General features: G+C 46.6%; 4 protein-coding genes across 4 annotated transcripts; all 4 read left to right on the forward strand.

The window, feature by feature from the left end:
* Positions 1 to 39,822: 39,822 nt before the first annotated feature.
* Positions 39,823 to 41,192, forward strand: LOC137817885 (uncharacterized). Its single transcript, XM_068621111.1, has 2 exons — positions 39,823 to 40,355; positions 40,400 to 41,192. Exons 1-2 carry the CDS (start codon positions 39,823 to 39,825, stop codon positions 41,190 to 41,192), a joined length of 1,326 nt encoding a protein of 441 aa, XP_068477212.1.
* Positions 41,193 to 41,929: 737 nt separating this feature from the next.
* On the forward strand, positions 41,930 to 42,465 carry LOC137817886 (uncharacterized). Its single transcript, XM_068621112.1, has 2 exons — positions 41,930 to 42,084; positions 42,180 to 42,465. The coding sequence occupies exons 1-2, from the start codon at positions 41,930 to 41,932 to the stop codon at positions 42,463 to 42,465; spliced, it is 441 nt and encodes a 146-aa protein (XP_068477213.1).
* A 4,214-nt stretch (positions 42,466 to 46,679) lies between these two features.
* LOC137817888 (uncharacterized) lies at positions 46,680 to 47,513 on the forward strand. Its single transcript, XM_068621113.1, has one exon. The coding sequence runs from the start codon at positions 46,680 to 46,682 to the stop codon at positions 47,511 to 47,513; it is 834 nt and encodes a 277-aa protein (XP_068477214.1).
* Positions 47,514 to 47,531: 18 nt separating this feature from the next.
* LOC137817889 (uncharacterized) lies at positions 47,532 to 48,654 on the forward strand. The gene is made up of 2 exons (XM_068621114.1): positions 47,532 to 47,853; positions 48,236 to 48,654. The coding sequence occupies exons 1-2, from the start codon at positions 47,532 to 47,534 to the stop codon at positions 48,652 to 48,654; spliced, it is 741 nt and encodes a 246-aa protein (XP_068477215.1).
* The last annotated feature ends 22,014 nt before the right edge of the window (positions 48,655 to 70,668 follow it).

Consider the following 70,668-nt stretch of genomic DNA (forward strand, 5'->3'; position numbering starts at 1 on the left):
CCCACGAGCGTGGTTCCGGTTAAAGCTGTTTTTACCGGCGTGGAGGATCCAGAGGCTCATCTGACCACGTTCCACACGCAGATGATGCTGTCGGGAGGGTCAGACGCCGTCTACTGCAAGATGTTCGTGAGTACGCTCCAGGGAACGACGATGGAGTGGTTTGTGAGCCTGCCTAACGGCCACTTAACCAATTTTCAACAGTTCTCGAAAATCTTTGTCGAGCAGTACATTGTGAATAAGGCACCGCCCAGGGTGTCCTATGATCTGTTTGATATAAGGCAGTACCATGGGGAGTCCCTCAGAGACTACCTCAATCGCTTCGGAGCGCAGATGGTCAGATCGCCGGCCAAGGATGAAGAAATGCTGGTCTATGCCTTCAAGAAGGGCGTGCAGCCAGGGCCATTCTGCGAGGCCTTGATCAGGGCTCATCCAGCGACGTTTGCTGAAGTCAGGCGACTTGCGGTGGCCCACATCGCCGACGAGAGTGAAGTCGCCGAGAAGAGAGGCAGCGTGGCTCCCGCCAGGCCACGCGCCCAGACCAGGATCCAGCCGCAGAGGGTGCTGGAAACGGCGGCGGCGGCCAAAAAAGACCAGAGGACTCGCCACCCCTACGACAGGAGAAACAAGGGAAGAAGCCAAGCGCGCCAACAACCAGCACGCCAGCAACCAGCACGCCGGGAGTACAATCGCCCGCCTAAGCACAAATTCGTCATGGGACTAGCGGACCTGATCGCTATCCCTAACATATCTGCTAGGTTGAAGGCGCCCGAGAAGGTGGGCTACAAGGTGTTGGGGTCAAAGCCGGACGCCTGGTGCGAGTTCCACCAATGTTTTGGCCACTCCTTGGACTCGTGTTTGTCTTTGGGGTATCAGCTCGACGATCTAGTTAAGAGCGGGTTCCTAAATGACTATCTGCTGGATAGAAGGACGGGGGGAGCGTCGAGTTCCCAGCCAGCAGGTGGAGAAGCCCAGCAACACGAGATGCCTATCCATGGGGAGATCCACACCATTGCAGGGGGTTTCTCAGGTGGTGGATGCACCACATCGCAGAGGAAAAAGTATGCGCGATCGGTGATGGCAGTGGACATGTTTGAAGATCACTCGCCGGAAGTGGACATCACGTTCACAAAGCAGGATCTTCAGGACGTTGTGCCTCATGACAACGATCCCATAGTTATTTCGTTGGTTACGGCGGGAAGGAAGGTCCACAGAGTTCTGGTGGACCAAGGAAGCTCGGCAGACGTGATGTTCTGGCCGACATTCACGCAGCTGGAATTGCCCCTTGACCAGCTAAGGCCCTATGGAGGGTGCTTATATGGGTTCGCTGGCGACCAGGTGGAGGTCAGGGGGTACATTGAGCTGAGAACCACGTTTACAGATGAGGCTGGGTCGAGGACGGAGAAAATCAAGTACCTCATCGTAAACGCCCCTTCAGCATATAACATCCTGTTGGGAAGGCCCACTCTTAACAGGATAGGCGCCATTCCGTCGACTCGGCACATGAAGGTGAAGTTGCCGTCCATGGAAGGGGTGGTGATCACGATCAAGTCTGATCAGAAAGAAGCGAAAAGGTGCTATGAGAATAGCCTGAAAAACAAAAGATCAGTGAGTTACGTAACAACCACCCCACCTCCCGGTGTGAAGCCCAGACCGCCGGTAACAGAGGAGGCCGCCGGAAGAGACGTGGAAATGGTGGATGCTGAGCTGGGGGAGAGGAATGCTGGCCTGGAGGAGGAAGAGGCGCGGAATCGCCCCGAGGAAGCAAGGGAACAGGGAATCGCCAGGGCGGTGATCGCCAGAGAGTCCAGGCCTAAACTTGTTGAGCAGTGGCTCGAAAAGGAGATCGGAGGAAAAATCTTCAAGCTGGGAAGATCTCTGGAGGTCGATCTCCAAGACCAGATCGCAAAGGTGATTGAGCGGCATCTGGACGCGTTTGCTTGGTCTGCTTCGGACATGCCCGAGATCGATCCCGACTTCTTGTGCCATCATCTGGCGATGGACAACATGGTGAGACCGGTGCGACAAAGGAGAAGAAAATTCAATGAGGAGAGGAGGCAGGCGATCAGGGACGAAACACAGAAACTCCTCGCTGCAGGCCACATCAGGGAAGTCCAGTACCCTGAATGGTTGGCAAATGTCGTACTGGTGAAGAAGAGTAACGGGAAATGGCGCATGTGCGTCGATTTCACCGATCTGAACAAAGCTTGCCCAAAGGATTCGTATCCTTTACCAAGCATTGATGCCCTGGTCGATAGTGCTGCAGGGTGCAAGCTGCTGAGTTTCTTGGATGCCTTCTCGGGCTATAATCAGATCAAGATGCATCCCATGGATGAAGAAAAAACAGCCTTCATGACGGAGAGGTCGTGCTACTGCTATAAGGTGATGCCGTTTGGGCTGAAGAACGCGGGGGCCACGTACCAGAGGTTGATGGATCGAGTACTTGCACCAATGCTAGGAAGGAACGTGCAAGCCTACGTCGATGACATGGTCGTGACCTCGCAGGAAAAGAGCAAGCACGTTGCAGACTTGGAAGAATTATTCACGACGATCGCCAAGTTCAAGTTAAAGCTCAACCCGGAGAAATGCATTTTCGGCGTGGAGGCTGGAAAGTTTTTGGGTTTTCTCTTGACTGAAAGGGGGATAGAAGCTAACCCAGACAAGTGTGCCGCCATCTTGGCGATGAGAAGCCCGGCTACGGTGAAAGAAGTCCAGCAGCTAACAGGTCGGATGGCAGCCCTATCTCGCTTCGTGTCAGCTAGCGGAGAAAAGGGGCATCCCTATTTTCAGTGTCTGCGGCGCAATAATAAGTTCGTTTGGACGAAAGAGTGCGAAGAAGCTTTCGTTAAACTGAAGGAGTATCTGGCGAGCCCGCCGGTTCTGTGCAAACCGCTGGCGGGAATCCCTCTCAGGTTGTATTTTGCTGTAACTGAGAGGGCGGTGAGTGCGGTGCTCGCCCAGGATCAAGATCAGGCTCAGAAGCCTATTTATTTTGTGAGCAAGGTGTTGCAGGGCCCAGAAACGAGATATCAGGCCCTGGAAAAGGCTGCGCTAGCTGTGGTGTTTTCGGCGAGGAGGTTGCGCCACTACTTCCACAGCTTCACAATATTGGTGATGACTGACCTGCCCATCCAGAAGGTCTTGAAGAAACCTGACGTTGCGGGAAGAATGGTGAAGTGGGCAGTGGAGTTGTCAGAGTTTGACATTAAATATGAGCCTCGAGGCCCGATCAAGGGGCAAATCTTTGCAGATTTTGTGGTTGAACTCTCATCAGAGGCGACGCGGGTTGAAGGAGACGATTTCCGTTGGGTACTTTCGGTGGACGGATCGTCGAACCAGCAGGGCAGCGGTGCTGGAGTCATATTGGAAGGACCCAACGGCGTGCTGATTGAACAATCTTTGAGGTTTGCCTTCAAAGCCAGCAACAATCAAGCAGAGTATGAGGCGCTAATCGCCGGGATTCTGCTGGCCAAGGAGATGGGAGCTAGGGTGCTGATGGCTAAGAGTGACTCGCTGCTAGTCACAGGGCAAGTAACAGGCGAGTTCCAGGCTAAAGATCCACAAATGGCGGCTTACTTGGCGTATGTGCAGGAATTGAAGAGTTCCTTTGCCTCTTTTGAAGTAGTACATGTGCCCCGAGAGCAGAATGCCCGAGCTGACTTGCTTGCTAAGCTCACCAGCTCAGGCAAGGGGGGTAGGCAGAGGACGGTGATTCAAGAAACTCTGAAGACGCCGAGGGCATTTGTAGCAGATCACCTGGTCCTTCAGATAAGCAAGTCGACGGAGAGAGCAGCGAGAAGCCATAAGTCCTTGACGCAAGAAACTCTGAGATCGCCGAGAGTTAGAGCATGTCAAGGAGAGAAGGTGGACGTGATGCAGGTCTGCGCCGCCCATGAGCCAGACACTTGGATAACACAGTACAAGCGGTGCTTGGCAGATGGCCTCCTCCCGTTGGATCCGACGGAAGCTAGGAAGGTAAAGAAAAATTCCAGCAAGTATACGTTGATTGATGGCGATCTGTACAGGTTTGGGTTCACTCACCCGCTCCTAGAATGTATACACGGCGAGAAGTGCACGAGAATTATGGCAGAGCTCCACGAAGGTATATGCGGAAGCCACGTCGGGGGTCGAGCTCTGGCCGCGAGGACTCTCCGTGCAGGCTACTATTGGCCATCTATGAGAGAAGATTGCAAGAAGTATGCCCAGTGCTGCAAACAATGCCAGCAGCACGCCGATTGGCACAAGGCACCTCCCGAGGAGTTGAAGTCGATCTATAGCCCTTGGCCGTTTCATACTTGGGGAATCGACATCCTGGGACCTTTCCCGTTGGCGATCAGGCAAATGAAGTACTTGGTGGTGGCGATTGAGTATTTCACCAAGTGGATTGAAGCAGAACCAGTGGCCCAGATCACCGCACACAAGATCGAAGGTTTTGTATGGAAGAACATCGTGTGCCGGTTTGGAGTGCCTAAGCGCCTGGTGTCAGATAATGGGACGCAGTTTGCAAGCCACCTGTTGAAGAAGCTTTGCGAAGGGGTGGGAATTCAACAAGTGTTTGCATCCGTCGAGCACCCTCAAACGAATGGCCAGGTGGAGTCAGCTAATCGGGTGTTGTTGAGAGGTTTGAAGAGAAGGCTTGAGAAAGCCAAGGGAGGTTGGGCTGAGGAGGTGCCCCGTATAGTCTGGGCGTACCACACCACCGAGCAGTCAGGAACCCATGAGACCCCGTTTAGCTTGGTCTATGGGTGTGACGCCATGATTCCGGTGGAGATCCAGGAGAGCTCGTCGAAATTCCAGAACTTTGTAGAGGAAGACTCGAATGAAGAGAGAAGGCTGAACCTGGATCTGCTGGATGAAGTCAGGGAAGAGGCGAGGCTGAAGGCTGAGGCGGTGAAGAGGAGGATCGAGCGAAGATACAACTCGAAGGTGATGCCAAGGCAGTTTAGAGAGGGTGACTTGGTGATGAGGAAGGCCCACCAGTACGAGATGGAGAATAAATTGTCACCCAAGTGGACTGGACCGTTCAGAATAACCGAGGCGCTCGGGAACGGGGCCTACCGCTTAGAGACGCTGGAAGGAGGGGCGATCCCTCGCACCTGGAACGCCACACACCTGAAGTTGTACTATAGTTAAGAGCTTTGCAAGTGAAGACAAACACAATGTTATATTACAATGTCTCTGTTAAAACAGTTTGAAGGGGGCACTCTTTTTTCCCTAAGGAGGGTTTTTAATGAGGCTACCCAATAAAAGAAGAGTTTTCGAAGTATAAGGTGTTTTCAGATTACATGTGTGCTATTTTCAAAAGTTTTGAAGAAAGACCTTGTCATTTGTACATGATTTAAGGCAAGAAAAGATATATCGCGTGCTTTCTAAAAGGTTTTAAGTCCTCATCGTTTTTCGGCGATTGGAGGCACCAGTTAAGTTTTAAGTCCTCATCGTTTTTCGGCGATTAGAGGCACCAGTTAAGTTTTAAGTCCTCATCGTTTTTCGGCGATTAGAGGCACCAGTTAAGTTTTAAGTCCTCATCGTTTTTCGGCGATTGGAGGCACCAGTTGAGTTTTCAAAGTCCTCATCGTCTTTCGACGATCGGAGGCACCAGATGAAAGACCTCAACACTCTCGCGCGTCCTGAGGCAAGTAAAAGACCTCCTCGCTGTCGAGCGAGTGCAGGCGAGAAAGAGTAAAAAGTCCTCCATGTTTCTGGGGGCGAGAAGATGGAACCCCTGGGGCAATGTAGAGGCAAGTTAAAGACCTCCTCGCCGTCGAGCGAGTGCAGGCGAGAGAAAGAAAAGGTCCTCAGTGCATCCAGGGGGGAGGAGATGTACACCCTGGGCAAGTTGAGGCACCAGATAAAGTCCTTATCGCCGTTGTGCGAGCTAAGGCCAGTTAAAGACCTCCTCGCCGTCGAGCGAGCGCAGGCGAGAGAAAGAAAAGGTCCTCAGTGCATCCAGGGGGGAGGAGATGTACACCCTGGGCAAGTGGAGGCACCAGATAAAGTCTTTCTCGCCGTTGAGCGAGTTCAGGCGAGTTAAAAGACCTTCTCGCTTACATGCGAGCTTAGGCAAGATAAAATCCTTCTCGTCTCGAACGAGTTCAGGTATGGCGCAGAGGGTGGAAGAAGTTTGGAAGGTGGCTAAGGTAGGTTCGAAGAGAACGCCTAGTCAGCCGGTCTTTGTTCTGAAGTCCAGGAGGGTAAAAAGAGATCCCTAAAGGCGTCTCTGCTCCCAGATAAAGAAACAACTGCCAAAGCATGAAGCTAGGAAAAGCTGATATTACCAAGAGTTCTTGGCGATCGGGGAAAGTTCAAACACGGCGAGAAGGTTGAAAGACTTGTTTGATAAAGCAGGTCGAGTGGGACGCTGTTTGAGCCAATAATTGAGTTACAGTTCATTGCTTGAAGGGAATTCTTGCAATAAGGTTAGTTGCCTTAAGAGTACAAGTTGTTTAAAGTGATTATTTCTTAAGTTTGAATTGGCTCGAGGCAGTTACGTCAAAAGTCGCGTTTGCAAAATCACTAAGTTAAATCCGACAAAGTTAAACATGCAAAGAAGGCTAAAGCGCTTAAAAGGAGTCAGGGGAGAGAATATCCAAGCTTCGTGATTGAAATAAGTATCTGTTCAAAACACATATGCACGAGTTTTTATTACAAGGTATACAAGGGAAATTATAAAGTAGCAGATGAGGTGGAGTTGATTAGTCTTCAGCAGGAACGACCTTTCCATCTACTACTTCGTTGTTCAACGACACCATGCTGAGGTCGAGATCGGGGAATAGGCATGCGAATTGTTCCCAACGGCTTCGAATCCAGCAGCCAGAATCTGAGCAGAATTTAGCTTAAGTTCTTCAATTTGCCCTTGAAGTTCTTCAACCTGTTTCTTGAGCTCTTTGTTCAGCTGCTCCAGCTCTTCAACCTGTTTTCGGAGTTGTTCGTTGGTCTCTTGAGCATGGAGAAGGTCGTCAGTAACCTTCTTGGATTCCGTTTGAGCTTGGGCCAAATCAGCAGCCATCTTTCCTTTCTCCTTGTTTGCCTCGGCGAGATCAGCCATGGCGTCGTCCCTCGCTTTTTCTACTTGCCCAAGTAGCTTCTCGCGGTCGATCGACCTCTGCTCCAGTTTTTGCACCTTGGCGGCGTCAGCTTGAATGTGAGCCTCCAGGTCGATCGCCTTGGCGCGAAGAGGCACGATTTTGCTTTCCAACTCGACCTTCTCTTGGGCAAGATCGTGAACTTTGCGGCGAAGGTCAGCAGCTTCCTTGCGCGCCAGCCTGAGCTCGGTATTCAGGGCATCCTCCACTCGGGAGTGTTCGATTTCTGCGAGCGTCAGGCTGAATGACATTTTCTCCACCTCGACCTTCATAGTGCTATTTTCAGTCTTGAGGTTGAAGAGATCGTCTTGAAGCCTCCTGGTGGAGCTCTCCACAGCCCTCGTTATGATCGCTGGGATATCCTCTGCTATGGTCTTCAGTTTGGCAGTCAGAGGTTCCCACATCCTTGTGACTTCAAGGGAAAGGTTTGCTGGTTGGAGAGGCGCCAGGGGGGCTTGTTGGGGGTTCTCGCCGCCACCTTCCTTAGCAGGATCTTCAGTGTTTGCTTCTTGGCGTGGCGACGGGATCGGGGATTCGGTGATTAGAATCGGAGAGGTATGAGCAACCTCATCCCCGATTGGAACATCTCCTGCAGCTGAAGTGTTTGAAGGGGGGCCCCCTCCTGCTGACACATATGGAGTAGAGGCGCTTGGGGGGTCCTCCAAGAAATTTGGCTCTTGGGCCTCAGCTGCAGGTGGCGCAGTGGCCAGCGGAACCGCTTGGACTGGTGATGAAGGAGCTTGTGGTGTTGGCGATGAGGGAGGAGGAGCAGGCGTTGATGGTGGTGTTGAGGTTGGAAGAGGGGGTGGAGCAGGTGGAGAAGATGGTGCCACCCTCTTCCTTTTTGTAACGAGGCCATCCTCTGTGACCTCGTCATCCTCTTCTTCCTCCTCATGGACGACTTGAGGGGCTTTTCGCTTAGGTCTCTTAAGGACCAGTTTCTTGCGCTGGGTGGGTTCCTTGGGCGGTGATCGCCCATGAACGATGGCCTTCTCAACCGCCGAGTTTGGCACCGTTTGGGAACCGGTTGCCAACCCGTGGTTTCGGGCGAGCGATTTGAGTTCAGCGAGCATGTTCTTGGGCAACATGTTGTCTGCAGGGGACAGAGATGCGTGGGTTAACTCAAGGAAAACAGATAAGTGCATAGCGTAATAAATAGCAAAGCAGATAATATGTGCAGGAAAAGTAAAGCCAAAGTCTTGCGCATAACGCACAAGACGCCCAGAGACAGCTAAACAGAAGCAGTATTAAAGCAATGGTTCAAATGACCTAACCTATTTGAAATTCTAGCTGATCTTCGAAGAATTCAAAGCTGATCAGGGAAGTGGTGAGGAAAGTTATGTTGGCGTCCGCCACCTTCTTCCAGAAGAGACAAAGGTCTCTGTCCAATGCTCCCATGCTATCAGGACTTCTGGGCCTCCTGAAGCAGCTCTTGGACTCTTTTTCCCCTTGTCCACCCAGTACAAGGGGAAGCCATCAAGAAGGGAGGTGTCCTTGTCGTTTGCACGTACTTGGATGAATTTTCCCTTCCAGTCTTTGTACGATTGCTGGAAGATGGTAAAAATGGATCTCCCAGCAATTGCATTCAAGCTGACCCACAGGCGGTCTCCTGGGTGCTTGGCCTAAAAAAGGAACAAAAACACGTCCACCGACGCGGGCAACCCCAGGTGGTCGCACGTTATTTGAAAGGCTCGAACAAACGCCCAGCTGTTGGGGTGAAGCTGGGCGGTAGCAATGTTGAGCTCGGTCAAAAGTTCCCTCTCGAATCGGGTAAGAGGGAACCTAAGCTTGACCTTCTTGAAGAAAGTTGTATAGACAAAGCAGAAGGGCCCGTCGGCGCTTACTTTGTCATCAGCACACACGGGCAGGTCGGCGGGGCAAGGCAGCACCATCATCCTTTCGTCGTGCTCCTTGTGAAACGACTGGTAGATTTCGTCCCCCTTAGTCAACCGCAAAACTGCTCCCGCAGTGTTCACCGACGAGGTCTCCTTCAGAAGGGTTGAGTTAGCCCAGGGGTATAGAGTTTTGAAGTCTGGCAGAGGGACGGGGGCTCCTCCAGCGTTAGATGGAGTCGCCTGAGCCAGGGCAGATTGGGAAGATGCAGGCCTCTCAGCCTGCGAGGAGGAAGCACCACGAACTTGTGTTGAGTCGTGTGCTTGTGAAGGAAGGTTTCGCGCTGATGGAGGGGGGTTCGGGGTAATCTTGGTGCGAGTCATGATGGCAGCTGCAAAGGAAGAAGAAAGGAAAATGATCAGGGGGGTTACAAAGGCTGACTCAATCATAGAAGGAAGGTGAAAGACGAACGAATATGGGTTCGTTGCGACGATCGACAAAGCCCTAAGTTACGCAGAAGGAGAAATGGAAAAACAACCCACAGCGTATGCACCAAGCAGTTACAGGATGATGCGAATCGGTGAAAATGCAAGGTAAACCAGCAGATGAAGGAAAGTAATTACCTTTCGATGATCAGGAAGACGATGGAGAAAAATGGTGATCTCGAGCGTTGGAGAGCGTTGAGAGTTTTCGCAGAAGTAAGTTGGAGCGTTTGCAAGCACGAAGAAAGTGATGGAACAGTGGAGCGTAATGGGTTTAAGGGTTTTCGAAATGATTTTAGGAAGCGCTAACGGCATATGAAGAGAGCCGTTGATGAAGCCACGTGTTGAGCGATGAGTGAAGGGTTTGGTGGGGCGTCAGAGCAGCAGAAGGTACAATCGCTTGGAATTCTGCGTCAGTGCCACGTGGATCGGTGTTAACGAAGGCTCTTTCAGTCTTTTCGCTAGACAAGTCTTCGCTTAAGACTGGGGGGCTTGTGTACCGCCCTGGTGGTCGGGTGTGATGACGTGGCATCCTGCTACAGTGTAGGTGTGTTGACAAGGCGCCAGGTTGGCAGAAGGAAGGAAGTCGGGGAACACGTGTAGTCGCCAGTTGTTAAGTTGGCGTGTTCCGACTTCCAGCTTACCAGAATAGGCGATCGCCAGGTTGAAGATGAAGTCGCCAGATGTAGACCCAGACGACCAAGCAGTCGGAGATCGCCAGAACAAGCACATCGCCGAAGATGAAGGAGAAGCAGATTATGAAGGCGGCCGGCGAGACCACAGGGAAGGTGTATGAAGGCCCCTAACTCGCCAGTTCCAGTATAGATCGCATTCCTAAGTTAGCTATGCACTGGGCAGTACCATGCATAAGTAACTTAGCCAAAATGAGAGTAGAAGCAGCGCCAAGTCAGGGAGCCCCCAGATGATGGCAGGTGTACAGTAGGATGCGAGCCACGTGTCCAAGTCTGTAACTGCCAGGGGAGAGAAAGCCACCAGGTATATAAGAGCTCTTAACAAACTTTCTGAGGTACGCACGTTCAGTTCATACACTTTACGCTTGCGAGTGATAGAGCTGATTGTGAGAGAGGATTTGCACGGTTCTTGTTCTTAGTATTTGGTGATACCGTCACTGACTTGAGCGTCGGAGTGCGATCGGCCGCAGCGGTGCCGTATCGTTTCTTTGCAGGTTCTTGAAGTAGATCCCGAAGAGGAACGAAGGTGAGAAGCGGTGCGCACGTCGATCCTTTGACGAGGCATTCTCTAGCGTTCCGGTCAACAGGCAGGATCAGAAGCTACACATGTTCTTTTGGGAAGGCCTTGGCAATTTGATAGAAAAGTTTTTCATGATGGCTTTACCAACAAACTTTCTTTTGATTTCCATGGTCACAAGGTTACTTTAAAATCTCTCTCTCCTAGAGAAATCCATGAGGACCAAATCATCATGAAAAAAAAGAGGGAGAGTGAAAAAGATAAAAAAGATAAGAGTTCTAAGCCTACACTTCTTGTGTCTAGGCATGAACTTCAAAGGGAAATAGTGGCTCACCATCCTCTTTTCTTAGCCATCCCTAGAACTCTTAAGTTAGAACCACTTGTTGATAGTCCTCATTGTTTGGAAAATTTGGTAGAAGAGTTTCAAGATGTGTTTCAAGATCCTCCAAAAGGACTTCCACCTTTGAGAGGGATTGAGCACCAAATTGATTTGATACTGGGCTCTTCCTTACCAAATAGTCCAGCCTATAGGACCAATCCAAGTGAAACTAAGGAAATTCGCCAACAAGTTGAGGCTTTGATTGAAAAAGGGTGGGTTCAAGATAGCATGAGTCCTTGTGCTATGCCTATCATCTTAGTGCCTAAAAAAGATGGCACATGGCGAATGTGTTCGGATTGTAGGGCCATCAATAACATTACAATTAAGTATAGGCATCCCATCTTGATGATTTGTTGGATGAATTGCATGGTTCAAAAATCTTTACAAAGATTGATCTTAAAAACGGCTACAATCAAATCCGTATCAAACCGGGTGATGAATGGAAGACGGCTTTTAAGACCAACTTTGGTTTGTATGAGTGGTTAGTTATGCCCTTTGGTTTAACTAATGCACCAAGTACCTTCATGCGCCTCATGCATCATGTTCTAAGACCTTTCATTGGTAAGTTTGTTGTTGTTTACTTTGATGATATTCTCATTTATAGCTTATCTTTGAATGACCATAGGATGCATGTTAGGCAAGTCTTAGAAACCCTTAGGAAGGAACATTTGTATGCTAACCTTGCTAAATGTTTGTTTGCTCTTGATCATATAGAATTCCTAGGGTTTGTTGTGAGTAGCAAAGGGGTCCATGTGGACAAAACAAAGGTGATGGCCATTCAAAATTGGCCTACACCGAAAACTTTGAATGAAGTCCGAGGTTTCCATGGACTTGCTTCTTTCTATAGAAGATTTGTACCAAACTTTGGTACCATTGCTGCACCTCTCAATGATATAGTGAAAAAGGATGTGGTTTTTCAATGGGGAGAAGCACAACAAAAAGCTTTTGAGACTTTAAAAGAAAAATTGACTAATGCTCCCATCTTACCCCTTCCTAATTTCACTAAAACATTTGAGATTGAGTGTGATGCTTCAAGTATAGGCATTGGGGTTGTCCTCCTTCAAGAGGGCCACCCCATAGCTTATTTTAGTGAGAAATTGAAGGGAAGTCATCTCAATTATTCCACTTATGATAAAGAATTATATGCACTTGTTAGGGCTTTGTTTACTTGGCAACACTATCTTTTTCCTAAAGAGTTTGTGATACATAGTGATCATGAATCTCTTAAGTATTTGAAAAGCCAAAACAAGCTTAACAAGAGGCATGCTAAGTGGGTGGAATTCATTGAGCAATTTCCTTATGTGATCAAACATAAGCAAGGCAAAGTAAACATTGTGGCGGATGCACTTTCTAGAAGATATACTTTGCTAAATCTTTTAAGTTCTCAATATCTTGGCTTTGATCACATTAAGGAACTTTATCATGATGACCTTGATTTTTCTCTCATCTATCAAGAGTGTCTTAAGGGAGGACACAAAGATTTTTTTATACAAGATGGCTTTCTTTTTAAAGGAAAACGTCTTTGTGTGCGTCAAAGCTCTATTAGATTATCTCTTGTTAGAGAAGCTCATGAGGGGGGTTTAATGGGTCACTTTGGGGTTGCTAAAACTTTGGATGTGTTGCATGAACATTTCTTTTGGCCTCATATGCATAAACATGTTCATAGTTTGTGTGATAAATGCATAGCTTGTCACAAAGCTAAATCTAAGATGCATCCCCATGGTTTATATACTCCTCTTCCTATCCCTTCAATTCCTTGGGTTGACATATCTATGGATTTCATCTTAGGATTACCCAAGACATCAAAGGGAAAGGACTCCATTTTTGTGGTAGTGGATCGTTTTTTAAAGATGGCTCACTTTATTCCTTGCCCCAAAGTGGATGATGCATGTCATATTGCAAACCTCTTCTTTCAAGAAGTGGTTCGCTTGCATGGGATCCCTAGATCTATAGTGTTCGATAGAGATCCCAAGTTCTTAAGTCACTTTTGGAAGACCTTGTGGGGCAAGCTTGGAACTAAACTTTTATTTTCTACCACTTGCCACCCACAAACTGATGGTCAAACCGAGGTGGTGAATAGAACTTTGGGACAACTATTGAGATGTTTCATTTCGGGGAATCCTAGAGTGTGGCAGAATTTACTACCCCATGTTGAGTTTGCATATAACCGTGTAGTAAATTCTACCACCTCACATTCTCCTTTTGAGGTTGTCTATGGGTTTAACCCCTTAACACCTCTTGATCTTCTTCCTATTCCCATTCTTGGAGATGTCTTGTGCAAAGATGGGGATGAAAAGGCTTCTTTTGTGAAAACTTTGCATAAAGACATCAAGAAGAGAATTTAGAAGAAGGTTGGCAAGTATGCTGAACTTGCCAATAAAAGGAGAAAAGCATTGTTGTTTGAGGAAGGTGATTGGGTTTGGCTTCATTTGAGGAAGGATCATTTTCCTACTCAAAGGAAGTCCAAACTAATGCCTCGTGGGGATGGACCTTTCCATGTCCTAAAGAGGATTAATGACAATGCTTATGAGTTAGATATGCCTGATACATTCTTAGGTAGTCATACTTTTAATATCAGTGATCTAACTACTTTTTCTGTAGGTCTCCAGAATTCGTGGTCGAATTCTCTCCAACTCGGGGAGTATGATGGAGATCAAGCTCAAGTGGACATGGAGGCCAATCATCAAGAGCAAGAAGAGGTTGAGGCTCAAATGGAGGACGCTCATGGAGTTCAAAGCCCACCTCAAAGGCTTACAAGGAGCATGTTCAAGGCTTTAGGAGCATGTTCAAGGCTTTAGGAGCTAATGGACGTTTGTTTTCTCTTTTTGTAATTTCTTTGTTTGAAGGTGCTTAGAGGGAAACATTAGAAACCTCTTTTGTTAAAGCATCTTTTAGTCTTTAGTTAGGACTCTTAGGGGGGTGTGCGTTTAGTAGAGAGGTTTAGGAGTAATAGGGAGGTGCCAAAGTGAGAGAGGAAGTCACACCTTCCTCATGCTTGGTGACACTTTCATGTATTTGGGGGGAATTTTGAATTTAATTAGCTTTGCATTTCAGCACCTCTAGGCTATAAATTAAGGTGCTGCCTTTGTATTTTTGGAGATTGGAAATTTGTATTAGTGAAACTCTACTCAATTTGAGAGAGAATTGGAGAGCTTTGTGCCTTCCTCACTTAGTCTTATCTTGAGAGTTCTTTGGTTACCTCAAGTTGCGGCTTTGCACACTCATCTTGGAGTCTCCATCCTCTAAGTGGCGTGATCATTCAACCATTCCTCCATCTTCATGAGCTTTCTCTTCTCCTTCCTTCCTTCTCTTTTTATGTTCATGTCTTAGTTTGAGTTCTTGCATTTTTCAGTTCGGCATTTTGTTGTTTCTTTTGGTTTTGCTTCGGTTCCTTTCATTTCTACCGTTCATCTTTGCTTCTTCTTCATTTTCTAGCTTAATTGTTCGGTGCAATTCTGTTCTTATGCATTTGTTCGGTGCCTTTGCCTTTTCACTCAATTTGTTCGGTTCAATTTGACAATACATGGAACTTCCATATGAGTTTGGGTTTTGGTACTAGTCTTGGTGAGTTCTTGAACATAGAACCTTGATCCAATTCTATTTTAAAGTTCCTATCTCATATCCAACTCAAGATGATTCCTAAGAATGTCAAGAATCATTCATATTGTGCTATTGGAATCATATCAGTGAGAGGTGAGGCAAACTCACTAGGAAAGAGTCTAGGCTAAGTCTTGAAGGAGACTAACCTAGGGAGAACTTAAGAACAAGTAGAATGGCCAAAATTAGGCAGCATTTCATTACTAATTCCAAGTTAAAGAAATACATGTATAAGAGACTCCTATTTATAGGAGAAAGTCTCTCAAAAACTCTCAAATGAGAGTGTGACAAGTGTCACCACCTTATCGGTGCAAATCCTCTCCATTAAGGAGAAGACATGTGGAGACTCATGCCTTCCTTGCCTACATTTCAATTTGCACCCCTCTTTTACTATTTTACACATTACTTTGTTTTCTATTTACATCTTTCTCTACTTTGGCCCAAAATACAAGGCCCAAAACTTCCTAACTACTCTATACAATTTTTACAAGGCTAAGAAGAAGAAAAATACTTTACAAACTCTTCATTAAAGCTCCATCTTCGTCTATCTTCTTGGCCGAAAGTTTTGAGGTTGGATGGTTTCCATCAGGTTTCTTCCAAAGAATTTCATTCTAGATTTAAAAGTTTGCGAAAACCTTCTTTAAACAATTCACCCCCCCTCTAGTTTAAAACCATACATTCTAACAATTGGCATCAAGAGCTTGGTACTTGAAAAATACTCAAGTTTGATCCTAAAATCCTTTTTCAATGGCTGAAAAACTACCTTTTGGAGAGGGTGCTTCAATCAACAGACCACCTCTTTTTTGTGGTTTGAATCATCAATTTTGGAAAGTTAGAATGAAAATCTTTGTTGAATCTTTTGACAAGGGAATTTGGGATGCAATTGAAAATGACCCTTTTATTCCAAAATTTGAAAATGATGGATCTTCCATTGAAAAACTTTGGTCTCAATGGACTGATTCTGAAAAGAAGAAGGCCAAATTTGATTGTATTGCTAATAACATCATAACATTTACCTTGAATTCGGATGAATTTTTCAGGATTTCTCAATGCTCAACGGCCAAGGAGACGTGGGACACTTTGGAGGTGACTCATGAAGGTACCAATGATGTGAAGAGAGCTAGAAAGCATACTCTAATTCAGGAATATGAAATGTTTAGAATGCTTAAGGGTGAGTCAATCGCTGAAGTACAAAAGAGGTTCACCCACATCATCAATCACCTTATGAGCCTTGGGAAAACCTTTGATAAAGAAGAACTAAACATCAATATCCTCAAGTGTCTTGATAGATCATGGAAACCTAAGGTGACAGTAATTTCTGAGTCAAAAGATTTGACATCCTTGACAACGACTTCATTGTTTGGTAAGCTAAGAGAATATGAGTTAGAAATGAATAGACTGAATGTTCAAGAGAGTGAAGACAAGCATGTGAGAAGCATTGCCTTGAAAGCTGCTAAGCACAAAAGCAAGCAAGAATCAAGTGATGAAAGTGAAGAAGGAAACATTTTGCTGTCCAAGAAGTTTAGTAGATTCTTGAAGAGAAATCGCAACAAAGAAAGGTATGGCAATAAGAAAACTAGTGATTTCAATTCTAACAATTATACTTGCTTTGGTTGTGGTGAACAAGGGCACATAAAAGCTGATTGCCCAAACAAAGAAAGCAATGAAAAGAAATCAAGCCACAAGGAGAAAACGGGAAAATCAAGAAGAGCATATATTGCTTGGGATGAGAATGAAGTCTCCTCATCAAGCTCCTTATCAAGTGAAGATGAAAAAGCAAACATATGCTTGATAGCAAAAGGAGATGAAGAGTCATGTAGCTCAAGCAATGTAAGTTCATGTGCTTCCCTAAGTGCTGAAAATTATAGTAAATTGCTTCAAGCCTTGCAAGAAACTCATGAAGAAGCTAACTGATTGGTTCTCTCAAACAACCGTTTGAAAGGGCTTAACAACTGGCTTGAAGAAGAGCTGGAAAAATAAAAAATTGAGTTTGAAAAACTTCAAAAACATTGCAAAAACTCTTCTCATATGTGTTACTCTCTTGCTTGTGAAAATTGTGAAAATCTTGAAAAGAAAGTACATTATCTTGTTAGAATTGTGGATAAGGTTTCAAAGGGAAAATCCAACTTTAAGAATGTCTTGCCATCTCAAAATTGTGTTTTTGGAAGAGCTGGATTAAGTTTTAATCCACAGAATAAGCAAGATAATTTTTCAAAGAATTTTTCAAAACAGCTAGTAAAACAACCGATTGTTAAGTCGAAACAATCGGTTGTTACATGCTTTTATTGCATGAAAAGAGGCCATTCTGTCATATTCTGCAAAATAAGGAAATATTATGTTCCCAAAGGCTTTATGAAATGGATTCCCAAAGGTTGTGAGGTTTCAAATGATAAAAATAAATCAAATGGACCTACATTTGTAAGGGGACCAAACCTTGTTGCTTGAATTCATTTTTATGCAGGGAAACTAAAAGAACATGAGGTTCTAAGTCATCTGATCAGGTTCTTGGAAGGAAAGGATTAATACTGGAACTAAATTAGAACTTTATACCAGTCTAAGTCTTTTCAAAAGACAAAAGAAGCTCCTCGATAACAAGCAAATGACTCATTGAAGGAACTTCATAAAAGAATAAGACCTTCCTTAACTCTGCCTTTGTTTTTAATTACTATTTCATGTTTAATTCTCTTTTTGAAATAAGCATTTACATCTGATTTGAACCTTTCTCAGTCTATGGTTGAAAATCTCAATCTGTCAACATGTTGCAGAAAAACAACTGATTGTTTCCTCTCTGACAGCACTGTGAAAGAATTGAATTAATTCCTCTATTCTTTCTGTTTATTACAGATCTCAATTATGAAAGGATTATGAGTCAATAAAGCTGTCTTGAAAGCTTGATTGTGTTCTGGAGGAAGTTACATCATGCCATAAAGGAATATATTCCATATCTTAAAAATTCAAGAGCCTTTATGACTAGTCAAAGATCACATGTGATGACCATGTGGTTTTCTGCTCTTTTCTGACGTTTTCTGTGCAAGTCTTGGTCCAGTCTTTTCCTCTTGAAGACTGAAACCCAGTTATACCAATTGATTACAGTAGGGTTCAGTTATTCTATAAAATCTGGTGCAGTTGTTTTCTCTCACAAAAACAATCAATTGAGCCATCTCTTGCAACATCTCTTGCTCTCTTTTGTGTGTGAACCTTTGTCTCTTTTTTCTGCTATCATGGAGTCCACTCCACCTACATCAAAGAGGATCAAAACAAGGGTTGTAAGGTCTGAAGGGAGACTTGAGGGCTGATTTTCAGGGAATAATGAGCTCATTGCGAGATATCGTTTTGAGACAAGCACAAAGGTGATCAACAACCCAAAAGTTGTCTCCTTTGATTGGCTAAAAAGCCAAAATCTGGAGAATGTGAGAAAGCTTCTCAAGGATCAGTTGCTGAGAAGATTCCTGGAGATGAAGGGAAACATATACCGTGATTTGATTCGGGTATTCTACACCAATCTTAAGTTTGAAGGAAACAACCTTGTTTCTTATGTGAAAGGTGTAGACATGGAGATTACCCATGATGTGTGGGTTGCAGTAACTGGATATGTTGGTCTAACGATTAACAAAGGAAAACTTGGAGTTGTAGAAGATTTCAACAAAGTCCAATACTACAAGAGTTGTTTGAAGAATCAATAAGCCCAAGTGAGAACTTGTTATGTTGGAGGCTTGAAGTTAGATGAAAGGGTGTTTGCTCTTATTGTTACTTGGATTCTAACTCCAAGGGGGAGCAACCATTTTTTTTTAACAGAAGAAGATCTTGTGTATATCTACTGCATCATTGAGAAGATTAAGATCAACTGGATTCATATCATCAAAGCACATATGCAAAAATCCATGAGGTTAAGTGACTACCACTATCCCTATGTTGTTTTAATCTCTAAATTCTTGCTTTATTTTGAAGTGAATCTTGAAGATTAGACCTCTGAGTTGGTTAAGTCAACACAAGAAATGAATAATGGTTCTCTAAGCAAGATGGGGTTCACCAAAATAAATGGAAGATGGGTGAGCAATGAGGGTGATCATGGTGGTTCATCAAGTGCTGTAGCTGCTAATTTTGATGAAGAAGATCAAGCTGCTGATATGGATATCCACAATGAAGAACATCTTGCAACTAACTTTGATGCTGGAACAAGTGCAGGACATCAAGGGGATGAGATTCCTTCTATGTCTTCTTTTGAAAGATACATGGTGAATAGACTTGATGACTTTGCAGAAAATCAAAGAAATCTGCATGATCTTTGTGTGACCAATTTCCAGAGCATTGACAATAGATTCCAAAGCATGGACAATCGTTTTCGGACCCTGAATTAACAGATTGAAGCTGTTCAGAACTAGATCTTTGAGCTGCAGTATGGCAAGGATGACTGAAGAAAAACAACCGGTTGAATGCTCGAAACAACCGATTGTTTTTGCTCTGTACCAGTTTAAATGTTATTTTCTTTTAAATTCTGTTTAATCTGGAACTATAACTGTTTTATCTCTTCTTATAGTCTATTTGTGAACACAAATAGGGGGAGATTTTATGTTGTGTTGTCTTTAATTCTGCAAACTCTATTTGTTTAAGTAATTAAATGTTTCTTCTGCTTTGTTGTTGTTGATTTTGGTTGGTTTTGGCTGCTGTTTTGGTTACAGCAAAACACAAGTCTCTTGTACTACTCTAAACAGCTATCATAGATGATGTATATTGCTTAAACTTTGTTTTGCAGGGACTGCTTCAAATTCAATCAAGTCCAACACAAGAAACCAGGGATTTGTCTTCATCAAATAGGGGGAGATTGTTTAATCAAGTGTGATCAAAGCTTTGAAGAATCCAAATCCTAGCGTTTGATGGAAGGATGAAGTTGCTTGAAGTTGCTGATGTGTTTTAGAATAGGATCTCGGGTAGTTTATCTTTGTAATCCACTCTTTCTTGAATCTAAAGCTTAAGTGTTTTCAAATCTTTGAAGTTTAAAGTGTTTTTCAAACTAAGTGAAAAACAACCTGTTGTTTTGTCGAAACAACCGATTGTTTTATACTTAGGTGTTTTTGAAAAAGTTTGAAAACTGTTTTGGATGGTTGACTTGCTGTCAAACCAAAACAACCGATTGGTTCACTCTTTCAACCAATTGTTTGTTTGAAATCCTAACAGAAACAGTTTTGTTAGTTAAGTAAGCTTTAAATGATTTTATAACTGAATACGCTCCTGCTTTAAATGCTTTGACCAAGATTTAAAAACTATAAATATTTTGTTAATGTTTTATAACACACAACAAGAAAGAAAAACAGATTTGAGTTTTCAAAGAGCTTTTCAAAGATTTGAGTTTTCACTTTGAGCATTGATTATTCAAGAGAGAAGTGGAATAGGATTACTCTGTATTGATTTCAGTTCATTTTGTAACAAGTGTAATTCGTTCTAAGAAATTTGTACATTCTGGTGTTGTAAAGCCAAGAAGGGTTGTGTGCTCTTGAGGTTGTCAAGATCAACATTCTTGGTGTGTGTGCTGAGCCAAAGGAAGTGTGTTTCTTGAGGGGATCAAGGTCACTTCTTTGGTGGTGTGTGTACGTAATCTGGTTTTGATTACTTAGTGGATTCGCAGTGGTTTTTGGGAAACTGAATGTAGCTCTTGGTTTAAGAGTGAACTAGTATAAACTATTTGTGCATCTCTTTCTTCCTTAAACTCTTTAAATTCAGTTGTTGTTATTTTTACTGGTATAATAACCGATTGTTTCTGTGAAACAACCGATTGTTTTTCTGGTGCTTTACTGTTTTGAGCTTTGTTTCTTGGCTAACTGAATTCCTAATCTAGTTTCTGCCAAAAAATTTCATTCTAGATTAAAAAGTTTTCGAAAACCTTCTTTAAACAATTCACCCCCCTCTAGTTTAAAGCCATACTTTCTAATAATTTTATGGTGTGACACTTTACTTAGATTGAGATTTTAAGAATTTAAGAGTGAAGACCTTAGGAAAATCCCCACTAGACATTAACTTAACCAAGTGTTTAAGTATATGTGAAGGTTCATTTCACAAAGGCAAAAGGAAAAGACAATTATAAGATGAAAATGATGCTAGAAGGTGCGAAATTAACGAAGAAGGAAAAGAAACCAAAATAGAATTGTCGAATGGAAACAAGGAAAACCAAACAAGAACATGATACAAAGAGTAAATTTGGAATGACAATGGAAGAATACATGAAGGAAGGAAAAAGCTTACGTGATGGATTTGAGAAGTGGAACATGCCACTTGGAGTGTGATTGGCCTCCAAGATAAGTGAAGATAGCCGACACTTGAGAGCTCTCAATACTCACAAGATAAGACCTAAATGCTAAGAGGAATTCAAACGTCACTAACACCTCACAATTTGTGTAGAGTAACTATTCTTCTATTAATTTCAACTTGTAAAATACACAAGGTAGGCCTCCTATTTATAGGTGAAGGAGCTTTGGAGAACAAGCTAAAGGGGTAAGATGGGAAAAGGGAAAAAATGGGTAGCCTTTGGGTTTGACTAAGTCAAACCTGCATCGTAAATTTGTCCTTTTAGAAACTAGGTCAAAATGCCTTTCAAAAGGGCTAGGAACAAGCTAAAATGCTACCTACAACCCCTATTATACTAAAGACACCTTATTCTAGTCTATCTTTTCTATTTGGACCCCTAAAGTGAGCCCAAATTATTTACAAACATATTATATTTTTTAAGAAGACCAAAAGGAAGAACTTCTGATATTCAGGTTTATAACTTCTTCTTCTTTTGTTGATTCTCTCTTGAGGCTTTGTGGGGCCTGGCCTTGTATCTTGAGCTGACTAACCCTTTTGGGAAGTGCTTGTTGTGTTCTTAGTTATCTGTCGGTTTGTATAATTTATTCACGCATGTTAACTGCAATTTTCCTTACTAGTCTTGTACCGACCAGTCCTCGGGCGTCGTTGACCACTGGTAATGTTGGTGCCACATAAGCAGGGTCCCACGAGCGGCGTGGGCCAGTATCTCACGAAGCACGTACGCCAAGAAGCCAAAGAGTGGTCAGACATCGGTCGGCAGAAAGTACCGACGTGCCACTAGACAGTGTGGAGAGGTCGGACATCGGGACCCGATCAATAGAGCTGGGCCACGAGAGGTGGATCCCATACCATACACCAGTTATCAGAAAGGGAGAAGCCTAGGTCATGAGAGTCCATGTGTGTAGAGTGGATGACGCGTTTAGGCGAAACACAAGTATAGAGCCATTGGAAAGATATGACCTGTGAGTGTCGCAATCCAGGGATGAGCTGCATGCATGGCACGTGAAAAGCTAGGGCACTCCCAAAGGCGGGTGACCCAAGAGATCAGGTGCACGAGGAGGCACCCAGGTGGTCACCCCGTCAGAGGTTGCACTCCTGTTAGGGAACCCACGCGCTAGGTTATCCTGAGAGTAGGGTAACAACAGTGTTGGGCCCATCCCATTAGAAAGCCCATTTTGGGTAAAGACGAAACCCTAGTTTCAGTCTATATAAAGAAAGGTAACAAACTTAGCAAGGGACGCTATTCATTTTACGCCGCTTAACACACACACAGTGACAGTTACACGGTTTTGGTGTTTCCTATTCTTGAGATTGACTTGAGCGTCGGAGTGCAAACAGCCTCTAGGGTGCCCCTTGTCTTTGTGTTTTCAGGCATTCATCATAGGAAAAGCACGTGATAACGCAGGGATTCTGGACGTGGGAGTGATGTAGGCGCATGAAGGCGTGGGATTCCTTAGTAAATTTCAACTAGCGTAGCCAATGTATGCCTCACTATTTAACTTAGTAAAACACAATTAGCATAAGTATAACATTTATTAACAACATACCAATTTAACACTTAGGCTAACTCTCTAAGCTAAAATAACAAGAGACTCAATGCATAAATCAAGCATGAGAAATCACGGTGCTCTTAAGGAACCAACCTTTTGACGAACTTTACCCCCTAGCCACAAAGAGCCTTTGAACGCACATAGGTGTTTTTCATAAATTTGGGTAGGGGTCATGTACTTTGACCTCATCAAGCATGGCTTCTCATACTCGGATAACTGCACCTTCAGAGCTCGGCCTTCTCATCTTACGCTAAGAATGATCTGTCTATCTTCTTGGAGTATCTAACTCGGATGTTGACTTACACACCAAGTCAACCCCATTTTAGCACAAGCATAAGCGGACAATTTCACCGCACCATGCTTAATCATTCCATAAAGCTCCTAAACTCAGGTGATTTACCATACATTGAGACAACTTAGTTACAATATTCATCTGTATAGCGCCTGAACTCGGGTGGTCATACTGACGTCGAGCTTGGTCGTCTTACCTGCCTATAAATGACCAATTTTCACACAGAGCACCTACTCGGATAATCTCACCGAGAGTGGTCGCCTTATCTGTCAAGAGTTAATCAACTTACACTCAGGGCGCCGGCTCGGATTATCTTACCGAGAAAGGTCGTCTTATCTGATCATGGATAAACAATTCGCACACAGAGCGCCTACTCAGATAATCTCACCAAGACATGTCGCCTTACCTGGCTTTAAAAAATCAATTATACACACATGGCGCCTACTCAGATAATCTTACCGAGGCAAGTCGTCTATTCGTGTGCTAACAAATAAACAAATCCAATGCACCATCTTTCATGAACAATTTTTCATTGGGTGACCTCGTTAAAAAACCCTCGTAAGGGAAAAAAAGTGTCCCTTAAACATTACATCGTTCAGAAAGAAAGCATTAACAAAAGGTCTTAACTGAAATAAAAAATTGAGATTCGCTCCATTCTGTTAGAATTTATGGCCTTAAACAAGAGGGAAGGGGTGAATTGTTTATAAACAATTTTCGCAAACTTTGAAGGTATAATGAAATCCAATGCAGAATCACAGAGAAAGAAACCAAGAACAAAACTGATTAAGTTGATTTCCAGAAAATCAATCGGTTGTTTTTTCGATTCAACCGGTTGTTTATATCAGCAGTGAGTAAAAATAACTTAAAATAGATATTAAAGAGTTCAGGGAAAGAGATAAGCACACAAACAGATTTATATTGGTTTACTCTTATCCCAAGAGCTACATCTAGTTCCCAGAAACCACTGGGTATCCACTTTGAAATCAATCATAGATTATGTATCGACCAGTTCTCGGACATCGACGTCAGGGATCGACATCGGACCTTGCCAACAGAGGGAGAGATTGGACATTGGTGGTCAGAACAGCTATAGTGGGCCTCAGAATTACACTAGTTACCAGTTAAAACATCAGATATGAGAGAAAGCCCTAAGACACGAGGGATTCATGCAGGTGGTGTGTATAGCGCATTCAGGCACGACACGAGTAAACAGTCCTTGGAGCCGTTGAGGCCCATTAGGGTTAGGGTTTCCAAGGGAAGCTGCATGCATGGCACGTGAATACTTAGGGCACCCACAAACAGATGACCCCAGAGATTTGGTGCACAAGTTGGTACCCAGGCGGCCATTTTGTTAGTCGTTACACTCCAGTTAAGGGAAGTCCTATGTACCAAATTATGCTAAGATTGTGTAATAGCAGCGCAAGGACATTCTCCAAGGAAACCTAGACATGGGTAACAGGACACAATTAAACCCTAGTTTCAACCTATATAAAGGGGACTAAGAACCCTAGCAAGGTACACAGTTTCTAAGACTGAAACTACTTTAAACACTTAGTATTTCTTTGCCCTAATACTGACTTTAGCGTCGGAGTGCAAACGGCCGTCAAGGCGCCCTTTGTCTTTGCAGGTGAGGGATTCTTTGATCAAGGAAGTTCGATTCTCAGGCGGAGATAAGAGGGCCAAGGACTTCCGTTTGAGTCAATCGGCGAGAACATTTGGCGCCCACCGTGGGGCCCGATAAAACAAGGTCCCACTCACAATCGTAATTAAGAGTTTTACCAACGATATGAGAAGTACGAGGCAAGGATCTGTTGTTCCCCCGGGTGTTGCGCCCTTTGGAGGGGACATCGCCACCATGCAACAACTCATGGAGACCATGTGCGCCCTCAAAGAGGCGGTAGCAGCGTTTAGGGTTGAAATTGCCGCATCACAGGCAGACAACGAATAGTTGCGCAGGACCAATGAGGAACTACGCAGAGATTTGTAACAGGTAGGGGAATGCGCAATGGATGAGCGTGCCCCACCCATACCACCTAGGCCACGCCCCATCCCATTCTCTCAGGCGATTATGGATGTTGCGTTACCAACCACATCTCTAGGCCCAAAGGTCACCTTCACAGGTGTAAAGGACCTAGATGCCCAGCTTACAGCGTTCCACACCTAGATGATGCTCACAGGAGGATCTGATGTTGTGTACTTGATATGATTCCAATAACATGATATGGATATAGAATGAATGGGTAACTCTAAAACAGCAAGTAAACCCCAATAACTACTCAAGAACAGTTCAGGAATCACAAGAACAGTGCCAAGAACAGCAAGTTAACGCAACATACAAGGATCTACCGAATGAAATGAGCTAAACAACAAAACCCATGGAAAGGAATTTGAAAACAACAAGATTATCACATGTAATTGGATACTGAAAAGAGACGAACCAAGAACAGCAAGGAAACAACCAAACTGCACTGATTAAAGGAGAAATAAAGTGCAGAAAAGAAAGGGAAAACAACAAAGAACAAATTGCACCAAATGGAGTAGGAAACACAAAAATGGAAGAAAATGGAAGATGGAAAGAGTGACTTATGTGGTTGTAGACCAAGGGAGGATCTTCACGCCACTTGGAGGGTGGTTTTCTCCAAGATGAGTGGTGGTGCCGCCACTTGAGAGTCCCAAGAGCTCACAAGATGAGACTAAAGAGAGAAGAAGAGTCAAGGCTCACAACTTTCTCTAAAATTCACTAGCATTTCATTACTCTCAATTTTCAACTTGTTTTACAATGAGGCAAGGCTTTCCTTTTATAAGGTGGGAGATGACCAACCCTCTAGGTAAGTGATGGAGATCAAGCTCAAGTCGACATGGAGGCCAATCATCAAGAGCAAGAAGAGGTTGAGGCTCAAGTGGAGGACGCCCATGGAGGTCAAAGCCCACCTCAAAGGCTTACAAGAAGCATGTTCAAAGCTTTAGGAGCTAATGGACGTTTATTTTCTCTTTTTTGTAATTTCTTTGTGTGAAGGTGCTTAAGAGGGAAACATTAGAAACCTCTTTTGTTTAAGCATCTTTAGGTCCTTAGTTAGGAGTATTAGGGGGGGTGCGTTAGTAGATAGGTGTAGGAGTAACTAGGGAAGTGCCAAAGTGAGAGAGAAGGTCACACCTTCTTCATGACCATAGTTGGCACTCTCCTTCCAAAGCTTCAGTCCTTGGTGAATTGCATGAAGCTCAACGCACCATTAGGCGTTTGGAAGAGAAATTGCAAAAGATGGAGGTGCAACAAGCTAGGCCATCTCCTTCTATCCATGATGAGCATCATTCACATAGACCTTCAACAAGAGCTTCTTCAAATGATTTTGGCCGTGAAGAAGAGCATAGGAGAAGGAGAACTCCACCCCAATTCCATGGATATAGACATCACAACCAAGGGGAGAGACATCACCATGGAAATGGCTTCTACCAAGATGCAAAGGCTAGGCTACCTTCGGTCAAGCTTCCTTGTTTTAATGGATCTAGTGATCCTAATGTATATTTAGATTGGGAGGCTAAGTGTGAACAAATATTTGAGATCCATGAGATCCAAGATGAGCATAAGCTTCAGCTAGCCACCTTAGAGTTTAGTGATTATGCCATGAAATAGTGGCATGGTGTTGTAAAGGACATTACCTATCACAAGGGTCCTTCCGTGGACTCTTGGAACTCTTTAAAGGATCACATGCGCGCTAGATTTGTGCCCCCACATTTTAGGAAAGACCTCATGTTGAGACTCCAACGGTTTCAACAAGGCACGCTAAATATGGATGAATATTATAAGGAGCTAGAAACGCTTGTGCTTAAAATTGATTTAGAGGATAGTGAGGAAGCTATGATTGCTAGGTTTGTGAGTGGTCTAAGGAAGGATATTCAAGATATTGTTGAGTTACAAGAGTATTCATCATTGGGTTCTTTAGTTCATCTTGCAATGAAGGTGGAAGCCCAACTTGCTAAGAAAAATTCTTTCAAAAATATTCCCAATGATGGTTACTACAACAAGTCTTGGAGGAACAAAAAGTCTTTTTCAAAATTTCCTTCCAAAGATTCTTCTTTCAAACCCAAGGAACCTAAGCCATCTACTTCTAGGCCTAAATCACCCACTAGAACGTCTAATACCAAATGTTTTAAATGTATGGGTTATGGTCACATAGCTGCTAATTGCCCTTCTAAACGAAGTATGTACATGCATGAAGGCATTGTAGTGAGTGAGCATGATTCGGATTCTCCTAAGCATTCATTGCATTGTAGTGCATCTAGTGGGGATGAGAGTGAATGTCCACTTGAAGGGGATTTGTTAGTTGTGAGAAGACTTCTTGGCCAAGTTTCACAACCTTTTGATGAAAGTCAAAGGGAAAATATTTTCCATACAAGATGTCTTATTCAAAACAACATTTTCTCTTTCATAGTGGATGGGGGTAGTTGTGCTAATGTGGCTAGTACAAGAGTAGTAGATAAGCTTGGATTGCCTACTATCTCTCATACAAAGTGATATGATTCCAATAGCAAGATATAGATGATTCTTTGACATTTTATGGAATCAACTTGAGTTGGAGAATGAATAGGCACTTTTAATAGAAATGGATCAATGTTCTATGTTTCAAGAACTCACCAAAACTTGCACCAAACACCAAACTCACATGGAAGACCCATTTCTTGCCAATTGAACTGATTAAATTGAACAAGAAAGTAAATGAACCGATTGAAACTCTAAAGAAAGCAATTGAACCGAACAAAAATGAAAAGGAGCTACTGAACTGAATTAAAACAGTAAGAAATTGAAAAGAACCGAACCAAAGTGCAAGAAAAGGAAGATGAACCGAATAAAAGAAACTACACTTGTTTTAGAGTTCATATGGACATGGAAATGGAAGAACTAAATGGAGAAGAGAGGAAACTTATGTGGATGAAGAACTTGGTTGATGAACACGCCACTTGAAGTGTGATTGCTCCAAGATAAGTGTGAATTGCCGCCACTTGAGGGAACCAAGGCTCTCAAGATGAGACTAGGAAGAGGAGAAATCAAATCTCACTCACTCAATCACCAAATTGGGAGAGTTTCTTTACTACAAATTCCAAATCTGCATTATGAAGGACCTAAGCCCTCCTTTTATAAGAGCAAGGGCTGGTCATGAAGCTTACAAAACAAGCTAACCAAAAGTCCCTTGCATGCTACTCACTTCTAGCACCTAAAGTTAAGCATGAAGAGTCACCTTCTAGAAAATTCTAAACTAATGCCTAAAGATGCTTTTACAAAAGAGGTTGATCCGATCGGTCATCGGTAGTCGATGACATCAGCATCAGAGAACCACGTGGACCACTCGCAGGGTGACACGTGGACCAGGTGGCAGAGAGGTAGGGGGACGATCGCCAAGAGAGGTGATCGGTGGTCAGTAACCAAGTTACCACCGACAGATCAGGCGACAGAGAGGTCGGGGGACAGATCACCCAGAATGGTGATCGGTGGTCAGTAGCCAAGTGACCACCAACAGACCAGTTCCCAGACTCACGCCTGGAGGCAGAGCGCGAGTAGCGAATAAACACTGATCAGTCATCGGGTGTATTGTCATCGGGGTCTCGTGTTACACGCAGTTAGACTGGGACTAAGGTTCCCAGCGAGAGCGTTACGCATGGACCTCGCATGGGCACACCTCAAGGAATCATGCACGAGAGTGGCCTGAGGGAACTAGTAAGCCAGTCGGTGATTGGTGATTCCCTCAACCCATTACGTGCGTGTCATCCTGAAGGGTAAGTCGCCTACACAGAGAGTAACGTTTGGAGAGTGCGCCTAGACCAGCCACACCCGACGTTCTCCTAAGAGTATGCAATTTGCCCGGATAAGAGAAGCATCCTGAGTTACTCCGCAAGGGTGTAGCTTAGGCAGACAAAGAGAGGCGCTAGAGCCCTTCCAGTAAGTGACACGTGTGTGGTTAGACGTGAGTTGCAGGCCTCCACGTGTCACCATCTGAGAGGGGTGCGGTCCAGACAAAAGAGCACTCCGTACCGCTAAAGGTACAGACAGGCGCAGCCAAGCGCAGACATGCGCAGACTCTCACGCTCCCCATTGCTGATTCTGAAGGTACGCTTTCTCTGAAAAGCACGACAGGGTTCTGACACATGCCAGAAAAGCATAACAGAATTCTGTTATGCCCAGAAGCAGGGAAAGAGAGATAAAAGGCAGAATCAGAGTGAGAGAGAAAAAAGAAAAAAGAGATAGAAAAAACAGAGTGCAAGTTTTTTCTCACACACACATTTTTTACTAAGTTTCCAGTTTCTGGTGGTTCTGTTGAACTAACTTGATCGTCGGAGTGCAAACGGCCGCTAGAGGCGCCGTCTGTGCATTTTGCAGGTCACACTTTGAAGACATCTGAGAGAGAGAGAGTTCAGAAGGTGATTCTTCAGGAGACGCAGTCGCGAAGACAGGGCAGAAAGTGTTACGAAGCGATTCACCCACGTTCAAGTTGCCGGCAGGATCAGAGGTATTTAAGGTTTCCCTCTAAGCACCTTCCTAAAAACTATATATTTAAACATTCTACATTTTATAAAAGAAACTATAAAGAGAGATATTTATTTGAAGCCCATTCTTTGAAGGCTTGTAGACTTCTTTGGCTTTAGGCTTGATCCTCTCTTTATTTTATGTCTTCTTTTAATTTTGAAAAGACTAGAAGGAAGAACTTCAAATGTGTAGGTGAATGACCTCTCCCTTCATTAATAAAAGCCTCCTTTATTTGATTCTCATCACAAAGCCCTACAAATTGCAATGGCTTAGTGAAGTAGGAGAAATTGTTGTGAATAAACAAGTCCTCATCCATTTCTCTATTGGAAAATACAAAGATGAGGTATTATGTGATGTTGTGCCCATGGAAGCTACTCATGTTCTTTTGGGAAGGCCTTGGCAATTTGATAGAAAATTTTTACATGATGGCTTTACCAACAAACTTTCTTTTGATTTCCATGGTCACAAGGTTACTTTAAAATCTCTCTCTCCTAGAGAAGTCCATGAGGACCAAGTCATAATGAAGAAAAAGAGGGAGAGTGAAAAAGATAAAAAAGATAGGCATGAAATTGAAAGGGAAATAGTGGCTCATCATCCTCTTTTCTTAGCCATCCCTAGAACTCTTAAAGTAGAATCACTTGTTGATAGTCCTCATTGCTTGGAAAATTTGGTAGAAGAGTTTCAAGATGTGTTTCAAGATCCTCCAAATAGACTTCCACCTTTGAGAGGGATTGAGCACCAAATTGATTTGATACCGGGCTCTTCTTTACCAAACCGTCCAGCATATAGGACCAATCCAAGTGAAACCAAGTAAATTCGCCAACAAGTTGAGGCTTTGATTGAGAAAGGGTGGGTTCAAGATAGCATGAGTCCTTGTGCTATGCCTATCATCTTAGTGCCTAAAAAAGATGGCACATGGCGAATGTGTTCGGATTGTAGGGCCATCAATAACATTACAATTAAGTATAGGCATCCCATACCTAGACTAGATGATTTGTTGGATGAATTACATGGTTCAAAAATCTTTTCACAGATTGATCTTAAAAGCGGCTACAATCAAATCCGTATCAAACCGGGTGATGAATGGAAGATGGCTTTTAAGACCAACGTTGGTTTATATGACTGGTTAGTTATGCCCTTTGGTTTAACTAATGCACCAAGTACCTTCATGCGCCTCATGCATCATGTTCTTAGACCTTTCATTGGGAAGTTTGTTGTTGTTTACTTTGATGACATTCTCATTTATAGCTTATCTTTGGAGGACCATAGGTTGCATGTTAGGCAAGTTTTAGAAACCCTTAGGAAGGAACATTTGTATGCTAATCTTGCTAAATGTATGTTTGCTCTTGATCATATAGAATTCCTAGGGTTTCTTGTGAGTTGCAAAGGGGTCCATGTGGACAAAACAAAGGTGATGGCCATTCAAAATTGGCCTACACCGAAAACCTTGAATGAGGTCCGAAGTTTTCATGGACTTGCTTCTTTCTATAGAAGATTTGTCCCAAACTTTGGTACCATTGCCGCACCTCTAAATGACATAGTGAAAAAGGATGTGGTCTTTCAATGGGGAGAAGCACAACAAAAAGCTTTTGAAACTTTGAAAGAAAAATTGACTAATGCTCCCATCTTGGCCCTTCCTAATTTCACTAAGACATTTGAGATTGAGTGTGATGCTTCAAGCATGGGTATTGGGGTTGTTCTCCTTCAAGAGGGCCACCCCATAGTCTATTTTAGTGAGAAATTGAAGGGAAGTCATCTCAATTATTCCACTTATGATAAAGAATTATATGCACTTGTTAGGGCTTTGTTTACTTGGCAACACTATCTTTTTCCCAAAGAGTTTGTGATACATAGTGATCATGAATCTCTTAAGTATTTGAAAATCCAAAACAAGCTTAACAAGAGGCATGCTAAGTGGGTGGAATTCATTGAGTAATTTCCTTATGTGATCAAACACAAGCAAGGCAAAGTAAACATTGTGGCGGATGCACTTTCTAGAAGATACACTTTGCTATATCTTTTAAGCTCTTAATATCTTGGTTTTGATCACATTAAGGAACTTTATCATGATGACCTTGATTTTTCTCTCATCTATCAAGAATGTCTTAAGGGAGGACAAAAAGACTTTTTTATACAAGATGGCTTTCTTTTTAAAGGAAAACGTCTTTGTGTTCCTCAATGCTCTATTAGATTATCTCTTGTTAGAGAAGCTCATGAGGGGGGTTTAATGGGTCACTTTGGGGTTGCTAAAACTTTGGATGTGTTGCATGAACATTTCTTTTGCCCTCATATGCATAAACATGTTCATAGTTTGTGTGATAAATGCATAGCTTGCCGCAAAGCTAAGTCTAAGATGCATCCCCGTGGTTTATATACTCCTCTTCCTATCCCTTCAATGCCTTGGGTTGATATATCTATGGATTTCATCTTAGGATTACCCAAGACATCAAAGGGAAAGGACTCCATTTTTGTGGTAGTGGATCGTTTTTCAAAGATGGCTCACTTTTTTCCTTGCCACAAAGTGGATGATGCATGCCACATTGCAAACCTCTTCTTCCAAGAAGTGGTTCGTTTGCATGGGATCCCTAGATCTATAGTGTTCGATAGAGATCCCAAGTTCTTGAGTCACTTTTGGAAGACCTTGTGGGGCAAGCTTGGGACTAAGCTTTTATTTTCTACCACTTGCCACCCACAAACTGATGGTCAAACCGAGGTGGTGAATAGAACTTTGGGACAACTATTGAGATGTTTTATTTCGGGGAATCGTAGAGTGTGGGAGAATTTACTACCCCATGTTGAGTTTGCATATAATCGTGTAGTAAATTCTACCACCTCACATTCTCCTTTTGAGGTTGTCTATGGGTTTAACCCCTTAACACCTCTTGATCTTCTTCCTATTCCCCTTCTTGGAGATGTCTTGTGCAAAGATGGGGATGAAAGCTTCTTTTGTTAAAACTTTGCATAAAGACATCAATAAGAGAATTGAGAAGAAGGTTGGCAAGTATGTTGAACTTGCCAATAAAAGGAGAAAAGCATTGTTGTTTGATGAGGGAGATTGGGTTTGGCTTCACTTGAGGAAGGATCGTTTTCCTACTCAAAGGAAGTCCAAACTAATGCCTCGTGGGGATGGACCTTTCCAAGTCCTCAAGAGGATTAATGACAATGCTTATGAGTTAGATATGCCTGATACATTCTTAGGTAGTCATACTTTTAATGTCAGCGATCTAACTCCTTTTTCTGTAGGTCTCCAGAATTCGTGGTCGAATTCTCTCCAACTCGGGGAGTATGATGGAGATCAAGCTCAAGTGGACATGGAGGCCAATCATCAAGAGCAAGAAGAGGTTGAGGCTCAAGTGGAGGACGCCCATGGAGGTCAAAGCCCACCTCAAAGGCTTACAAGAAGCATGTTCAAAGCTTTAGGAGCTAATGGACGTTTATTTTCTCTTTTTGTAATTTCTTTGTGTGAAGGTGCTTAAGAGGGAAACATTAGAAACCTCTTTTGTTTAAGCATCTTTAGGTCCTTAGTTAGGAGTATTAGAGGGGGTGCGTTAGTAGATAGGTGTAGGAGTAACTAGGGAGGTGCCAAAGTGAGAGAGAAGGTCACACCTTCTTCATGACCATAGTTGGCGCCATTTTCATTAGCTTTTGGGGGGAATTTTGAATTTAATTTGCCTTGCATTTCAGCACCTCTAGGCTATAAATTAAGGTGCTGCCCTTGTACATTTCAGATTTGAATTTTGATTAGAGAAACTATACTCAATTTTTGAGAGAGCATTGGAGAGCTTTGTGCCTTCTTCACTAGTCTTATCTTGATGGTTCAATGGTTACCTCAAGTGGCGGCTTGCACACTGATCCTGCCGGCAACTCGAACGTGGGTGAATCGCTTCGTAACACTCTCAGCCCTGCCTTCGCGACTGTGTCTCCTGAAGAATCACCCTCTGAACTTTCTCTCAGATGTCTTCAAAGTGTGACCTGCAAAATACACAGACGGCGCCTCTAGCGGCCGTTTGCACTCCGACGATCAAGTTAGTCCAACAGAACCACCAGAAACTGGGACTAGTAATGTGTGTGTGAGAAAAACTTGCACTCTGTTTTTTGTCTATCTTTTTTCTCCCCCTCACTCTCACTCTGATTCTGCCTTTTATCTCTCTTTTCCTGCTTCTGGGCATAACAAAATTCTGTTATGCTTTTCTGGCATGTGTCAGAACCCTGTCATGCTTTTCAGAGAAAGCGTACCTTCAGAATCAGCAATGGGGAGCGTGAGAGTCTGCGCTTGGCTGCGCCTGTCTGTACCTTTAGCGGTACGGAGTGCTCTTTTGTCTGGACCGCACCCCTCTCAGATGATGACACGTGGAGGCCTGCAACTCACATCTAACCACACACGTATCACTTACTGGAAGGGCTCTAGCGCCTCTCTTTGTCTGCCCAAGTTACGCCCTTGCGGAGTAACTTAGGATGCTTCTCTTATCTGGGTAAATTGCATACTCTTAGGAGAACGTCGGGTGTGGCTGGTCTAGGCGCACTCACCAAACGTTACTCTCTGCGTAGGCGACTTACCCTTCAGGATGACACGCACGTAATGGGTTGAGGGAATCACCAATCACCGACTGGCTTACTAGTTCCCTCAGGCCACTCTCGTGCATGATTCCTTGAGGTGTGCTCATGCGAGGTCCATGCGTAACGCTCTCGCTGGGAACCTTAGTCCCAGTTTAACTGCGTGTAACACGAGACCCCGATGACAATACACCCGATGACTGATCAGTGTTTATTCGCTACTCGCGCTCTGCCTCCAGGCGCGAGTCTGGGAACTGGTCTGCTGGTGGTCACTTGGCTACTGACCACCGATCACCATTCTGGGTGATCTATCCCCCGACCTCTCTGCCGCCTGATCTGTCGGTGGTAACTTGGTTACTGACCACCGATCACCTCTCTTGGCGATCGTCCCCCTACCTCTCTGCCACCTGGTCCACGTGTCACCCTGCGAGTGGTCCACGTGGTTCTCTGATGCTGACGTCATCGACTACCGATGACCGATCGGATCACACACTTATCTTGGAGTCTCCATCCTCCTAGTGGCGTGATCATCCAAGCATTCCTCCATCTTCATGAGCTTTCTCTTCTCCTTCCTTCCTTCCCTTTAATTGTTCATGTCTTAGCTTGCTTCCTTTGATTTTCTGTTCGGTACTTTTTTTGTTCTTGCTGTTCTTGCTTCGGTTCTGTGTTTCTGCCGATTCATCCTTGCTTCTTTTGCATTTTCTAGCTTTTATGTTCGGTACATTTCATTTTTATTCCATTTTGTTTGGTGCTTTTGCTGTTCTTTCCATTTTAATCGGTTCAATTTGACAATAATTGGAACTTCCATATGAGTTTGGGTTTTGGTACTAGTTTTGGTGAGTTCTTGTTCATAGAACCTTGATCTAATTCTATGATAAAGTGCCTATCTCATATCCAACTCAAGATGATTCCTAAGAATGTCAAGAATCATTCCAAGTGTGCTAGTTGAATCATATCAGTAAGGAAGGAAGGAAAGACTCCTTCTAGTTCCTTCTATGAACAAAAAGGTGCCTAACTAGGCCAAAAGGTGACCTTCCTAGCCATTTCTAAGTAACTAGTGACTAAAAGTGTTTTTACATGCATAGTTTCTTTAGTTTCCTTCTTTAGGCACTTCCCTAAGGCTATCCTATCTTATTGACAATTTTATACAAGAGATATTACAAAGAGAGATTTCATTTGGCAATCTCTTCCCAAAGATCTAGCCATGCTCCTAGTGATTCTTTGATTGGAGTGGGCTTTCTTGGGCTTGGGCTTTGGGCTTGGGCCTCATCTTTTGCAAAGACTAATAAGAAGAACTTTAAATGCTTCGACCCTTGTCCATTTCTTCTATTGATGACATCTATTTGATTCGCATCATACTCCCCAAGTTGAAGAGAATTCGTCCACAAATTCAATACTCCTGCATAAAACAAAGTCAGTTTGCAATTAGATAAGAGAATACAAGACGATATAGGCAAACTTGACTTAGCATTTGGAAACGATGGGAGTTCAGAAAAAGATGTCCTATACAAAGACCATGTAGGAAAAGATTGTTTAGGAATGATTTTATTTGGAAAAATAGGCGGTAAGAAAAAATCATCCTTAACATTTATCCAATATGGTGTATAAGTAGGAACCTTGGGTAATGAAAAAGACAAAGAAGAAGGATACCTTGTAGGCGTAGCACGAGTCAACAAAATTGATTTAGTTGAGAAGGTATCGTGACTCGGTTTATCATGTACTTCATTTGCTTTTTCATTTTCTCTTTTAGTATTTATTTTTATTTGGTCCTCTTTGGGATTGGTCCTATATGCAGGGCGATTTGGTGAAGAAACCCCGGGCATGAAGTCTATTTGGTGTTCAATCCCTCTTAGAGGTGGTAAGCCTTTAGGAGGATCTTGAAACACATCATGAAATTCCTTTACCAAATCATCCAAGCAAGTACAATGAACCTTATCCGTTACACACTCAAGGGTCCTAGGCATAGCTAAAAATATAGGCTTTTGGGATACTATTACCTTGTTGACCTCTTGGCTAGTCATTAGAAGACTCTTTTTTGAACTCTTTTTATCTTTTTCATTCTCTCTTTTTTGCTTCGTTTTAAGTTGGTCCTCATGGACTTCTTTTGGAGAGAGAGATTTTAAAATGACCTTGTGCCCATGGAAGTCAAAAGAAAGTTTGTTGGTAAAGCCATCATGAAAAACTTTTCTATCAAATTCCCATGGCCTACCTAGTAAAATATGCGTAGCTTCCATAGGTACAATATCAAACAAGACCTCATCCTTATATTTACCAATAGAAAATCTAATGAGGACTTGTTTATTTACAACTATTTCCCCAACCTCACTTAACCATTGCAACTTATAGGGCTTTGCATGAGAGATAGTAGGCAATCCTAGTTTGTCTACCACTCTTGTGCTAGCCACATTAGCACAACTACCCCCATCCACTATTAAAGAACATAACTTGTCATTAATGAGACACCTTGTATGAAAAATATTTTCTCTTTGTGTTTTATCAAAAGGTTTTGAAAGTTGACCAATCATACGCCTCACTACTAACAAGTCACCTTCATGTGGACTTTCGCTCTCATACTCACTTGGAGACCTAGGAGGTGTGGAAGGTCTAGAGTTTGCGGATTCATGTTCACTCACCACTTCCCCATTAACATTTATCATCATATTTCTTTTAGAAGGACAATTAGTCGCTATGTGACCATATCCTAAACATTTAAAACACTTTTTACTTGAGGATTTGGTTGGTGATTTATGATTAGAAGTGGAAGACTTGGAATCCTTAGCTTTAGAAGATGAATCTTTAGAAGGGAACTTTGAAAAAGATTTGTTTTTATTTTTCCAAGAGTTGTTGTAGTAACCATCATGAGTAGAATTTTTGAAAGCCATTTTCCTTGCAATTTGATTTTCAACCTTGATGGCAAGGTGAACTAAGGTTTGTAAATATGAATACTCTTGAAGTTCTACAACATCTTGTATATCCCTTCTAAGACCACTTATAAATCTAGCAATCTTTGCTTCCTCACTTTCATCTAAATTTATTTTAAGCATAAGCGTCTCTAATTCCTTGAAATAACTATCCACACTTAGCGTGCCTTGGTGAAGCCGTTGGAGCTTCAACATTAGGTCTTTCCTAAAGTGTTGTGGTACGAACCTATTGCGCATACATTTTTTTAAAGCATCCCAGGAGTCCACGTGAGGCCTCCTTCTAAGTCCAATGTCCATGAGTGTCTTATGCCACCATTGTAAGGCATAGTCTAGAAATTTTATAGTGGCTAGATGTACCCTTTGGTCTTCTTTGACCTTATACACATAAAAAATTTGCTCACATTTTGCTTCCCACCCCAAGTACATATTAGGATCTCCTTCACCATTAAAGGTAGGTAATTTTACATAGGGTAAGTAAAGTTTTTCTTCGTGGTGCCTCCTTTCTTCATGGTGCCTTCTTTCTCTATATTGATGACGGTGGTGTTGGTGAGTTTGGTGGTACCGTCCTCCATCCGATTCTTCTTCATGGCCGAGGTGATTAGAAGCACCTCTTGAAGGACTTCTATGTGAATGGCGCCTTCCATGGACAGAATTGTGGGATGTGGCATGATTTTCTTCAAGCCTTTGCAACCTTGCTTCTAATTGTCTTATAGTGTCATCCTTTTGTGCAATGGTCTTTTTGGCATCCTTCAATTCACCTTTAATGTATGCTTTTGGTGTAGAATTAGACTTGGATGAACCACTACTTGAATAATGCTCCATTTAATAACAAAACAGTACACACATGAACAAACAATTCAGAGAAAACAAAGTTAGTAAAACAAGTGAAAAAATGGCAAAGATGCTTGCGGTTTTGTAACAAAATTTGCACTCAATTCACTCCAAAAAAGAATTCAATTCTCTTCCAAGCTAATCTTGTGGTTTGGTGATTCTCAAGTGAAATATGTCAAAGCACTCACCCACTTTATCCAAGAGCATCCACCACAAAACTTAAAGAACAATAAAAGACAAGCAAGAAAAAGGTGTAAACAAGAAAGGCTATAGCAAAAGGAATACAAGATATATGACAAACTCAAAGAATAGTGAAGAAAAGACAAGAAAGAAAAGTAAGGTACTCAATTAAAGGGTGGCACACAAAAGAAACCTAGAGAAAAGCAGTAGAATAGATGAAGAAAACAAAAAAAAAAAGAACTACTGGAATTTTTTTATAAACTGTGCGTGATTTTACAGATTTATCTGGAACTGTATAATGCAAACTGGAATATGAAATTTAAACCACAGAAATTTCAAGATCTTATCTCAACAATGGCACTAGAATTACACAAAAACAGTAAGCCAATTAATTGTGATAAATTTTGCAAAATCACTGCCAGATTACCGTATTTTTTTCGCCAGAATTACAGACTGGACGTATTTCATTTACCATTTTTTTTGTACTTGGAATTTTGATGTACTTGTTTTTTCTACTTTTTTATAACACTTTGAAGAACTCAAATCCAGAGTTTCAGAAATTTACAGTAAGCAAAGAAATTTCAATAAATCGAAACAGTCAGCACGTTTTCAAGAAAACAGAGGAAATCTAACTGGAATGTAAAACAGAATTAAAAGCTTCAAAAGATATAATAGAAGTGATGTTTAAGAACTTGTATAGGTCTATTACACAGTATGAACTCAAAACTAAAAAGAAAAAGCACTAAAGGATCAAGAAAACAAACACATAAATCTGTACTCAACACAAAATAAAAAAACCAAAATTATCAAAAAAAGGACTACATAGAATTGATAACATTTTTGGAGAAACATGACTTTGACAAAACTAAGAAGGATTCATAAATCAAAATGACACAAACACAATGTAATAAGAACAAGAAAACAGCAAGAAATACTAAAAAATAAACCTAAAACAGAAAGGTAAAGACAAGAATGTAAAGTTCTTGAATTAAAAGTGCCAAAACAACTCAAACATACACAAGAACACACCTAAGGCTCATGATACCACATGATATGATTCCAATAACATGATATGGATATAGAATGAATGGGTAACTCTAAAACAGCAAGTAAACCCCAAGAACTACTCAAGAACAGTTCAGGAATCACAAGAACAGTGCCAAGAAAAGCAAGTTAACGCAACATACAAGGATCTACCGAATGAAATGAGCTAAACAACAAAACCCATGGAAAGGAATTTGAAAACAACAAGATTATCACATGTAATTGGATACTGAAAAGGGACTAACCAAGAACAACAAGGAAACAACCAAACTGCACTGATTGAAGTCGAAATAAAGTGCAGAAAAGAAAGGGAAAACAACAAAGAACAGATTGCACCGAATGGAATAGGAAACACAAGCAAGAAACACAAAAATGGAAGAAAATGGAAGATGAAAAGAGTGACTTATGTGGTTGTAGACCAAGGGAGGATCTTCACGCCACTTGGAGGGTGGTTTGCTCCAAGATGAGTGGTGGTGCCGCCACTTGAGAGTCCCAAGAGCTCACAAGATGAGACTAAAGAGAGAAGAAGAGTCAAGGCTCACAACTTTCTCTAAAATTCACTAGCATTTCATTACTCTCAATTTTCAACTTGTTTTACAATGAGGCAAGGCTCTCCTTTTATAAAGTGGGAGATGACCAACCCTCTAGGTAAGGAAGGAAGGAAAGACTCCTTCTATTTCCTTCTATGAACAAGCCTAACTAGGCCAAAAGGTGACCTTCCTAGCCATTTCTAAGTAACTAGTGACTAAAAGTGCCTTTACATGCTTAGTTTCTTTTGTTTCCTTCTTTAGGCATCCCTAAGGCTATCCTATCTTATTGACAATTTTATACAAGAGATATTACAAAGAGAGATTTCATTTGGCAATCTCTTCCCAAAGATCTAGCCATGCTCCTAGTGATTCTTTGATTGGAGTGGGCTTTCTTGGGCTTGGTCTTTGGGCTTGGGCCTCATCTTCTGCAACGACTAATAAGAAGAACTTTAAATGCTTCGGCCCTTGTCCATTTCTTCTATTGATGACATCTATTTGATTCGCATCAGTACTGCAAGTTGTTGATGATCACGTTGGCAGGCGCAGCATTGGAATTGTTCGTCAGTCTCCTTAACGGACACATCACCACCTTCGACCAATTTGCAACGTTGTTCAGAGAACAGTATCTTATCAACAGGGCTCCCCCTCGAATCTCTTATGCTGTCTTTGACATAAAGCAGTACCAGGGAGAGTCATTGAAAGAGTTCTTGAATAGGTTTGGAGTCCAGGTGGTAAGGTTGAAACCCACAAATGAGGCCATGACGGTGCACGCCTTCACTAAGGGAATGCTACCAGTACGCTTCAGTGAATCGCTGCTTAGATACTATCCGAAGATGTTTTGCGAGATCAGGCGTCGGGCTATGGCGCACATCGCCGCGGAAAAGCGAGTTACAGAGAAACGTGGCTTCGTCGGTCCTATCCAACCTCGAACAGCAGGTCGACCTCAACCCATGAGGGTGCATGAGAGAAGAAAAGCCCGGGAAAGCAACAACCTTACAAGAAGCCCCGGACCAAAGAACACGCGCGAAGAGACCCGCTCTCCAAGCACAATTTTCGTGTAGATCTCAAGGAGCTGATCGTTATTCCCAATATCACGGCAAGACTAAAGGTGCCCACGAAGACCGACAAAAGGTTTGTGCACAACAAAAACGCTTGGTGTGAGTTCCACCACGCATATGGCCACCCCATACGCAACTGCTTGTCACTAGGGCACCAGTTGGACGAGCTTGTGAAGAGCGGCTTCTTGAAGGACTATCTACTAGAGTCGCAGGAGGATAAGACGTTAGTGGTCGCGGGAATAGTTCAGGGGCACGAGGTGCCCATTTCTGGCGAGATTAACACCATCTCTGGAGGATTTTCAAGAGGAGGATGCATCGCCTCCCAGCAGAAGAAGTACGCGCGAGAGGTGATAGCGACAGAGGTACAAGAGGCAGATCATACTCCCAACGTCGACCTCGTCTTCACCAAGGTCGACCGCCAGGACGTCATTCCGCATGGCAATGACCCGGTGGTGATTTCGGTAGTGACGGCAGGGAGGAGGGTGCATCGCGTCCTCGTGGACCAGGGAAGTTCGACCAATGTGATGTTCTGGTCGACCTTCAACAAGTTGCAGTTGTACCTAGACCAATTGAGGCCTTATACTGGTTGCTTGTATGGTTTCATTAGAGACCAGGTGGAAATGCGTGGACACATATTATTGAGGACGACCTTGACAGATGGCACAACTTCACGCACTGAAAACATCAGGTACCTTGTTGTTAACGCTCCGTTAGCTTGTAATATAATTTTGGGCAGACTTGCTTTGAACAGGATTGGAACGGTGGCCTCTACAAGGCACATGAAGATGAAGCTGCCTTCCCTCGAGGGTACGGTGATCACCATCAAGTCTGATTAGAAAGAGGCTAAGAAGTGCTACGAGAATACCCTCAAGACGAAGAGAGGAGTGTTCGTTGTCACCACTCAGCCTCCAAGGGAGGAAGGGGTCACCCGTGCAGAGAAACGCCCGGGAGAGATGGCTTGAACCTGCCGAAGACATGTTAGAGAGGGAGATCGGCGGGAAGATGTTCAAGCTTGGCAAATCCTTTGGCCAAGAGACACAGGATCAAATCGTCGAAGTCATAGCTCGACACCTAGATGCTTTCGCTTGGTCTGCCTCAGACATATCTGGAATAGATCTAGACTTCCTGTGTCATTGCCTCTCCAAGGATCCCCAGGTTCGACCTGTTCGCCAGAGAAGACGAAAGTTCAACGACGAAAGGCATCAGGTCATCAGAGAAGAGACAGAGAAACTGCTGAGGGATGGCCACATCACGGAGATGCAGTACCCTGAGTGGCTGGCGAACGTGGTACTAGTAAAGAAGGCTAGCGGAAAATAGAGGATGTGCACCGACTTCACAGACCTCAACAAGGCCTGTCTGAAAGACTCTTACTTGTTGCCCAGTATTGACGCTTTGGTGGACAGTGTGTCTGGTTGTAGATTGCTCAGCTTCCTAGATGCCTTCTCTGGTTACAACCAAATCAGGATGCACCCAGGGACGAGTGCAAGATAGCGTTCATCACAAAGTTGTCTTGCTACTGCTACAAGGTGATGCCCTTCAGGCTCAGAATGTAGGGGCGATTTATTAAAGGCTGATGGACATAGTGCTAGTGTCCATGATAAGGTGGAACGTCCAAGCGTATGTGGATGACATGGTGGTCACCTCCCAGCAAAGGGAGCAACATGTAGCAGACCTAGAAGAGCTATTCACCACAATAGCTAAATACCGGTTAAAGCTGAACCCGGAAAAGTGCGTGTTCGGGGTGGAAGCAGGCAAGTTTTTGGGGTTCCTACTCACTAAACGTGGGATATAGGAGAATCCTAATAAGTGTGTTGCGATCATAGCAAAGAGGAGCATTATCTCAGTGAAGGAGGTGCAACAATTGACAAGGCGCATGACCGCTCTGTCCAGATTTGTATCGGCGGGAGGAGAAAAGGGCATCCTTATTTCCAATGCCTGAAGAGGAATAGCAGAATCGTATGGACCAGGGAGTGCGAAGAGGCATTCCTAAAACTAAAGGAGTACTTGGCCAGTCCACCAGTGTTGTGCAAGCCACAGCTGGGTACTCCACTTCGCCTGTACTTCGCAGTAACAGAAAAGGCGATTAGTTCGGTCCTGGTACAAGACTAGGACCAGGTGCAAAAGCCAATTTACTACATGGGCCTGAGGTGAGATACTAGGCCATAGAGAAAGCAACCCTGGCAGTAGTGTTCTCAGCGCGAAGACTTCGCCATTACTTCTAGAGCTTCACCGTAATAGTAATGACAGACCTTCCAATCCGCAAGGTCTTACAGAAACCAGATTGTAGCAGGCAGGATGATGCGATGGTAGTAGAGCTATCAGAGTTCGATGAGCTGTATAAGCCCAGAGGCCTTATTAAAGGCCGGGTTTATGCTGACTTCGTGGTAGAGCTATCCTCGATAGCCACGCACCAAGAAGGACCAGGATTCAGATGGGTACTCTCTGTAGAAGGTTCCTCCAACCAACAGGGTAGTGGGGTTGGTGTCATCTTGGAAGGACCAAATGGGTTGCTAATTGAACAGGCCTTACGGTTCACTTTCAAGGCCAGTAACAACCAAGCGGAGTATGAGGCCTTGATCACTGGAATGCTGCTAGCTAAGGAGATGGGTGCGGGAGGTTTGCTGGCGAAGAGTGATTCCTTGTTAGTCACAGGTTAGGTCACAGGAGAACACCAGGCTAAAGACCCTCATATGGTCGTATATCTGGAGTACGTCCAGATTCTGAGGGAGATGTTTGAGGTGTTCGAGTTGGTCCACGTGCCCCGAGAACAGAATGCCCGAGCCGACTTGATAACAAAGCTTGCCAGTTCGGGAAAGTGGGGCAGATAGAGGACAGTCATCCAAGAGACTTTGAGGACACCTCAAATTGCCACAGATAATGCGGCAGAAGTCCAACAGATCAGCACTTCGAAAGGGGTAAAAAGGAGTCATCGGTCATTGACCCAGGAGACGATAAAAATGCCCAAAATGAGCGTATACCCAATTGTTGGGGAAAGGTCGTTGCAAGTTTGCCTAGTTGAAGGAGGAGAAACTTGGATGACACCCTACCAATGCTATTTGGCTGATGGGGTACTCCCGCAAGAGCCTACAGAGGCTAGAAAAATCATGAAAAAATCAAGCAAGTACACCTTGATCGATGGAAAGTTGTTCAGGCATGGGTTCACTCACCCTATTCTGGTGTGTGCAATGCACGCGTATCATGGCAGAACTTCATGAAGGGATATGCGGAAGCCACATCGGCGGTCGATCTCTCTCATCAAAGGCCATTCGTGCAGGATATTATTGGCCAACCATGAAGGGAGATTGCACGGGGTATGCACAACGGTGCAAGCAGTGCCAGCAACACGCTGACTCGCACAAAGCGCCTCCAGAAGAGCTTAGGTCGATCTATAGCCCATGGCCGTTTCATACTTGGGGGATCGACATTTTGGGGCCTTTCCTTTAGCAGTACGACAGATGAAGTACCTCATGGTTGTTGTACTGGCCAGGTCATCGGGTATGATGACGTGGCATTAAGCGATCATGTGGAGCGTGCTTAGCGGGACACGTGGTCGAGAGAAAGGTGTGTAGTCGAGAAAGATGACATAATCGCCAGTCATTGAAGCGGCGTTCTCCAGTGCGCATAGTCGGTGGTCGCCAGAGTTGTATAACATCGTCGCAAGAGTCACATCGTTGGATTTCCCAGTAAACTTAGCTGAAATTGTTGGAGGTTCAGGCGAGTAAGTTCAGGCGCGTAAGTTCAGTAAAGATGTTTGTTACGTCAGCATAAAGCATGGAGGTTAAGAGACAAGGTGACCATGTCTCAGCACGAGCAGTGAGTTGGAGGAAACAGCTTGCTCATCGATGACGGGATTCCCAGAGTGAACATTCGTCGATGGCGAGGTTTCCTTAGCTAGAACATGCATGCCGTGACAGTGAGAAAGGTGGCACCTGCGACAAGCGATATCACAGGGATGATGTACTTTGTTGCATCCGATACTCGCTTTATCGGGTGGCGTTCCAGAGTGTGTTACGTGCTAGGTTACACCTTGAATAGGAGACTTAGACGCGTAACGGGATACAAGGAAATGACGCTTAAGTTACTTCAGCCCAGATGGTGACACGTGTAGAGTTTGATGCGAGCCACGTGTCCAAAGGTGTAACCGTCTGGAGAGAGACAATGCCGAAGTATAAGAGGTAAACTTAACAGAATTTGAGGGAGGTACGTTCATTACGACTCATTTTTCTTGTTGAGAACACTTGAGCACGGTTCTACAGCATCTAGTTTCCTCTCAATTTTTGGGTGTTCCTGTCGCTGACTTGAGCGTCGGAGCGCCACCGGCCGTAGCGGCGCTATATTGTGTTTTCAGGTTCTTAGAGAGACAATCTGTAGCGTGGACTTGAAGCGCACGTGGTGTTAAAGCTGGTGAGGAAAGATCGTGACGAGGCATCGTTCTTGCGCTTGGTCAACCGGCAGGATCATCAGGCGCCCACCGTCGGGCCGTGTAAAAGGTGATTCCCAACCACAGTTCGAGTTTGTTGAAGTTTCGGGAATATCTATTCGATTGCTTGCTGTCGTAATCGGTTTTCTGGAGTTTCACCGTTTGCTTCGGGTTTTAATCAGTAAATTGGAGTTTCTTTGAGTTGTTGGAGTTTGTACCGTCCCGTCCCCGGGCGTTGACCAAAGGTCAGAATCAACGCATGGTGGGACCCCTCAAGGGACCCAAGGAAGAGAAGTCAACAGGTTGACCGCTCGAGTCATCGCCTCGCTGAGGCGTTGCCTAGGAGAGGCATCGCCCGAGAGAGACATCGCCGAGTAAAGACATCGCCAGAGAGGCTTCGAGCCTCGACCATACAAAACAGTAGTAAGGAGAAGAGAAAGGTGGCTTCAAGGCCATAAGTCTAGCACCAGAAGGGGGTATCCTGACTTGTGAGGTATCCACGCCACTGCTGGGAGACCCTGGTACAGATACGACCTATAAGAGGGCCATGACCAGGGGAGAACCACGTGCAGGGTATGAGAGCAAGGTAGATACACCCCCAGGGTGAGTGACTAGTGACTGGGAAGCATGGGTTGGCACCCAGAAAGTCATCCCACGTGCCAAAGAGTACTTCGAAGGAAAGCTCACACAATAGAATAACCCTAAGTTGAGTTGCGGCGCTGTGGGACCCTCTGCACAGAATAAATGGTCAAGTCAGAAGGCCACGTGGCAATGCACACGTGCCCATTAAAGGTTTCAGTGAAAGTTTGCTAAGGTACGCGCTAATTTAAGATTACGTATCAAATGTTTCAGGGAACATTTTTATATGCTTTCAATGCGCTTTAGCGCGCTTTAAATGCTGGATGTGTATAAAAAGGAACCTTGGGACATTTGAAAGGGGATCCGAGTCTTAACCTAATACATACAGATACACAGAGAAAACCTTGGTTGTCTTCGCGGTGCATTCACAGTAAGCACAAGGCAGTTAGGGCAACACCGTTCTAGTTACACAGTTACTCAGTCATTCATTACAGTTTCTTCGACCACCTCCCAAGGGTGTGTCACCTTTGATGTTTCTCGTTAGCTGACTTGATCGTCGGAGTGCAAACAGCCGCGAGGGCGCCCCTTTTTTCACTTCTTTTCAGGTATCACAAACGGAGCATAACGAAGGTGCCCTAGCTCGCAAGGACAAGCCACGCACAAAGACGACCCTGGTCAACCAGCGAGAACATTTGGCGCCCAGCGTGGGGCCGATATAAAACATCAGTCCCACCACCAGAGTTTTTCAGTTCCAGTTCTCAAAACCAAGATAAGTTGAGAGGGTTTCCAGAAAGCCATGACCACGAGACCTGCACGCGCTAGGAGTGAAGAGATGACCATGCAAAAACTCATGGGCATGATGCAAGGGCTGCAGGAAGCAATGACAGCATCGAAAGCGGAGCAAGAGCGCATGCAAGCGGATCTTGCAGCTTCTCAGGCGAGAAACGATGAGCTCCACCGTGCCAATGAGGAGTTACGCCGTGGATGGCGCGATGTAGACGAGCCTGAGACTGCCTCCCCACCTAGAGAATTCACAACACCATTCTCACAGGCAATCTTAGAGACAACAATCCTGAGGCGCACCTCACTGCGTTCCACACACAGATGATGCTGGTTGGCGGTTCTGATGCTGTGAGATGCAAGATCTTTATGAGCACTTTGACTGGGATGGCCATGGATTGGTTCATCAGCCTCCCAGAGGGTCACATTACGTCTTTCGCGCAACTCTCACGACTATTCAGAGAGCAATATTTAGGAAACTCTGAAGGAGTACATAAGCCGCTTCGGGGCACAGGTTGTGAAGGTGGGTACCACAGACGAGCCCATGATCGTGTACGCATTTAGAAAGGGGGTGTGTCCTAGATCTTTTAGCAAATCGCTCAACCGCAGCCGCCCCAAAACTTTTGCTGAAGTGAGGCGTCGGGTGGTAGAGCACATTGCCTCGGAGGGCGAGGCATACGAGAAGTGCACGACTGCTGCACCTGCGCGACCAAGGGTGCAGATACGCACACAACCCGCTAGGGTCCACGAAGCTGCCACAGAGAAAAGGAACCTAGACAAGAAGCGCACTTACGAGACAAGGAGGGCCCAGCCAAGGGGGCGAGCCGAAGAAAGGAGAGAAGGAAATAGACCACTAAGGCACAACTTTGTGGTGGAACTCAAAGACCTCATCGTTGTGCCCAACATAACTGACAAGTTGAGGCCACCAGTGAAGTCTGACAAAATTCAGGGGCCTCACAAGGAATCATGGTGCGAATTCCACGAGGCGTTTGGGCACCATATTAACAACTGCTTGGCGCTGGGCTATCAATTAGATGAGCTTGTGAAGAATGGTTTCTTGAAAGATTATCTCGCTGGGTCCACCACGACCGCAGTCCCGGCGACGCTAGAGGAAGGTCAAGCGCATGAAGTCCCAACTCACGGAGAAGTGCACACCATCTCTGGCGGCTTTTCTGGAGGAGGGCCCACTGCCTCTCAACGGAAGAAATATGTGACGTCAGTGAGTTCGGTTGCAGAGGAATTTCCAGACGACCCATGGGAGTCAGATCTCGTTTTCACAAGGGCTGACCTGCGGGATGTGGTCCCGCACGACAATGACCCAGTGGTCATTTCAGTAGTCACGGCAGGAAGGAAGGTGCATAGGGTCCTCGTCGACTAGGCCAGTTCCGCAGACGTCATGTTTTGGTCAACTTTCAACAAGCTACAGTTGTCCCCCGATCTTTTGAGACCCTATACTGGATGCTTGTATGGATTTGCTGATAATCCAGTAGAGGTACGAGGCTACTTGGAGTTGAGGACAACGTTCACTGATGGAGCAGCATCACGCACCGAGAACATCCGGTACTTGGTGGTCAACGCCAACTCAGCCTACAACATTTTGTTAGGCAGACCTGCCTTGAACAGATTGAGGGCGGTGTCCTCCACGCGCCACATGAAGATGAAGCTACCAGATCTTAGTGGTAAGGTAATTGTGATCAAGTCAGATCAAGAAGAGGCCCGTAAGTGTTATGAAAATAGCCTAAAGATAAAAAGAGGCGTGGTCATGGTGATTGAGCGACCATTCGTTTCAAATTCGCAAATGGAGTTAGAACCGTTGGAAGAGGCGACGCCCGTGAAGCCCACGCCGGTCGAAGCCACCTCAGGGGCGACGCCTATAGAAGAGGCACATACAGAATGAAGAAACGGCGATGCCTCGCCGATGGAAGGAGTACACGGAGAGGCCTCGCCCGCAGAAGGCGATGCCCGATGCATCCGTTGGGGCGACGCCCATGGAAGAGGACTCCACGAAATAGTCTCTTGCAGAGAATGTACAGAATGAGCGACCCCGACCAGGAGATAACATAGTAGAAAGACAAATAGGGGGTAAGGTGTTCAAATTAGGACGCTTGCTGAGCCAAGGAGAACAAGAAGAGGTAGCTGCAGTAATCTCACGCCACCTAGATGCTTTCGTGTGGACTGCGGCGGATATGCCAGGTATTGACCCAGATTTTTTGTGCCACCATCTCACCATGGACGCAAAGGTTCGCCCTGTGAGACAAAGAAGGAGGAAGTTCAACTCAGAGCGATGCCTCATTGTGAAGGAGGAAACACAGAAGCTGCTCAGCGCCGGACACATCAGGGAGATACAATACCCTGAGTGGTTAGCCAACGTAGTTCTAGTAAAGAAGGCGAATGGGAAGTGGAGGATGTGCGTTGACTTAACAAATCTGAACAAGGCATGCCCCAAGGACTCGTACCCATTACCCAACATCGATGCATTAGTGGATAGCGCCTCGGGTTGCAAGATGCTAAGTTTCTAGGATGCATTCTCAGGTTACAATCAGATCAAGATGCATCCTAGAGACGAGAGCAAAACGACGTTCATGACGGAAACATGCAGTTACTGTTATAAGGTGATGCCGTTTGGTTTCAAGAATGCAGGCGCCACCTATCAGAGGCTGATGGATAAGGTCCTTGCACCCATGCTGGGAAGGAACGTGCACGCTTACGTAGATGACATGGTGGTAACTTCCCGCGAGAGAGGGCAGCATGCAGCTGATCTGGAAGAGTTGTTTGCTACCATATCGAAGTATCACCTCAAGTTAAACCCAGAGAAGTGCGTTTTTGGCGTAGAGGCGGGAAAGTTCTTAGGTTTCATGCTCACAGAGAGGGGGATAGAAGCAAATCCTGAAAAGTTTGCAGCCATCATCGCCATGATGAGCCCAACCTCAGTGAAAGAAGTTCAACAACTAACGGGGCGAATGGCAGCATTATCGAGATTCGTATCAGCCGAACGAGAGAAGGGCCACCCTTACTTCCAGTGCCTCAAAAGGAATAACCGCTTCGCATGGACAGATGAGTGTGAAGCAGCGTTTCTCAAGTTGAACGAGTACTTGGCGACGCCACCTGTGCTTTGCAAGCCACAAGTAGGCGTCCCCCTCCGCTTGTACTTTGCGGTGACTGAGTGGGCCATCAGTTCTGTACTTGTTTAGGAGCAAGACCAGGTGCAGAAGCCCATCTACTTCGTGAGCAAGGCCTTACAAGGCCCAAAATTGAGGTACCAGTCACTAGAGAAAGCGACGCTAGCGGTAGTATTCTCAGCACGAAGGCTCCGCCACTATTTCCACAGCTTCACAGTGGTGGTGATGACAAACCTCCCGGGGCGGTAGAGTTGTCAGAGTTCGATATCCAATATGAACCCAGGGGGTCCATCAAAGGGCAAGTTTATGCTGACTTCGTGGCAGAACTTTCACCAGGAGGAGACCCTCAAGAAGTGGAATTAGGGGCACAGTGGATGCTCTCAGTGGATGGATCTTCCAACCAGCAAGGGAGTGGTGCTGGAATAATCTTGGAAGGGCCTAATGGAGTGTTGATCGAGTAGGCTTTACGCTTCGCCTTCAAGGCAAGCAACAACCAGGCGGAGTACGAGGCGTTGATTGTTGGGATGCTTTTGGCTAAAGAAATGGGTGCCCAGAGCCTCTTGGCAAAAAGTGACTCACAATTGGTCACAGGGCAAGTAACGGGGGAGTATCAGGCAAAGGATCCACAAATGGCCGCATACTTGAGGTACGTCGAGGTGTTGAAGAGAGCCTTCGCTGTGTTTGAGCTGGTGCATGTCCCCAGGGAGCAAAATGCCAGAGCTGACCTGCTTTCCAAGCTGGCCAGCTCAGGCAAGGGGGGAAGGCAGAGGACCGTAATACAGGAGACCCTCAAGACGCTACGAAAGTTCGTTGCAGACAACAGGGTGGACGTCCTTCATGTTAGTACAACAAGAGGAAAACCAAGGAGTCGTCGCTCTTTGAGTCAAGATACGGCGAGGGCACCTTGCATCAGTACTTACACAGCCTCGCCAGATGAAGGAAGGGGTGTACAGGTATGCACTTTGGAGAAAGGCGACACTTGGATGACCCCTTACAGGCGATACCTAGCGGATGGAATCGTCCCAGCAGAACCAGAGGAGGGCAAGAAGATTAAGAGGAGCGCCGCCAGGTACACCTTAGTGGATGAGATATTGTTCAGGCATGGGTTTATGCACCCTATCTTGACGTGCGTAAGCGGCGACGAGTGTACCAAGATAATGGCCGAACTTCACGAAGGTATTTGTGGGAGCCACGTGGGAGGAAGATCCTTGGCGTCCAAGGTGATACGTGCAGGGTTCTTCTGGCCAACAGTAAGAGAGGATTGCGTACGATACGCCCAGCATTGCAAGCAGTGCCAGAGGCACGCTGATTGGCACAAGGCGCCGCCAGAGGAGCTAAGATCCATATACAGCCCGTGGCCTTTCCATACTTGGGGAATTGATATCTTAGGTCCATTCCCATTGGCGATAGGGCAGATGAAGTATTTGATCGTTGCAATCGAGTACTTCACCAAGTGGATAGAAGTCGAACCAGTGGCACAAATCACCGCCCACAAGATACAACACTTTGTTTGGAAGAACATTGTGTGTCGTTTCGGAGTACCAAGGCATCTCATTTCAGACAATGGCACCCAGTTCGCAAGCCAACAGTTGGGGAAGCTATGTACAGAAGTAGGAACCAAGCAGGTGTTTGCATCAGTCGAACACCCCCAGACAAACGGGGAGGTCGAGTCAGCAAACAGAGTTTTGTTGAGGGGTTTGAAACGCAGACTAGAGAAGGCTAAAGGGGCGTGGGCAGATGAAGTACCAAGGATCGTATGGGCTTACCACACCACGCCTCAATCCTCCGGCATGGAGATGCCCTTCAGCTTAGTGTATGGATAGGACGCTATGATCCCAGTAGAGATCCACGAAGGCTCGCCCCGTTTCCTGGGTTTCGTGGCGGAAGAATCCAACGAAGAAAGGAGGGTGAACCTGGACCTGATAGACGAGGCTAGGGAAGAAGCGAAAATTAAGGCCGAGGCCGTGAAGAGAAGAGTGGAGCGTCAGTACAGCTCCAAAGTGAAGTTGCGACAATTCCAGATTGGTGATCTGGTCATGAGGAAGGCTCACCCCCTACGAATTATAAAACAAGTTGTCTCCCAAGTGGATGGACCGTTCAGAATAACCAAAGCCAAAGGGAATGGTTCGTATAAGCTGGAGACTTTAGAAGGGAGCCCCATCCCACGTAGCTGGAATGCGGCAAATTTAAAGTTTTATTTCAGTTGATGTTATTCCAGTTGAAGTTTGTAAAGGGGACACTCTTTTTCCCTCGTGGGGGTTTTTTAACGAGGTCACCCAAATAAAGAAAAGAAAAGTTAAAATATTTTTGCCCTAGTTTTTCCCTTTCTTGCAAGATCAAGGATCAAAGATCAAAGAAACAAAGACAAAGATAAGGCGTCGCCAAGATGAGGCGTCGCCAAGATAAGGCGTTGCCAAGATAAGCTGTTGCCAAGATAAGCTGTTGCCAGGATAAGCTGTCACCAAGATAAAGCGTCGCCAAGATGAGGCGTCGCCAAGATAAGACGTCGGAAAGAGAAGGCGTCGCCCGAAGTAGGCGTCGCCACCAAATAATCAAGCAGAAGTCAGGTTCAGGGCAAGATAACAGGTATACCAGTATAAGATGAAATCCGAAAGCCTAGTCCTTGAGCAGGGGTTAAAGGATTCCTTCGGGACGCCCCCTCCTCAAGTAGGAACAGCTAGCCCCGGTACCAGATATCAGTATAAGATGAAATCCGGAAGCCTAGTCCTTGAGCAGGGGTTAAAGGATTCCTTCGGGACGCCCCCTCCTCAAGTAGGAACAACTAGCCCCGGTACCAGATATCAGTATAAGATAAAATCCGGAAGCCTAGTCCTTGAGCAGGGGTTAAAGGATTCCCTCGGGACGCCCCCTCCTCAAGTAGGAACAACTAGCCCCGGTGTCAGTTGCTAGACATAGGTCAAAAACCCGGGCGCTCGGCCCTTGAGCAGGGGTTAAGGGATTCCCTTGGGACGCCCCCTCCTCAGGTATGAATAGCTGGCCCCGGTATCAGACGATAGATGTAAGCTAAAAATCTGGGTGCCTAGTCCCTGAGCAGGGGTCAAGGGATTCCTTCGGAACGCCCCCTCTTCAGGTAGGAATAGGTAGCCCCAGCGTCTGATGTTTAGAACGCTACGCCTTGGTGTTTTCAGACACCCTGAGGACGATACGACGTTGCTGTAGCAGGCCTCTCCTCAGGCGTGGGCACCAAACGCAAAAAGGTTGAGTTGCCCTGGTGTTTTAGACACTCCACGGACGATGCAATACCATTGTATAGACATCTCCAGGGGCGTGACAACCAGAGCGCGACTTTTGTCCCAAAGTATCTAGACACCATGAGGCCATGGTAGAAACCAAATCCTCCTTTGCCTTTGGGCAATGACTAAACAGGCGACGCCTTCGTGAGGAAGGTTCCTTACAGATACGAAGGCCAAGCAAGGTTCTAAGTGGAAAGACCAAGAGAAGGGTGTATGCTACGACTTAGAAGGAAAAAGAAAGAGAGAAAATCACGCGCTACCTAAAGAGTCAAAGGTGAAGCGATGAGGATATGCATCGAAGGTGAATACCAGTTGTGCCTTTGATAAAGAAAAGGAAGCAGAAGCAGATAAAAGGTACGAGGAAAGTTAAAGCAAGCAAGGATGCAAAGACAAAAGTTTAAATAAGCATTCAAAACAAAACAAGGTCAAAAGTTGGAGTTACATATAGATACAAATAAAGTTTGCTACAGTTACAAAAGAGGCTATTCCTCATAAGCCTCCAAGGGCACAATTTGGCCGTCAACCACCTCGTTCAAAGGACTGCACCCGGAGACGTCAATACCAGCCTAGACCAGAGCCTCCGCGAACCCCTCAGCAAATCCGGAGGCAACCTCCTCGACCAGCTTCGCTTCAGCAATTTTGAAGTTGGCAGCTTGAGCGGTCATCTCTTGGTCCTTGGAGGCCAGGGCAGAGGTCAACTCTTGAACTTTGGCTTGGAGGGAGGCGTTCTCAGTGGTTAACCGGGAACACTCATCAGTTTTGTTCGCAAGAGCGACATCCGTCTTCCCCAGCTTCTGCTCCCGGTCCACACACTGGTGCTCGAGTTTCTTCTGATATGCCTTAGAGGTTTCTACAGCCGTCTCAAGATCAGCGATCTTTGTGCGAAGGGGGACCACTTCATTAAGAAGCCCTGCCTGGGCTTGAGCCACCTCGTGCAGCCGTTTGTTGGCCTCCTCCCTCGCCTTCTGCGCCACCCTCAGTGACTCTTTGTACGCACCCTCTTGACGCCCCCAAAGGGCAGCCAGCCTCTCCTTCTCCTCTTTCAGAGAAGCAACTTCCTTCTCCAGAGCTTTGAAGGCAGAGGCTTGGGCGGCTTTGGCCCTGGATTGTTTGTGCCAAGAGTAGGGGCAAGACATGAAGAGGCCCATGTAATAGTACATGCTCTCTCTGGGGCCCTTCAGTTTGGCTACCAGAAGACTCGCTGCTCAGAAAACCCCTTAATGACTCTTGCATGGGAAGAGGAAGTTCTGGGGCAAGTGGAAGAACACCTATGGGCTCAGCTTCAAACCCTCTCTCCTGATGCACTGATTGAGGTGGGGAAGTGGCACTCGGTGGATCCTCCCTTAAGGACTCAGCCCCATGAGAGCAGGAAGTAACGGAGGTAACTGTCTGAGGGGCATGCTGGGTTCTCTGTCGCTTGAAGACTTGCCCCTCAGCAGAGTCCTCGTCATCGGAAACGACCTCCACCACCCTCTTACCCTTGTCAAGGGGGGCTGAGGAAGCAAATGGGGCAATCGTCAGGTTTACAACCGGCGAGCAGTGAGGGACAACAGCATGAAGTACCCATTCACGGCGAGATCCACACTATAGCTGATGTATTCTCGAGTGGTGGGTGTACTGCATCACAGCGGAAGAAATATGCGAGGTCCGTGATGTCAGTAGAAGCTTTTGAGGATCACTCGCCCGATGTGGACATCACGTTCACCAAAGAAGATCTTAGGGATGTTGTGCCCCATGACAACGATCCCATTGTAATCTCGCTTGTTACGGCGGGGAGGAAGCACGGGTGAAGGCAGAAGCAGTGAAGAGAAGAGTTGAACGCAGGTACAACTCTAGAATAAAACCAAGACAATTCAGAGATGGCGATCTGATGATGAGGAAGGCCCACCAGTATGAGACGGAGAACAAATTGTCGCCTAAGTGGACAGGACCGTTTAGAATAACCGAAGCACTCGGAAACGGCGCCTACCGCTTGGAGACGTTGGAAGGAGGGGCGATTCCTCGTACTTGGAACGCCACCCATCTCAAGTTTTATTACAGTTAAAGCATTGTAAGTAGTGATTAACTTGAACAGTTTAAAGCAGTTTCAGTTAAAACAGTTTTTCAAGGGGGCACTCTTTTTTCCCTAAGGAGGGTTTTTAACGAGGCCACCCAATAAAGAAGGTTTCGAAGTTTATTAAAGAGGTCACTAAGTTTGCATGCTTATCGTTTTTAAGTTTTCGGAAAAGAGACCTTGTCGCCCGTGCGTGATTTAAGGCAACGGTGAACTCAGATCGCATGCTGTACCGCCCTGGTAGTCGGAAGTGATGACGTGGCATCAAGCTACAGTATTGGCGTGTTGACAAGACGCCAGGTTGGCAGAAGGGAAAGAGGTCGGGGGGCTCGTGAAGTCGCCAGTTATTAAGTTGGCGTGTTCCGATCTCCAGCATACCAGAACCGGCGATCATCGGGTTAAAGATGAAGTCGCCAGATGTAAACTCAGGCGACCAAGTGATTGGAGATCGCCAGAGCAAGCACATCGCCGAAGATGAAGGTGGTGCAGATTATGAAGGCGGCCGGCGAGACCACAGGGAAGGTGTACGAAGGCACCCTAACTCGCCAATTCTAGTAGAGATCGCGCTCCCAAGTTAGCTATGCACTGGGCAGTACCATGCATAAGTAACTTAGCCAAAAGAGAGTCAGAAGCAGCGCCCAAGTCAAGGAGGCTCCAGATGATGGCACGTGTACGACTGGATGCGAGCCACGTGTCCAGGTCTGTAACTGCCAGGAGAGAGAAAGTGACCAGGTATAAAAGGGTTTCCCAACGAACTTTCGAGGTACGCACGTTCAGATTGTACTCTTTACGCTTGCGAGTTCTTGAGCATACTGTGAGAGAGAACATTGCACGGTTCCTTGAGAGTTCTTGAGTGTTATTGCTCTTAGTATTTGGTGGTTCGGTCACTGACTTGGGCGTTGGAGTGCGATCGGCCGCAGCGGCGCCGCTCTGTTCTTTTGCAGGTTCTTGAGGTGGATCTTGGCGGAGGACGGAGGTTGAAGCGGTGCGCACGTCGATCCAAGTTTGACGAGGCAAGTTCCAACGTTCTGGTCAACAGGCAGGATCATCAGGCGCCCACCGTGGGGCCGTGTAAAACTTGTTCCCATCCGCAGCGTGAGTTCTTGGAGGTTTTCGTGATTTTTTGTGTGGTTGTGTGCTGGTGCAACCGTAGTTCGCTGTTCATCTAGTTTTGTTCGGTGATTTCGCATTTTCCGCCGTTCGTTAGGATTTTTGTTCAGTGAGGTGAAGTTTCCTGCTGTTTACGCGTGATTTGTTCGGTGAAGTTTGAGTTCTTTGGTTCGTTTGGTTTTCCGTGGAAGAAGTGGTGGTTTCTGGTGGAGTTGCAGATTTCTGTGGAGGTTTTCTGTGTTCTTGAGTTTCTTGCAGAGTTTCGCGCAGGTCTGACCGATTGATCGCTGAATCGATCGTCGCTGAAGGAAGTGTTGTTCATTATTCTCTGTGATTTGCTGAGTTTTCATGAGAAAAATGAGAAGCAACCGTTCAAGTCCAGTTGCGCCCGTTGCTGCTGAAGGCGCCGTCGCCATGACCATGGCGCAGATGGTAGAGATTATGCGCTCGTTGCAGGCAACTGTGGAAGCCTCGCGCATAGAACAGGCAAGAATGCATGAGGACCTGGCTGCCTCTCGGGCCAGGAATGACGAGCTTAGCAAGGTGACTGAGGAGCTGCTTCAAGCTCTTCAGGAGCAGCAAGGGTGTTCTATTGCTGAAGAGGTCGCGCCGTCGTCGCCACCTCGTGTTTTTCCTATGCCTTTCGATCAGGCGATTACTGACACGCCTATTCCTACGAGTGTGGTGCCTGTTAAGGCTGTTTTTACCGGCGTGGAGGATCCAGAGGCTCATCTCACCACGTTCCATACGCAGATGATGCTGTCAGGGGGATCAGACGCCATGTATTGCAAGATGTTCGTGAGCACGCTCTAGGGAACGGCGCTGGAATGGTTTGTGAGCCTGCCTAACGGTCACATTACCAATTTCCAACAGTTCTCGAAGATTTTCGTCGAGCAATATATCGTGAATAAGGCACCGCCCAGGGTGTCTTACGATTTGTTTGATATAAGGCAGTACCAGGGAGAGTCCCTCAGAGACTACTTGAATCATTTTGGGGGCGCAGATGGTTAGATCGCCGGCAAAAGATGAAGAAATGCTGGTCTATGCATTTAAGAAGGGCGTGCTGCCGGGACCATTCTGCGAGGCATTGATCAGAGCTCACCCCGCCACGTTTGCTGAGGTTAGGCGACTTGCGGTGGCCCACATCGCCGACGAGAGTGAACTCGCCGAGAAGAGAGGAAGCGTGGCTCCCGCTAGGCCACGCGCCCAGACCAGGATCCAGCCCCAGAGGGTGCTGGAGACAGCGGCGGCCAGAAGGGATCAGAGGACTCGCCATCCTTATGATCCAAGGAAGAACAAGGGTAGGGGCCAAGGACGCCAGCAACCAGCACGCCGGGAATACAATCGCCCGCCTAAGCACAAGTTTGTCATGGGATTGGCGGACCTGATCGCCATTCCCAATATATCCGCTAGGTTGAAGGCGCCAGAGAAGGTGGGCGACAAGGTGCTGGGACCAAAGCCAGACGCCTGGTGTGAGTTTCACCAGGGCTTTGGCCATACAGTGGACTCGTGCTTGGCTTTAGGATACCAGCTCGACGATCTGGTTAAGAGCGGGTTCCTAAATGACTATTTGCTGGATAGAAGGACGGGGGGCGCGTCGAGCTCCCAACCAGCAGGTGCTGAGGCTCAGCAGCACGAGATGCCTACGCACGGGGAAATCCATACCATTGCAGGGGGTTTCTCAGGAGGTGGATGCACCGCATCATAGAGGAAGAGGTACGCGAGGTCTGTGATGACGGTGGATATGTTTGGAGACCACTCGCCGGAAGTGCACATTACATTCACCAAGCAGGATCTTCGGGACGTTGTGCCTCATGACAACGATCCCATAGTAATTTCTTTGATCACTGCAGGAAGAAAGGTCCACAGGGTTCTGGTGGACCAAGGAAGCTCGGCAGACGTGATGTTCTGGCCGACTTTCACGCAGTTGGAGCTGCCCCTTGACCAGCTGAGGCCCTATGGAGGGTGTTTGTATGGTTTCGCTGGTGACCAGGTGGAGGTCAGGGGGTACATAGAATTGAGGACAACGTTTACAGATGTGGCGGGTTCAAGAACGGAGAAAATCAAATACCTTGTTGTAAACGCTCCTTCAGCATACAACATCCTGTTAGGAAGACCCACGCTCAACAGGATAGGTGCCATACCGTCGACCCGGCACATGAAGGTGAAGTTGTCGTCTATGGAGGGGGTGGTGATCACCATCAAATCCGATCAGAAAGAAGCAAAAAAGTGCTATGAGAATAGCTTGAAAAACAAGAGATCGGTGAGTTACGTAACGACCACCCCGCCTCCTGGTGTGAAGCCCAGATCGACGGTAACAGAAGAGACCGCCGGAAGAGACATGGAGATGGTGGATGCTGAGCTGGGGGAGGGGAATGCCGGTCTGGAGGAAGAAGAGGCAAGGAATCGCCCTGAGGAAGCGAGAGAGCTGGGAATCGCCAGGGCGGTGATCGCCAGAGAAACCAGACCAAAACCCGTCGAGCAGTGGCTCGAGAGAGAAATCGGGGGAAAGATCTTCAAGCTGGGAAGATCCCTGGAGGTTGAGCTCCAGGACCAGATCGCCAAGGTGATAGAATGGCATCTGGATGCGTTTGCATGGTCCGCTTCGGACATGCCCGGGATCGATCCTGACTTCTTGTGCCATCATCTGGCGATGGACAACTTGGTAAGACCTGTGCGACAAAGAAGAAGAAAGTTCAACGAGGAGAGGAGGCAGGCGATTAGGGACGAAACACAGAAACTCCTCGCTGCAGGCCACATCAGGGAAGTCCAGTACCCTGAATGGCTGGCAAATGTCGTGCTGGTGAAGAAGAGTAATGGGAAATGGCGCATATGCGTCGATTTCACCGATCTGAATAAAGCTTGTCCGAAGGACTCATATCCTTTGCCAAGCATTGATGCCCTGATGGATAGTGCTGTAGGGTGTAAGTTGTTGAGCTTCCTGGATGCCTTCTCGGGCTATAATCAGATCAAGATGCATCCCATGGATGAAGAGAAGACCGCCTTCATGACCGAGAGATCGTGCTACTGCTATAAGGTGATGCCATTTGGGCTGAAGAATGCGGGGGCCACGTACCAGAGGTTGATGGATCGAGTACTTGCACCGATGCTGGGAAGGAACGTGCAAGCGTACGTCGATGACATGGTCGTGACCTCGCCAGAAAAAAGCAAGCACGTTGCAGACTTGGAGGAATTGTTCACGACGATCGCCAAGTTCAAGTTGAAGCTGAATCCAGAGAAATTCATTTTCGGCGTGGAGGCTGGAAAGTTTTTGGGTTTCCTCTTGACTGAAAGAGGCATAGAGGCCAACCCTGATAAGTGTGCCGCCATCTTGGCGATGAGGAGCCCAGCTATCGTGAAGGAGGTACAACAACTGACAGGTCGGATGGCCGCCCTGTCTCGCTTCGTGTCAGCTAGCGGAGAGAAGGGACATCCCTATTTTCAGTGCTTGAGGAGGAATAACAAGTTTGCTTGGACGAAAGAGTGCGAGGAAGCCTTCGTCAAGCTGAAGGAGTATCTGGCGAACCCGCCGGTTTTGTGCAAACCGCTGGTGGGAACCCCTCTCAGGTTGTATTTTGCTGTAACTGAGAGGGCGGTGAGTGCGGTGCTCGCCCAGGACCAAGATCAGGTTCAAAAGCCTATTTATTTTGTTAGTAAGGTGCTGCAGGGCCCCGAAACGAGATATCAGGCCCTGGAGAAGGCTGCGCTGGCTGTGGTGTTTTCGGTGAGGAGGTTGCGCCACTATTTCCATAGCTTCACGATTCTGGTGATGACTGACTTGCCCATCCAGAAGGTGTTGAAGAAGCCTGACGTTGCTGGGAGGATGGTGAAGTGGGCAGTGGAGCTGTCAGAGTTTGATATTAAGTACGAGCCCCGAGGCCCGATTAAGGGGCAAATCTTCGCAGATTTCGTGGTCGAGCTCTCATCTGAGGCGACACGAGTTGAAGGGGACGACTTCCGTTGGGTATTCTCGGTGGATGGATCGTCGAACCAGCAGGGTAGCGGTGCTGGAGTCATTTTGGAAGGACCCAACGGCGTATTGATCGAACAATCCTTGAGGTTTGCCTTCAAAGCCAGCAACAATCAAGCAGAATATGAGGCGCTGATCGCCGAGATTTTGCTGGCAAAGGAGATGGGAGCGAAGGTGTTAATGGCTAAGAGTGACTCGCTGCTAGTCACAGGGCAAGTAACAGGCGAGTTCCACGCTAAAGACCCATAAATGGCGGCTTACTTGGAGTATGTGCAGGAATTGAAGAGTTCCTTTGCCTCCTTTGAAGTGGTGCATGTGCCCGGAGAGCAGAATGCCCGAGCTGACTTGCTGGCCAAGCTCGCCAGTTCAGGCAAGGGGGGTAGGCAGAGGACGGTGATTCAAGAAACTCTGAAGACGCCGAGAGCATTTGTGGCAGATCACCTGGTTCTTCAGATAAGCAGGTCGACGGAAAAAGCGGCAAGAAGTCACAAGTCTTTAACGCAAGAAACGTTGAGATCGCCGAGAGTTAGAGCATGTCGGGGAGAGAGGGTGAACATGACGCAGGCCTGCGCTACCCATGAGCCAGATACCTGGATAACACAGTACAAGCGGTGCCTGGCAGATGGCCTTCTGCCGCTGGATCCGACAGAGGCTAGGAAGGTAAAGAAAAATTCTAGCAAGTACACATTGATTGATGGCGATCTGTACAGGTTTGGGTTCACTCACCCACTCCTGGAATGTGTGCATGGCGAGAAATGCACGAGAATCATGGCAGAGCTCCACGAAGGGATATGCGGAAGCCACGTCGGGGGTCGAGCTCTGGCCGCAAGGACTCTCCGTGCAGGATACTACTGGCCATCGATGAGAGAAGACTGCAAGAAGTACGTACAGTGTTGCAAACAATGCCAACAGCACGCCGATTGGCACAAGGCGCCTCCCGAGGAGTTGAAGTCGATCTACAGCCCTTGGCCGTTTCGTACTTGGGGAATCGACATCCTGGGACCCTTCCCGCTGGCGATCAGGCAGATGAAGTACTTGGTGGTGGCGATTGAGTATTTCACCAAGTGGATCGAAGCAAAACCAGTGGCCCAGATCACCGCACACAAGATCGAAGGTTTCGTGTGGAAGAACATTGTGTGCCGGTTTGGTGTGCCCAAGCGCCTGGTGTCGGACAATGGGACTCAGTTTGCAAGCCACTTGTTGAAGAAGCTTTGCGAAGGGGTGGGAATTCAACAAGTGTTTGCATCCGTCGACCACCCTCAGACAAATGGCCAAGTAGAGTCAGCTAATCGGGTGTTGCTGAGAGGGTTGAAGAGAAGGCTAGAGAAAGCCAAAGGAAGCTGGGCTGAGGAGGTACCCCGTATAGTCTGGGCGTACCACACCACTGAGCAGTCAGGAACCCATGAGACCCCGTTCAGCTTGGTCTATGGATGCGACGCAATGATTCCAGTGGAGATCCAGGAGAGCTCGCCGAGATTCCAGAACTTCGTAGAGGAAGACTCGAATGAAGAAAAAAGGTTAACCCTGGATCTACTGGATGAGGTCAGGGAAGAGGCGAGAGTGAAGGCTGAAGCGGTGAAGAGAAGGATTGAACGAAGATATAACTCGAAGGTGATGCCGAGACAGTTTAGAGAAGGCGACCTGGTGATGAGGAAAGCCCACCAGTACGAGATGGAGAATTGTACCGCCCTGCTGGTCGGGTGCGATGACGTGGCATCCTGCTACAGTATAGGCGTGTTGACAAGGCGCCAGGTTGACAGTTGGGAAGGAAATCGGGAGGCACGTGTAGTCGCCGATAGTTAAGTTGGCGTGTTCCGATCTCCAGCTTACCAGAATAGGCGATCGCCAGGTTGGGGACGAAGTCGCCAGATGCAGACTCAGGCGACCAGGCAGTCGGAGATCGCCAGAACAAGCACATCGCCGAAGTTAAAGGAGAAGCAGATTATGAAGGCGGCCGGCGAGACCACAGGGAAGGTGTATGAAGGCCCTACCTCGCCAGTTTCAGTAGAGATCGCACTCCTGAGTTAGCTATGCACTGGGCAGTACCATGCATAGGTAACTTAGCCAAAATGAGAGTAGAAGTAGCGCCAAGTCAGGGAGCCTCCAGATGATGGCACGTGTACAGTTGGATACGAGCCACGTGTCCAAGTTTGTAACTGCCAGGAGAGAGAAAACCACCAGGTATATAAGAGTTCCTAACAGATTTTCTAAGGTACGCACGTTCAGTTCATACACTTTACGCTTGCGAGTGACAGAGCTGTTTGTGAGAGAGATTTGCACGGTTCCAGTTCTTAGTATTTGGTGATACCGTCACTGACTTGAGCGTCGGAGTGCGATCGGCCGCAGCGGCGCCGTATCGTTTCTTTGCAGGTTCTTGAGATAGATCCAGAGGAGGAACGGAGGTGAGAAGCGGCGCGCACGTCGATCCTTTGACGAGGCATTCTCCCGCGCTCCGGTCAACAGGCAGGATCATCAGGCGCCCACCGTGGGGCCGTGTAAAACGTGCTCCCATCCACAGCGTGTGTTCGTGGAGGTTTTCGAGGTTTTCAGCGCGGTTGTGTGCTGGTGCAACCGTCGTTCTTGGTTTCTTTGAGTTTCGTTCGGTGAAGTTTGTGTTTTAAACCGTTTGCTTGTCTTTCAATCGGTGGAGTGAGGTTTTTTGTTGCTTGCGCACAATCTGTCTGGTGGAAGTTCGAGTTCTTTGGTGGTTTTCTGCGAAGGTTTGCGGTGTTCTTGGATTCTTGCACGGTTTCTTGAATCTTCTCCGATCGATCACTGATTCGTTCGTGGTTGAAGTGTTATTTGCTGTGTTTCTGTGGTTCGCTGAAGTTAATCAGAAAGATGAGAAGCAATCGTTCCAGTCCCGTGGCTCCCGTCGCAGCCGAAGGCGACGCCGCCATGACCATGGCGCAGATGGCAGAAATGATGCGCTCATTGCAGGCCACTGTAGAAGCCTCGCGCGTCGAGCAGGCAAGGATACATGAAGACCAGGAACGAGGAGCTCAGCAAGGTAGCTGAGGAGCTACGTCGAGCTCTTCAGGAGCAGCAGGTTCGTTCTTCTGCTGAAGAGGTGGCACCGTCGACGCCGCCTCGTGTTTTCCCAATGCCTTTCATTCAGGCGATTACTGACACGCCAATTCCCACGAGCGTGGTCCCGGTTAAAGCTGTTTTTACTGGCGTGGAGGATCCAGAGGCTCATCTGACCACGTTCCACACACAAATGATGCTGTCAGGAGGGTCGGACGCCGTCTATTGTAAGATGTTCGTGAGCACGCTCCAGGGAACGGCGATGGAGTGGTTTGTGAGCCTGCCTAATGGCCACATAACCAATTTTCAACAATTCTCGAAGATCTTTGTCGAGCAGTATATCGTGAACAAGGCACCGCCCAGAGTGTCCTATGATCTGTTTGATATAAGGCAGTACCATGGGGAGTCCCTCAGAGACTACCTCAATCGCTTCGGAGCGCAGATGGTCAGATCGCCGGCCAAGGATGAAGAAATGCTGGTCTATGCCTTCAAGAAGGGCGTGCAGCCAGGGCCATTCTGCGAGGCCTTGATCAGGGCTCATCCAGCGACGTTTGCTGAGGTCAGGCGACTTGCGGTGGCCCACATCGCCGACGAGAGTGAAGTCGCCGAGAAGAGAGGCAGCGTGGCTCCCGCCAGGCCACGCGCCCAGACCAGGATCCAGCCACAGAGGGTGCTGGAAACGGCAGCGGCGGCCAGAAAGGACCAAAGGACTCGCTATCCTTACGATAGGAGAAATAAGGGAAGAAGCCAAGCGCGCCAACCGCCGGCACGCCAACAACCAGCACGCCGGGAATACAATCGCCCGCCTAAGCACAAATTCGTCATGGGACTAGCGGACCTGATTGCTATCCCTAACATATCTGCTAGGTTGAAGGCGCCCGAGAAGGTGGGCGACAAGGTGCTAGGGTCGAAGCCGGACGTCTGGTGCGAGTTCCACCAGTGCTTTGGCCACAACCTAGACTCGTGTTTGTCTTTAGGATACCAGCTCGACGATCTGGTTAAGAGCGGGTTCCTAAACGATTATCTGCTGGATAGAAGGACCGGAGGAGCGTCGAGTTCCCAGCCGGCAGGTGGAGAAGCCCAGCAACACGAGATGCCTATCCATGGGGAGATCCACACCATTGCAGGGGGTTTCTCAGGTGGTGGATGCACCGCGTCGCAGAGGAAAAAGTACGCGCGATCGGTGATGTCAGTGGACATGTTTGAAGATCACTCGCCCGAAGTGGACATTACGTTCACCAAGCAGGATCTTCGGGACGTTGTGCCTCATGACAACGATCCCATTGTTATTTCGTTGATCACGGCGGGGAGGAAGGTCCACCGAGTTCTGGTGGACCAAGGAAGCTCGGCCGACGTGATGTTCTGGCCGACTTTCACGCAGTTGGAATTGCCCCTTGACCAGCTAAGGCCCTATGGAGGGTGCTTGTATGGGTTTGCTGGCGACCAGGTGGAGGTCAGGGGGTACATTGAGCTGAGAACCACGTTTACCGATGAGGCTGGGTCGAGGACAGAGAAAATCAAGTACCTCATCGTAAACGCCCCTTCAGCATATAACATCCTGCTGGGAAGGCCCACTCTTAACAGGATAGGCGCAATTCCATCGACTCGGCACATGAAGGTGAAGCTGCCGTCCATGGAAGGGGTGGTGATCACGATAAAGTCTGATCAGAAGGAAGCGAAAAAGTGCTATGAAAATAGCCTGAAAAATAAAAGATCAGTTAGCTATGTTACAACCACCCCACCTCCCGGTGTGAAGCCCAGACCGCCGGTGATGGAGGAGGCCGCCGGAAGGGACGTAGAGATGGTAGATGCTGAGCTGGGAGAGGGAAATGCTGGCCTGGAGGAAGAAGAGGCGCGGAATCGCCCGAAGGAAGCAAGGGAGCTCGGAATCGCCAAGGCGGTGATCGCCAGAGAATCAAGGCCCAAACCCGTCGAGCAGTGGCTCGAGAAGGAGATCGGGGGGAAGGTTTTCAAGCTCGGAAGATCTCTGGAGGTCGATCTCCAGGACCAGATCGCCAAGGTGATTGAACGGCATCTGGACGCGTTTGCCTGGTCCGCTTCGGACATGCCCGGAATCGATCCCGACTTTTTGTGCCATCATCTGGCGATGGACAACATGGTGAGACCGGTGCGGCAAAGAAGGAGGAAATTTAATGAAGAGAGGAGGCAGGCGATCAAGGATGAGACCCAGAAACTCCTCGCTGCAGGCCACATCAGGGAAGTCCAGTACCCTGAGTGGTTGGCAAATGTCGTGCTGGTGAAGAAGAGCAACGGGAAATGGCGCATGTGCGTCGATTTCACCGATCTGAATAAGGCTTGCCCAAAGGATTCGTATCCTTTAGCAAGCATTGATGCCCTGGTTGATAGTGCTGCAGGGTGAAAGCTGCTGAGTTTCCTGGATGCCATCTCGGGCTATAATCAGATCAAGATGCATCCCATGGATGAAGAAAAAACAGCCTTCATGACGGAGAGGTCGTGCTACTGCTATAAGGTGATGCCGTTTGGGCTGAAGAATGCGGGGGCCACGTACCAGAGGCTGATGGACCGAGTACTTGCACCAATGCTGGGAAGGAACGTGCAAGCTTACGTCGATGACATGGTCGTGACCTCGCAGTAGAAAAGCAAGCACGTTGCAGACTTGGAAGAATTGTTCACGACGATCGCCAGGTTCAAGTTGAAGCTCAACCCGGAGAAATGCATTTTCGGCGTGGAGGCTGGAAAATTTTTGGGTTTTCTCTTGACTGAAAGAGGAATAGAAGCCAATCCGGACAAGTGTGCCGCCATCTTGGCGATGAGAAGCCCGGCTACAGTGAAAGAGGTCCAGCAGCTGACAGGTCGGATGGCAGCCCTATCCCGCTTCGTGTCAGCAAGCGGAGAAAAGGGACATCCCTATTTCCAGTGTCTGCGGCGCAATAAGAAGTTCGCTTGGACGAAAGAGTGCGAGGAAGCTTTCGTCAAGCTGAAGGAATATTTGGCGAGCCCGCCGGTTCTGTGCAAACCGCTGGCGGGAATCCCCCTCAGATTGTATTTTGCTGTGACTGAGAGGGCGGTGAGTGCGGTGCTCGCCCAGGACCAAGATCAGGCTCAGAAGCCTATCTATTTTGTGAGCAAGGTGTTGCAGGGCCCAGAAATGAGATATCAGGCCCTGGAGAAGGCTGCGCTGGCTGTGGTGTTTTCGGCGAGGAGGTTGCGCCACTACTTCCACAGCTTCACAATACTGGTGATGACTGACCTGCCCATCCAGAAGGTCTTGAAGAAGCCTGACGTTGCAGGAAGAATGGTGAAGTGGGCAGTGGAGTTGTCGGAGTTTGACATTAAATATGAGCCTCGAGGCCCGATCAAAGGGCAAATCTTTGCAGATTTTGTAGTCGAGCTCTCTTCAGAGGCGACGCGGGTTGAAGGAGACGATTTCCGTTGGGTACTCTCGGTGGATGGATCGTCAAACCAGCAGGGTAGCGGTGCTGGAGTCATATTGGAAGGACCCAACGGCGTGCTGATCGAACAATCGTTGAGATTCGCCTTCAAAGCCAGCAACAATCAAGCAGAGTATGAGGCGCTGATCGCCGGGATTCTGCTGGCTAAGGAAATGGGAGCCAGAGTGCTGATGGCTAAGAGTGACTCGCTGCTAGTCACAGGGCAAGTAACAGGCGAGTTCCAGGCTAAAGATCCACAAATGGCGGCTTACTTGGCGTATGTGCAGGAATTGAAGAGTTCCTTTGCCTCTTTTGAAGTGGTGCATGTGCCCCGAGAACAGAATGCCCGAGCTGACTTGCTTGCTAAGCTCGCCAGCTCAGGCAAGGGGGGTAGGCAGAGGACAGTGATTCAAGAAACTTTGAAGACGCCGAGGGCATTTGTAGCAGATCACCTGGTCCTTCAGATAAGCAGGTCGACGGAGAGAGCAGCGAGAAGCCATAAGTCTTTGACGCAAGAAACTCTGAGATCGCCGAGAGTTAGAGCTTGTCGAGGAGAGAAGGTGGACGTGATGCAGGTCTGCGCCACCCATGAGCCAGACACTTGGATAACACAGTACAAGCGGTGCCTGGCGGATGGCCTCCTCCCGCTAGATCCAACAGAAGCTAGGAAGGTAAAGAAAAATTCCAGCAAGTATACACTGATTGATGGCGATCTGTACAGGTTTGGGTTCACTCACCCACTCCTGGAATGTATACACGGCGAGAAGTGCACGAGAATTATGGCAGAGCTCCACGAAGGAATATGTGGAAGTCACGTCGGGGGTCGAGCTCTGGCCGCGAGGACTCTCCGTGCAGGCCACTATTGGCCATCCATGAGAGAAGATTGCAAGAAGTATGCCCAATGCTGCAAACAGTGCCAGCAGCACGCCGATTGGCATAAGGCACCTCCCGAGGAGTTGAAGTCGATCTATAGCCCTTGGCCGTTTCATACTTGGGGGATCGACATCCTGGGACCTTTTCCACTGGCGATCAGGTTGATGAAGTACTTGGTCGTGGCGATTGAGTACTTCACCAAATGGATTGAAGCAGAACCAGTGGCCCAGATCACCGCGCACAAGATCGAAGGCTTTGTATGGAAGAACATCGTGTGCCGGTTTGGAGTGCCTAAGCGCCTGGTATCAGATAATGGGACTCAGTTTGCAAGCCACCTGTTGAAGAAGCTTTGTGAAGGGGTTAGAATTCAGCAAGTGTTTGCATCCGTCGAGCACCCTCAGACGAATGGCCAGGTGGAATCAGCTAATCGGGTGTTGCTGAGAGGTTTGAAGAGAAGGCTCGAGAAAGCCAAGGGAAGTTGGGCTGAGGAGGTACCCCGTATAGTTTGGGCGTACCATACCACCGAGCAGTCAGGAACCCATGAGACCCCGTTTAGCTTGGTCTATGGGTGTGATGCCATGATTCCAGTCGAGATTCAGGAGAGCTCGCCGAGATTCCAGAGCTTTGTAGAGGAAGACTCGAATGAAGAGAGAAGGCTGAACCTGGATCTGCTGGACGAAGTCAGGGAGGAGGCAAGGCTGACGGCTGAGGCGGTGAAGAGAAGGGTCGAGCGAAGGTACAACTCAAAGGTGATGCCAAGGCAGTTTAGAGAAGGCAATCTGGTGATGAGGAAGGCCCACCAGTACGAGATGGAGAATAAGCTATCACCCAAGTGGACTGGACCGTTCAGAATAACCGAGGCACTCGGGAACGGAGCCTATCGCTTGGAGACGCTGGAAGGGGGGGCGATCCCTCGTACCTGGAACGCCACACACCTGAAGTTGTACTATAGCTAAGAGCTTTGTAAGTAAAGACAAACACAAATATTACATTACAATGTCTCTGTTAAAACAGTTTCAAGGGGGCGCTCTTTTTTCCCTAAGGAGGGTTTTTAATGAGGCCACCCAATAAAAGAAGAGTTTTCGAAGCATAAGGTGTTTTCAGATTGCATATGTGTTATTTCCAAAAGTTTCGAAGAAAGACCTTGTCATTCGTACATGATTTAAGGCACGAAAAGATATGTCGCGTGTTTTCTAAAGTTTTAAAGTCCTCATCGTTTTTCGGCGATCAGAGGCACCAGTTAAGTTTTTAAAGTCCTCATCGTTTTTCGGCGATTAGAGGTATCAGTTAAGTTTTTAAAGTCCTCATCGTTTTTCGGCGATTAGAGGCACCAGTTAAGTTTTTAAGTCCTCATCGTTTATCGGCGATCGGAGGCACCAGATGAAAGACCTCCTTGCCGTCGAGCGAGTACAGGCGAGAAAGAGGAAAAGTCCTCCGTAATTCTGGGAGCGAGAAGATGTAACTCCCGGGGCAACGTAGAGGCAAGTTAAAGACCTCCTCGCCGTCGTGCGGGCGCAGGCGAGAAAGGTCCTCAGTGCATCCAGGGGGGAGGAGATGTACGCCCTGGGCAAGTTGAGGCACCGGATAAAGTCCTTATCGCCGTTGTGCGAACTAAGGCCCATCAAAGACCTCCTCGCCGTCGAGCGAGTGCAGGCGTGAGAAAGAAAAGGTCCTCAGTGCATCCAGGGGGGAGGAGATGTACACCCTGGGCAAGTTGAGGCACCAGACAAAGTCCTTCTCGCCGTCGAGTGAGTTAAGGCCGTTTAAAGTCCTTCTCGCCGATGAGCGAGTTCAGGCGAGTAAAAGTCCTTCTCGCCGATGAGCGAGTTCAGGCGAGTAAAAGTCCTTCTCGCCGATGAGCGACTTCAGGCGAGTTAAAAGACCTTCTCGCTTGCGTGCGAATATAGGCAAGATAAAATCCTTCTCGTCTTGAACGAGTTCAGGTATGGCGAAGAGGGTGGAAGAAGCTTGAAAGGTGGCTAAGGTAGGTTCGAAGAGAACGCCTAGCCAGCCAGTCTCTAGCTCTGAAGTTCAGGGAGGTAAAGGAAGATCCCAAAGGGCATTTCTGCCTCAGATAAAGAAATGACTGCCAAAGCCTGAGGCTAAGAAAAGCTGGTGTTACCAAGAGGTCTAGGTGATCGCGAAAAGTTCAAACACGACGAGAAGGTTGAAAGACTTGTTTGATAAAGCGGGTCAAGTGGGACGTTGTTTGAACCGATGATTGAATCACAGTTCGTTGCTTGGAACTTTTCTTATGATCAGGTTAGTGCCTCAGGGGTACAAGTTGTTTAAAGCGATTATTGCTTAAGTTTGAATCGGCTCGAAGCAGTTACGCCAAAGGTCATGTTTGCAAAATCGCTAAGTTAAACGTAGCAGAGTTAAACATACAAAGAAAGTAAAGCGCTCAAAAAGAAGTCAGAAGAAATATCCAAGTCTCGCTATTGAAATGAATAACTGTTCAAAACACATGTGCAAGAGTTTTTTTTACAAGGTAAATACAGGTGAATTTATAAAGAAGCAGATGGGGTGGAATTGGTTGAGCCTTCGGCGGGAACGACCTTTCCATCTACTACTTCATTGTTTAATGACACCATGCTGAGGTCAAGATCAGGGAATAGGCATGCAAATTGCTCCCGAGCGGCTTCGAATCCAGCAGTCAGAATCTGAGCAGAATTTAGCTTAAGTTCTTCAAATTGTCCTTGAAGCTCTTCAACCTGTTTCTTGAGCTCCTTGTTCTGATGCCCCTGCTCTTCAATCTGTTTTTGGAGTTGTTTGTTAGTCTCTTGAGCATGGAGAAGGTCGTCAGTAACCTTCTTGGATTCCGTTCGAGCTTGGGTCAACTCGGCAGCCATCTTCTCTTTTTCCTTGTTCGCCTCGGTGAGATCCGCCATGGCGTCATCCCTTGCTTTTTCAACTTGCCCAAGCAGCTTCTCGCGGTCGATTGACCTTTGCTCCAGTCTTTGTACCTTATCGGCATTAGCTTGAATTTGAGCCTCCAGGTCGCTCGCCTTGGTACGTAGAGGCACGATTCTGCTTTCAAGTTCAACTTTTTCTTGGGCAAGTTCATGGACTTTGCGGCGAAGGTCAACAGCTTCCTTGCGCGCAAGCCTAAGCTCGGTGTTTAGGGCATCCTCCACTCGGGAATGTTCCATTTCCGCGAGCGTTAGGCTGAAGGCCACCTTCTCCACCTCAACCTTCATTGTGCTGTTCTCGGTCTTGAGGTTGTAGATATCATCCTGTAGCCGCCTGGTGGAGCTCTCCACAACTCTCGTTATGATCGATGGGATGTCTTCTGCGATGGTTTTGAGTTTAGCAGTCAAAGGTTCCCACATCCTCGTGACCTCGAGGGAAAGATTTGCAGCTTGGAGAGGCGCCAGGGGGGCTTGTTGAGGGTTCTCTTCGCCACCTTCCTTAGCGATATTTTTAGTGGTTGCCTCTTGACGTGGCGACGCGATCGGGGACTCGGTGATTAGGATTGGAGAGATGTGAGCAACCTCGTCCCCGATTGGAGCGATTCCTGCAGCTGAAGTGTTGGAAGGAGGGCCCCCTCCTGCTGATATATGTGGTGTAGAGGCGCTCAGGGGGTCCTCCAAGAAATTTGGCTCTGGGGCCTCAGTTGCAGGTGGCGCAGTGGCCAATGGAACTGCTTGGACTGGTGGTGAAGGGGCTTGTGGTGCTGGTGATGAAGGAGGAGGAGCGGGTGTTGATGGTGGT

This window comes from Phaseolus vulgaris, chromosome 10, assembly GCF_000499845.2.
Source record: "Phaseolus vulgaris cultivar G19833 chromosome 10, P. vulgaris v2.0, whole genome shotgun sequence".
Classification (NCBI taxonomy): Eukaryota; Viridiplantae; Streptophyta; class Magnoliopsida; order Fabales; family Fabaceae; genus Phaseolus; species Phaseolus vulgaris.

What these genes read in the sequence shown, in the direction of transcription:
- LOC137817888 (XM_068621113.1), top strand. Translation starts at nt 46,680, where the DNA reads ATGATCGTGTACGCATTTAGAAAGGGGGTGTGTCCTAGATCTTTTAGC.
- LOC137817889 (XM_068621114.1), top strand. Translation starts at nt 47,532, where the DNA reads ATGTTTTGGTCAACTTTCAACAAGCTACAGTTGTCCCCCGATCTTTTG. An exon ending in GTCAGATCAAGAAGAGGCCC is followed by an intron (nt 47,854 to 48,235) that starts GTAAGTGTTATG and finishes TGTTCAAATTAG; the next exon opens with GACGCTTGCTGAGCCAAGGA.
- LOC137817885 (XM_068621111.1), top strand. Translation starts at nt 39,823, where the DNA reads ATGATCACGTTGGCAGGCGCAGCATTGGAATTGTTCGTCAGTCTCCTT. An exon ending in TCTCCAAGCACAATTTTCGT is followed by an intron (nt 40,356 to 40,399) that starts GTAGATCTCAAG and finishes TATCACGGCAAG; the next exon opens with ACTAAAGGTGCCCACGAAGA.
- LOC137817886 (XM_068621112.1), top strand. Translation starts at nt 41,930, where the DNA reads ATGGACATAGTGCTAGTGTCCATGATAAGGTGGAACGTCCAAGCGTAT. An exon ending in TTAAAGCTGAACCCGGAAAA is followed by an intron (nt 42,085 to 42,179) that starts GTGCGTGTTCGG and finishes TTGCGATCATAG; the next exon opens with CAAAGAGGAGCATTATCTCA.